At 35.5% G+C, this 72,089-nt stretch overlaps 3 protein-coding genes across 12 annotated transcripts; 2 read left to right on the forward strand and 1 right to left on the reverse strand.

Moving 5' to 3' along the window:
* Positions 1 to 14,482: 14,482 nt before the first annotated feature.
* Positions 14,483 to 20,993, forward strand: NARA5 (pfkB-like carbohydrate kinase family protein). The gene is made up of 5 exons (XM_082885930.1): positions 14,483 to 15,125; positions 15,994 to 16,256; positions 16,502 to 16,619; positions 17,757 to 17,965; positions 20,285 to 20,993. The coding sequence occupies exons 1-5, from the start codon at positions 14,700 to 14,702 to the stop codon at positions 20,736 to 20,738; spliced, it is 1,470 nt and encodes a 489-aa protein (XP_082742056.1). The 5' UTR covers positions 14,483 to 14,699; the 3' UTR covers positions 20,739 to 20,993.
* Positions 20,994 to 24,492: 3,499 nt separating this feature from the next.
* Positions 24,493 to 27,213, forward strand: LOC114276824 (putative gamma-glutamylcyclotransferase At3g02910). Its single transcript, XM_028218663.2, has one exon. The coding sequence runs from the start codon at positions 26,282 to 26,284 to the stop codon at positions 26,861 to 26,863; it is 582 nt and encodes a 193-aa protein (XP_028074464.2). The 5' UTR covers positions 24,493 to 26,281; the 3' UTR covers positions 26,864 to 27,213.
* A 1,130-nt stretch (positions 27,214 to 28,343) lies between these two features.
* On the reverse strand, positions 28,344 to 42,975 carry LOC114276822 (Chaperone DnaJ-domain superfamily protein). Of its 10 annotated transcripts, none has more exons than XM_082885945.1 (8): positions 32,915 to 35,352; positions 32,311 to 32,388; positions 32,111 to 32,186; positions 31,392 to 31,465; positions 31,201 to 31,271; positions 30,964 to 31,019; positions 29,845 to 29,888; positions 28,909 to 29,374 (listed from the first exon to the last, which is right to left on the reverse strand). In XM_082885945.1, exons 1-7 carry the CDS (start codon positions 33,005 to 33,007, stop codon positions 29,875 to 29,877), a joined length of 462 nt encoding a protein of 153 aa, XP_082742071.1. In that variant the 5' UTR covers positions 33,008 to 35,352; the 3' UTR covers positions 28,909 to 29,374; positions 29,845 to 29,874. The 10 variants fall into 10 exon arrangements, with proteins under 10 accessions (XP_082742083.1, XP_082742075.1, XP_082742071.1 ...); XM_028218662.2 differs by lacking the exons at positions 28,909 to 29,374; positions 32,915 to 35,352 and adding exons at positions 35,510 to 35,634; positions 42,448 to 42,963 and having other exon boundaries at positions 29,581 to 29,888; XM_028218661.2 differs by lacking the exons at positions 28,909 to 29,374; positions 32,915 to 35,352 and adding exons at positions 35,510 to 35,647; positions 42,448 to 42,963 and having other exon boundaries at positions 29,581 to 29,888.
* Between the last annotated feature and the right edge of the window lie 29,114 nt (positions 42,976 to 72,089).

Genomic DNA, 72,089 nt, shown 5'->3' on the forward strand with positions numbered 1-72,089 from the left:
GGAACATCTATGAGCACATCCATTAAGCTAGACAAGGATGAAAAAGGTAAGTCCATTGATCAAACAAAATATCGAGGAATGATCGGCTTACTTCTTTATTTAACTGCAAGTAAACCCGATATTATGTTTAGTGTTTGTATGTGTGCTAGATATCAATCAAATCCTAAGGAATCACATCTCAATGCTGTTAAAAGAATTTTTAGATATCTAGGTTTAGCAAAAAGGAAAATTCTATTGCTTCATCAACGGCTGAAGCTGAATATATAGCTTCCCAAAGTTGTTTTGCCCAAATACTTTGGATGAAACAACAATTGGAGGATTTTGATTTGCATTATGATCATATCCCTATTAAATGTGATAATACTAGTGCCATCAATTTAAGCAAAAATCTGGTTCAACACTCACGAACAAAACATATTGAAATTCGACATCATTTTTTATGTAACAACCCACATTAATGCCCTAGTCATGCTTGCATGCATTTATATGTTTTGCCATGTTAAGTTGCTGTAACAACCCATATTCATGCCATGGTCATGTTCATGTTCATTTACGTAACTTTGTCTTGTTAAGTTTGCATTTATGAATCTTGTCTTGTTTGCTTAAGTGTTGTGTACATGCTTTGTTCCTTCCTTGGTGTCTCAAGCCTAAGTTATGTTAAGCCTAGGTTATGTCAAGCCTAGGTCATGTTACGCCTAGATCATTCCAAGCCGAGGTCATCTTCAGTCTAGAATTGTCTTGGAAACCACTTTGTTTGACCTCCACCTTCACCTTGACATATTAGCCGAGATGTCATTATCTAGGCCGAGGTGTTCATCACCAAGGCTGAGATGTGTATTATCTAGGCCGAGATGTTACCTTTGCACCTGGGTGATCTTGTCCTGGAGTGGTATAACCTAGACCGAGGTGTGGCACATCTAGGCCAAGGTGTGGCACAGCTTAGTCAAGTGTTGTCCTTCCTAGCCGAGGTCATTGTCACCTTAGTTGCCGAAGCTTTGTCCTTAGCTGATGTCATCACTTGCCGGAGTGCCTTACCGAGTAGCTTGTTAGATACACTTTGTCATAGTCTTGTCTTGTCAATCTATCACCTTTTTTAGGAGAACCAACCAGCCATTGCCACGTGTCCGAGCTGAGCGTTAAGTCAGCCGATAGAGAGAGAAAACCTATCATTTCTATATCTTTGTTTTGGAGAGGAGAGAGAAGCTCTAGAAGAGGGAGAAGAGTTCTTGAGGGAGAATAGATTTCCAAGCTTGATCCCTAGAGATCGAATCGTTAGATCCGCGTTCTAAGATTAGATTCTTGATCTGCTCTTGTCATTCTTCATGTTCATGTTATTGCATTGCATGATTGAATATGATTTGTAAGCCATGCATTGCTTTGAAGTTCGGTTTTAGAAAGAGAAAATAGCATTCATGTGTTCTTCAAGAAAAATCATGTTTTGATCCGAAACCTCATGCCAAGATCCATGTTTTTATGTTTGTTTTCATATGATTTTCAAGAATGGGTACCCAGGTCCATGTTTTCGAACTCATAGCATGAAATCCCAGATTTTGTAAATAAAGAAGTTATGATTTTAGCATTCATGTTCTTCATGTTCTTCACGGGTGGAAACCCAGATCTCTAGACCTCACTTCCCTAAGTGTAGTCGCCGAGATCACTCTTGCCTAGATCACACACTTAGGCCAAGCATCGTATCTCACCTTGGCCTACCTTGCATGATCACTTACACCTTTAGTTTGTCTTGTGCGCACCTCAGCATGCAGCCGCATGCCGAAGCCTAGGTAGCCACACCTCGGCCAGGAGGTGTGGGACCTCAGCAAAGACCTGGTTGGTACCTAGCATGTCTTCCTGACATGTAAAACAGTGTTTTGACTTCCAGCATGTTTTCCCGAGATCATTTGCATGCATGTGAGACCTGTTTTGAGAAGTATGTTCAGTATGCTTTACCATGTGTTTGTAGGACTTGGACCTTTGCCTTGATCCCTACGTCCCAAGAATTATGTGAGTGGTATTTTTAATAAAGTTATGTTATAAAGATTTAATAAAGCCTTGTTTCGTTTTGATAAAAGCATTTGATCAAGCATGAATGATTACCCCTATTTTATGTATCAAGTATAAGTTTTGCGTATCAAGTATAAGTTTTGTTTTGGGTGACATTCTCGTAAAGTCCGTACGTGCTAGGGGACTATAAGCATTTGTTGCACACATGTGAAGTCCGTACGTGCCAGGGGACTATAAGCTTTTGTGGCACAAGTCCGTGCGTGCCAGGGGACTATAAGCTTTTGTGGCATAAGTCCGTACGTGCTAGGGGACTATAAGCATTTGTAGCACATTCTTGAGAGTCCTTAGTGTCAGGGGACTATAATGCAACTACACATCTTGTTTTGAGAGTCCTTCCATGCTAGGGGACTTTAAGCCTAGGTAGCACCGTCCTTTCGTGCTAGGGGACGTTAAGCTTAAGTAGCACCCTTGTTAAGATATCGGCCACCGACGGACTATGAACGGGTGTGCTCGATACCGAGGTTATGCTTTTGTTTTGAAGGACCAAGGTTATGCCAAGGTTATGCTTTTAAGTTGACGTATGCAAGTAAGTAAGTACGTTTTGAAAGACCAAGGCTCGATTGATGTTTTATTTCAAGCCAAGCTAAGCTATGTTATGTATGGTTTTGACAAGGTTATACTATGTATTGTTTTGAAAAGATCTCGGGTATCATTCATTTAACCCCTTTATTACTTATACCATTCACTGAGTATCCAAGCTCACCCTCTCTATGTATATATGTAGGTAACAAGCAAGAAGTCGGCTACGCCGAGATGTGTGTTTTGTATGTATGTTATGTCGGCAGTGAGGATGTCAGCAAATTGGAAGATTATGTTTCGTGATTTGTGGCTTAAGTGTTTTTGTTTATGTCGGTAATCTTGAAGCTTATGTATTTTGAACATGTCGGCTCGAGAAGCCTTTTATCAAAATGCAATATGTATTTTTGTACTTCATTTTATTTGTATTCAAGTTTAAAGCTATGTAAAGATGTATGTTATTCCATTTGACTTATGCACTGCTCTTATGGACCACTTGTATTTTAAGTTATTGCTTCCGCACTTGTGAGCCCCATATATTTATACTCTAATTGTGTGTGAATTTTGAAAGTTGGCCTTCGGCAATCTCGGATTACTGGCCATCACGGCACCAAACTACTAAGAGCGGTTTGCGGTCGTGACATTTTAAGAGATCATGTTTAAAAAAGGGATACTGTACTTGAATTTGTAAACATCGATAAGCAATTGACAGATATTTTCACAAAACTCCTAAGCGAGAATCGCTTCAATTTTATTCGTGGCGAGCTTGAAATGTCGATTTCTACTTAAAAAGTTTTGTTATGACTGTGAAACTTGAATTTTTGTTAAAATGATATATGTGTATTGCTACATTGATATGGAACATTTATATCAGTCGAATGCTCTCAAGTCCTTCATACATTTATTCTCCTTAACAGTTTGCTATTTTTAGCTGTGTAATTTTTTTGGGTTCTGCATCTTGAGGTAAAATTAACTTTGCATACATCGATTTTTTTAAACCCTCATAGTATTATTTTTTTTTTTTACATTACCATTCCAGCAACACCAACGTCCCATTAAGTTTAATTTCTGCTGGTATTATCCCTATCATTTTCCTCCTCCTCCTCCTCCTCTAGATTCTGACCCATTTCCTTTTGATAATGTCACAGGGGGAGAAATTATATGATGTTATGTATTATGGTATTATTTTCAAATTATGGTATGATTTGAAAACTAATCTGATGATTATGTATTTATAGTTTGATATCTTAGTCTCATATCATGTCTCTAATTAAAGCTTATTTATTACACATGTGCTAACCTATATATTTAGAAATGAATTCATGGAGCATGACTTGAGGGGGAGTTTTTCTTACTCCCAAATCAAATCAAAACCTCATTGTGTGCCATCATTAAAAATGGGGAGATTATTAGACTTATTTATTTTGATAATTTATTTAATTATGTTTTTAATTTATTTGGAAGAGAAAAATAGAATCAAAATATTTTGATGGTTTATTTGAAAGAGAAAAATATAATTAAAATTTATTTTGATGATTTATTTGAAAGAGAAAAATAGAATCAACATTTATTTTGATGATTTTATGTTTTAATTTATTTGAAAGAGAAAAATAGAATCAAAATTTATTTTGTCCCATTAATTCTCACCTAAGCCTTTATCTTAAATGTTGTTAGAATGTATTTAATATTTGATTAAATCAGGAGTTCAAACAGCCCAAAATAGAGGTTCAAACAACCCAGCACAGCAGTAGTTCAAAAGGTTCAAGTGGAAGATATTCAAATTTGTAATGATGGAGTGGAAAATATTCAAATTAGTAATAATGGAGTACAACGGCTATAAACGGCTATAAATTCAAATGAATACAACAGCTATAAACGGCTATAAATTCAAATGAATACAACGGCTATACGTTTCATTATATATACCAAAACTTCTAATGAAAACAAGTTACAAAAAATCAGAAAGTATTCTTTGATCTATAATCACTCACATCTATTCTCTGAAAAATTCTCTGAGAAGTGTTCTTCAATTTTTGTTTACATCCTCTTTCAGAAATTATACACTGAGACGTATAGCTTTAAGCCCATCTTTCCTATGTGAGGTTTACAGAAAAATCAGAGCTTCATTTTTATATCTATCTTTGAGAGATAATTCTTATAGCTTTCTGTGAAAACAAAAACACTTTTTTTTTCAACATTGTAAGAGTGTAGTACATTCAGTGTTCTTGACTTAGAAAGTCTGTATAAAATCCGTAGAGGATTGCTCTATTTATAAAGAGATTGCTAGCACCCCTGTGAAGCTAGAGCATAGTGGAAAATCTCAAGTGAAGCTTGAGGAGTGGACGTAGGCCGAGTTGAAACCGAACCACTATAAATTTGTTTGCCTCTCTCTTTCTTATCTCTTTATTTTATTTAAAGTGCTGTAGCTATATTTCACATTTTCACTGTGTTAAAATCATTAACTAACATAGTTGTTAGAATACTTGCTTTAATTTATTTCATTAATTATATTTATCTATTGTGCTAGTCATAATTTTTATTAGGGTATTATTAATTTTTAATTGTAAAAACCTAATTCACCCCCCTCTTAGGTTGTCTTTTGGGTAACAAAGTCCATAAATGAAGCCGGTGCATTAGTTAGACCAAAAGGCATCACTAAGAACTCATAATGGTCATACCCCATACAGAATGCTATTTTTTTTATATCATCCTCCTTCACCTTCAACTGGTAATAACCCAATCTCAAATCAATCTTAGAAAAGCAATAAGACATCTTCAATTGGTCAAACAGATCATCTATACGAGGTAATGGATACTTGTTCTTAACAATTACCTGTAGACATCCCTTTTTTGACTGCCCTTAAGACTTGGGCGCCCCAGGTTGATCACTCGATGATGAATTAGTACGCTATGAAAACGTTTGATTTCTTCAGCAAGGAGCCTCGGTTTTGAGTTTTAGAGCCTAAACACCTTGCACTTCCTTTAAGCCAAAACCTGATTTTTCCAACCCTGACCACCTAGAGGCTTATTGGCCAAAAAAAGATGGTCGGCCTTCCCTTACCTGGCCGGCCGGCCATGTTTCTGTCTAGAACAGATATTTGTTACCAATTGTCCTCCCCATGTGCATGCACTGCACCAACTGGCTCAATACAAATATTTCTGAGATAGCAATCAGTTTTTTTATATATACTTGACCATACCTTATGTTTTTAAGTTAGAAAAAATTACAAAAGCTTAAATTCTTGAAAACACACACACTCTTTCTATCTTGCAACGCATATACACTACACCAACACTTCCTAAACCAAAAATTTAAGGCTTCTTGCTGAGGTTCTTGAGCTAAAATTTCAGCTCTTGAGGATATCACTTGTTGGTTTGTGAATCAAAAAGTAACCTCTTTTCAAGAGGTATAACTTTGGGCATCTTTACACTACTTCTTTTTTCTCTTTTCTTGCTATTTTTGTATTATTTTTAAACTGTTTTTATGGGTTGAAACTTGTGACTTGAAGCTACCAAAGGTTGAGAGGTTAACAATCATTCTTTGAACCTTATTCTACAAGCTTTTGTCCTTGTATTTCCCACTTCTTTCTTAACTTTTGGCCACTGATTTTTAGAGTTTTAAAAGGCTAAAATATGTGGTTTTAAGGTCCAAAAAGTGGAGGGGTTAGCCACCTCTCCTTAGGCTAGCTTACTAGCTTCAATTCTATTTCATTTTTGCTTACTTTTTTTTTGTTTTTTTCATAGTATTTCCAGCACTGTTTTTGATGTTTTTAGGACTATTTTTGTGTGTTTAGTTCATTTATGCTTTTCATAGTATGCTTATAGTGTTGTAGTCCTCATAGGTTTAGTGGTTTAGGCTTTAGACATCAACCTATTTGAGCCGATAGCTTTTATTTTTATAGCTTTCATACATATGCTCACACCTGTAATACTCACCTCTGCACCCTTCTTTCTTTCTTGGTTTTTTTTGTTTGAGAGTCGTTTCAAACAAGTGTTGTTTAAGGCATGCCAAAGAGACATTCTATGTTTAATGGTTTAATCTCTTCGGAGGTTCATTAGCAAGGCATTATATCTCTATTATGCCAAGAATAACTTTTTGTTTGACACTTCTCTTCATTAGTAGACATAACTCTCATTTTTGGACTAAAATGATTAAAGAATGGAAAGGTAATTAAAATGGCTAATAAAATTGGACTAAAATAGTAACAAGAGTAATAAAATTAGTTTGGGTTCAATCGGACGTTAATTGAACCTATTGTGTCTCGAGTCATTACATACTCATTGGTGATGTTAATGATTCGAGAGGCGATGTCCACCACTTCCCTAGAGAGATATCTCTGTGATAGGGAAGAGGTTTCGTTGGCTTTTTATTTCCATTTATTGAGACTTCGTCTCATCTATTCATAGATCATCACGCAACAAGTTTGCGCCAATTGATGGTTTGTGAGCCGAGTCTACCTCTCTCTTGATTTGTTTCATGATAGGGAGAGGCAGAGAGGACAAACATCCCCTGAAAAAACTCTATTTGTGCTATGTTTCCTTTATGTTGTAGCAGGGCAGACCCCCAAAATAGTGGCCAGCCGGCCACCTGTCCATCCGGCGGACCACTTTTCGAGGCCGGCTGACCACTTTATTTTATGCAGACAATTTCATTTTCATGGCAGAACAGAGCAGAGGTTGGCGCTAAAACAAATTATTTTTCAAACTACAAAACAGAACGATTCTGGCAGCAAAACAGAGGTGTTTTCGGGTGGATATTCCCGTTCATGCATGCGCACTTCTCTACTTCTTATGACTCATGAAATTAATGATAATTAGTAAATTTATTTGAAACTTGTAATAGTTAGTTCCTTAATTAGTTAAATTCCTATGAATTTGTAATAGCTAGTTAAATAGTTAAGTAATCCGGTGTTGTAATAACCAACTAAATTAGGACATTCATTTGGATCCTCCTGCGTGAGGGCAAACTTGTAAAATTGTGTATGTCTTCCAACCTCTATTTATTTCTCCCTTTTATTTACCTACTTATAATGGTAGTATCATGTTTTACATTTTCATGTCATTGCCATGACTTATATCCACTTTTGCATGCATAAGGGTTCGTCTCATCATATTCAACAATGTCGATTTCAAATTCCTTACTCGAATACATACTTTGTCTCATGCTTTGAATTGACTCACATGCCATGTTATTAGCCGAGCTTATTAGTTGCATTTTTGTATGTGTTGCATTAGTCACTTGCATCGTTTAGGATCATGCATTTTTTCTAACTATTTTCTTCGATTTTGGCTTACCTCGGTTGAGTACTAGGTGAGCGGTTTTGCTTTAGCATATTGCATGTATGTTTGTGTTGCTATATCAAGCATGTTTACCATGAGGTTAAGTGCTTATTTGATATATCTCTTGAATGTCTGTGGATAGAGGCTTTTTGCTTAAGTTAGAATGATTTGATTAAATGTAAATGTGAGCTTACTTTTTCAAGTAGTGCATAAAACGCTTTTCAAAATAAACATGAAATCAAAACGTTCCAAAATGTGCGAGTTAGTCTATACTTGTGTGCATCACATAACATTAATAATCGGAACAAGAGTATATAATATACATAAAAATCACATCATGATTAGTAGAAGTCGATCTTTGATTAAGTGAGTGAGGTGCTCAATTCATAACCTTCCCCTCTCATACCTAAGTTCCCGAGCCGAGACACTTTGGTGATGACGGACAAGTGGCCTTTGGCACGAGTCATGAGTTTTCTAAATTTCTCAAAAATATTTAGGTGGTGACTCTAAAATCTTACAATGCAGTCCATTTTTGGCATTTTTGATTATAAATCGATTTTCAAAGATTTATCGGATTTGGACTCATTGGTGTTTATATGTTTTACATTGCACTCGTAAAATCAGATTCAGAACCATAGGAGTTCAAACTGTAGGGCTATCGTATTCGAGGAGACTAAACCCCTCGGAGGAACACGAAAAGCAAGCTATATTACCCGGTTTAACTTCTGGTAATTGATGCATAGACGTAAAGTGCCATCATTCTTCTTAGCAAAGAAAGCCCTTAACGAGATTCACCAAGGTATTCATCAATTTTTTCTTAAAATCAATACATTTACAATATTCAATATGAAATGATGCTCAATGCATAATGTATGAGAAATTAGTTTAAATTCAACTTAATCCTCATGCAATGTCTACAACAATCAAGACTATCTTCCACCGATAGTCCAAAATAGATATCTCTATACAACAGATAGTTTTCAATCAAAAGATATAATTCCATCATTTTTCAATGGGAGTGATATTACATATCCAACTCTACCATCATCATCAACAAAATCAGTATTCCAATCTTACAAAACCTAACATCATTTTCCATTTCCTTCCACAAATCCAAATATCCAAAATTTAGAACAAAACCCTATTTTCTTACAAAATCAATTTTAAGATAGATATCCATCATTTTAACATATTTCACCCATAAACACATCCCCATAACTATTCTCAAGAATTCATTTAGAAACTCCATCTTTTGATTTCAAACTCAAACCCTAGATTTCCCAAAAAATTCCCAAACCTATTAAACATTTTAAAGAGGAAATAATTAAGCTAAAAATCATATTAAAGGTAAAAGAAATCCTTACCTCAAAGTAAAAGACAGAAAGGAAACAAGGGGTAGAACTTGACGAAGCTGAAAACACTAACTTTTCCGATTAGAATGAAGCCCTCGGTGTGCTCAATCTTTTACTCCAAAGGATTAGGGTGAAGAAATTAAAGGATTGAGAGTATTTAGAGCTAGAATGTATGAACTTAGAGAAAGAGTGTGTGGATTTAGGGTTTTGAAATGTTTAGAGAGAGAATGAGATGAAAAAGTGGCTCAAGATAGCATTTTCTCGGACTGATATATGCACAGACCGCTTAAGCAAACAGGCATAACAAATGATACTGCTTAAGTGCACAATGACCCCCTCTCAGTAGTTTTGAAGACTTTAAAAGACCGTTCGGGTACAAGAAATACCGCTTGAGACTCCCAATAATTTTACAGACTGTAAAAGACCGCTTCAGTGCAAGAATGATTGCTCGAACAAACAAGCAAAAATCTGGACAACAACTCATTGAAAACCTAACTTCCCAACCTATTTCAAACGCATCCAAAACTCCCAATAGCCAAACTCAACAAACAACAAGATGGAAATAAGATGAACAACAGTTAAGTATACGGGTTCTCGGATCCAAAAGTAAGAAAATGGGTGGGGTCTAAACCAGAATCATTATAATATTGATAATTCAAACCATTTAATGTGTAGGGCTTGTTAAGTACATAATTCTTGCAAAAAATCACAGTGATTGGATATCGATAGCCATTTGATCAATTCGCATTTGTTTCAACGACTTTTATGATTTTTAAAATAAATTACAGACACAAATGTAAGCTGATCAAGTGGTTATTGATATTCGATTAACGTGATTTTTTACAAGGATGATGTATTCGACTAACTCTGCACATTTAATGATTTGGATTATCAAGACGGACCCGAAATAAGGCCCACCACAGTCCAACAACATCGTCCAGTCTGTTTTTGAACCGGAGAGAAGCTGAACCCTATTTTGAGTATGAATTATACATAACTTAACAAAATAAAATAAAAAATTAAAATTTTAAGTAGATTACGAAACTATTTTTTAAATAAATTATAAATACTCTTCATCTTTTAGTAATAACAATGATGAAACAACTTGTCCAATCCAAATAGTTTGAAACCCCCCCCCCCCCCCCCGCCCCAAAAAAATAAAATAATAATCTACACCGGCATTCTCGGCCATGAGTTACGCCTTGACCAACAAAATGGTTTGACATAATTTCAAGCTAGAAATTGAGCCAAAAACTTAGCTTTTATGCTAACTCGATTAAATCTAAATTTATTATATGTAGCAATCTTGAATTTATAAAATATTAATATATACATAACTTTTTATTATTGGCTTTTTAATGAATATCACAATATTTTCAAAATCACTTAAGTCATGATTTTCAAGTTCACATTACACACACATCTATACTTATTATTAGGGGTGTGCGCGGTGCGGGTCGGTGCGGTTTGAGAGAAAAATAGAAACCGTATGGCGGGTGGCGGATTGATAAAAGTGTCACCAGAATTTGCCATTTTCCTTATCAAAAACCGACGGTTCAGTTGGCAAATAATTACGGATTTGCCTTGGCGGTTCGAGCGGATTGGCGGTTTATAAAAAATATAATTCAAATTACAAAACTTAAATCAAAGAGTAAAAAAAAGACGAGAGATATCATGATGTTAAGCATCTTGCGAAGGTTTCTTCTGATGCAGCAAGTGTAGCAACAACATGATAATATCAACGACTATGCCATCAGTTCATTACAAGCATCTGTGGAAGCTACAATAATCAAATACAATACATAAAATTCCCCTCGAACAGTAATGTAATACTATATTCTAAGGTATAGAATAACAAGCAAACTTAAGTAAAAAAGAATTTTTAGAATCCTATAAAACATGATTTAATAGCGGTGCGGGTCGATGCGGTTTGGAAGAAAAATAGAAACCGGCGGATTGATGAAAGTGTCACTAGAATTTGCCATTTTTCTTACCAAAAACCGGCGTTTCGATTGACAAATAATAACGAATTTGCCTTGGCGGTGCGGTTCGGTGCGGTTTTGACGGTTTCGGCGGTTTCGGCGGTATTATGCACACCCCTACTTATTATTATAGACAACAAAATGTTGTTGAGTAGTTTAAAATCTCAATATAAATTTATCAAATTATAAAAATACACGTCATGAAAGTGTGAGTTTTGTTCAATATGGTAATATTTTTCACATATTTAATTTCTAGCAGTTAAATCTAAGTAAGAACCTGAAAAATTAAGAATAGCTTGAATGAATTATTAACTACTGCAAAAATTTAACATGAAATCTAAATAGTAACAATAAAATTTTAATTATTAAACATGTAGAGTTGAAATATCTAAATATTTAACAGTGAAATCCTCAACTTTTGGTCTTACCAAACAACATGCTCAAATATTGGGTTCGAAGTGGATTGGCTTTTTACTTTTTTGCCTTTTTTTAGTCTAGAGTTAAAAAGTTTCATTTGGGATGAATTTTTTAGTTTTTTTTACTTTTGTGAGAGAGATAATATAATAATTATGAGTTAGATGTGATGTGTTGTCTTATTGGACTAAAAAATCTATTTTGTTTTTTGTGATTATTTTAGCCAAAAAAGATCTAAACCTAACTTCCCAAACGAGCACATTAATTTAATTTTGATTTTTATGGTTAAAAAAAAAGAGAGTAAAGTTTGATACATATTTCAAATAACTTGAACCCTAAAGAAAAAAATAAAAAACAAAAATATAATGTTCATGATCCATTTAATTATCTAACGAATTATCATAAAAAATTAAAATATTTAAGATGAAGTCTAAATATCATTATTAAAAAAATAATAATAATAAGAGAAACATCTTTTAAGCTAAAAACTATGCCCATTTTTGTTTATTTAATAGGAATTCGTGTGTATAGCACTGGTGTACTGCTAGTTGATTGTTAAAACATTTAACAAAATAGTAAGGCCTAGTTTGGGGTGTTTCAAAAAAGTTAAAAAGTTACAAAAAAAATAAAATAAAAAAACTATTACTATTCACAATTAAAAATATTAAAAAATTAATATACATAATATTTTAATCAAACAAACTTTACACAATTTTTATGGCCGAATTGACCCTTTAGTACTGTGAGAGGGAAAAAAAAAAGAATTACATATATAAAATTACTAAGTTGGACGGAAATATTGGGCCCATGGGGACCACCACGGGTCCTTTTTTGATAATCTGAACCGTTGAATATGTAGAACTCGTTAAGAACTATATGCTTGTAAAAAATCACGTTGATCAGAAATCGCTAACTATATGATCAAATTAGTTTTGTATAAAAAATGGATGGTGTTATAGTTAACAGTTGACAAAGAAAACTAACAAGATCGGATAGCTATTGATATCCAACCAACGTGATTTTTTATAAATATATAGTACTTGACGAGTTCTATACATTGAACGGTTCAGATTAGCAAAACGGTACCTGTGGTGGGCCCTCACAGACTAAACAACACCATCCAATTCAAACCCAAAAAGTAGACAATCATTTCCCATCTCATACCAACCCACTAGCCTGCCCAATATGTACGGCTCAATCTACTAACTTCTCCTACACATTTTTTTATATAATTTTTTAATACACATTTTTTCGTAACGGTTGTGCTAGGGAGCTCGAAAATGAGCTCCCCAAATCTCCTTTTTTTTTTTTTTTGTTTCAGAAGCAGAAAATCAGAAGGAAGAAGGAGAAGAGAATGAAGGAGGAGGAAGAGGAGGAGAGGAACTGGAGGGGGCCATAATCACCAGGGAGGAGGAGGCGGAGGCGGGGCCGGGGCCGGGCAGAGGCGGGGTTGGGCTGGGCAATGATCGGGCTGGGCTGGACAACGACGGGGACGACAAGCTGCAACATCCCGGCGACGAGCTCTTCCCTGCGACGGCGACGAACTGCAACCTGCCTCTCCCTCTCGCTCTCTTTCTCTCCCTCTCCCTCTCCCGCTCCCGGTCTCAAAGCTGCATGAAGAAGACGAAGGAAAAAGGAAAAAAAAAAAAAGAAAAAAAAAAGCCCAAAATGATGTCGTTTTAGACATTAGGGGGATTAGGGGAGAAGAATTTCAAGCTCTCAAACATTATTCTTTTCGTAAAAAGTCAAAAAGTTAACTCAAATATTCATATTTTTTTTCTCAATTTTTTAGTCAAAAAAGACAAAAAATACACTTTTTTAAGATACCCCAAACAAGCTCTAAGAAAATTATCAATAAAATGAAAAGAACCAAAAGTATAATTATAAATGAATTTTTTATATTCAAAAATAATTTTTTTAGAAAATTAGATTATAATATAACTTTGAGCCTCAAAGAGGCAATACTAAAAATCAGGTTGACTGGACATTAGAATCCTTTGATTGAGAATCATATTTGTCTGAAAAATAATTAATGAACTATTTTAAAAGTTATGCAATTTGTTAATTATTTTTAAAATAAATATAATATTGATGGAGTGGCTCTTGATATCGGATCGACGCTATTGTTAGCATGCATAATCTTTTCAGAAATCTTACAAAATAAAGAATTTGAATTATAAAAAGAATCTAAAATGCATTCATAGCGAGTTTAGATTGTTCATTTGAATATCTTAACCAAAAAAAAAAAAAAGGTAAAAAAGACTTTGAACTACTCTAAAAGTTCAAATAATAAAACTTATCAAGTTAAGATTGCATTTACATAGGATTTCTTAGTATATATAAGATACTGCACATGATTGTTTTACCAAATAAGGCCATGAAGGTGTACATTCCACCAATTAAAAAAATAAATAAAAACAAAAAATGTTGGCAATTGGACAGAGTAGTTGCCGGCAATGGTAAAGAAAATAAATAATCAAATAAAAAGCCATATATCTATATAAAAATTCTAGAATATTCTTAAAAAAAAAAAAGAGTAAATTCTTATCGTAATTTTAAAATTACATCTTAGAAGGTTTTAATTACATAACAAATATTTTTTTTAATAATAATTTATCAAATAATAATATTATAAATATATTTTAATTGAAAAGTTAAGGCCTTTTTTGACAAGTTACTTTTTAAAAAAAAATTTAAAAAGTTGTTACAAAAATAAAAAAGCTAACAACTTATATTAAAAGGTCAAAAATTCATTCTAAATGTACTAATTTTTTTATATCATATTTTAAATAAAATATTAAAAAATTTACTAAAAAAATCTGTTCCAAACGAGACCTAATTTTGTTATCATAGAAGAGGAGAATTATGAACTTTATTATTTTAAAAGTAATTTATCAAAAACTATATTATCTCCTATATATATATATATATATATGTATGTCAATAAGAAATTGTAGAAAGAATCATCCGGAAGCGGAGGCGGAGGTGCGGGGGAAGGCAGGGAAGAAGAGGGGCAAAGTGTACACAAGTGGAGTTGGGTGGGGATACGTGGTGTGCTTCTTCTCGCTAAACACTCCCCCCATCCAATCCAACCATGTCTTTCTCTCTCCTCTCTCCTGTTTCTCATTCCTCCTCCCTCTCCACCATCCTTGCTTCTCCTCACATTTTCTCGCTCCTCTCAGCATCGCCTTCTTCTACATCTCCTATTAAGGTCCGCAATTCTCGACGCCATCACCATGTCACTGCTACACTTTTCTCCTCCAATTACTTCACGCCCATGTCGATTGGCGCCGCCGCCGCCCTTCGCCGTCTTTCCTCATCCTCCTCTTCCTCGTCCTTTTCTAGCTTTAATGGCCGAAGCGAATTGCAGAGCGACAGCGAAGAGGACATCGACGCCGACGCCGACGCCGACGACGAAGAACCACATGATGATGCAGAATATATAGTAGACAAGGACGATAGAATTAACTCCGCCGGCTTGCCCGAGAGATGGGATGTTTTGGGTCTCGGCCAAGCTATGGTAACTCTCTCTCTATTTTCTCCCCTTCCTTTTTTTTTTTTTTTTAACCTAACAAGCGAATTACCACCTCTATTCGGCCACCGCCCAAAAATTAGAAACAAATTAAAAATTTGTGCTTTTTTTTTTATTGGAAAAAAATTGTGCTTACAAATTCGATTTTTCTTTTATTTTTTTTGTTAAATTAAGTTTCATTTCTTTTTGCCTGATTGGAGGGGGTATGGACATAACGACATTCTTCATACTGACTTGAAATTTTCTTTCCTTTTGTTTTTTTTGGTAAATAAAGTTCCTTTCTCTTTCCCTGATTAGATTTGAATGGGCATCACATGGGTATAGCCACATTTCCTCTATCAAAATATTACATATACCTACACTAATTTTACACTGGTTTGATGGGTGTGGAACATGGGTTGAATTTGAAAATTCATTAGCGGTTTTTACTTGATGTGGAATTTTAAATTAACTGAATTATAATTTTTTTTTTTTTGGGGGGGGGGGGGGTGGTTCGGTGTTGGGAAGAAGCATGAGCAGTTAACAATTTTATGTGCATTCTTGGGGAAAAAAAGCATGACAGCTTCAAAAAAAGGTTCACGCGAAATGGTTTGTATAGTTTATATAATACTGGAATACATAGAATAGATACATACTATATGATTTTCAATTCAAACTATTATTTTTCCCTAATGCAAGGTGTTTTCACATATATCATTCAAACGAATTCAACTTACAACAATTTTGGTAGAAAATATCGTTCTTTTAAATCGTTGAAAAGTATCTAGATATGCGATGTGATTTGTGAATTGTGAATTGTGAATTGTTTATTGTATTCCAGTATGTTTAAAGTCCCCCCCTGTTTTCTCAATGGCAGGTAGATTTCTCTGGGGTGGTTGATGACAAATTCTTAGATAGATTGGGGTTAGAAAAGGGTACAAGAAAGCTTGTGAATCATGAGGAGAGGGGTAGAGTATTGCGGGCAATGGATGGTTGCAGCTACAAGGCTGCTGCCGGTGGATCTCTTTCTAACAGCCTTGTGGCCTTGGCTAGACTTGGTGCTCGCCACGTTGGCGGCCCTCCCTTGAATGTAGCTATGGCAGGCAGTGTTGGCAGCGACCCACTCGGTGGATTTTACAGGTAGGACTATTTGTTTGTTCAAATATTTTACTTCATATACATATTTATGTATGCATACATTTGGTTTTCTCTCTCTATTTCTATTCGAATGGAATTTAGAATGCTTTTGTTTCTGGTGATGTAATCATGTCTATTTCAGTTGTGGAAGACATTGAATAGAATTCAGGGGGCCTAATTAGTTACCTTTCCTAGAATGCCTTGCCTTCATTGTAGCCTGATATCTAAACTCCTAAATAATTATGCAGGGCAAAACTGCGTCGGGCAAATGTGAATTTTCTCTCTCCTCCGGTAAAGAATGGGACAACTGGGACTGTTATAGTTCTCACTACTCCAGATGCCCAGCGTACAATGCTTGCATATCAGGTCTAATTTGGTTTTATGTTGTTTCTAATGTCATTCATTTTAGCACATTGTTAGTTTGTTATCAAATGCAGACATTGTTTGAGCTCCAGTTTTTTTCAATATGAGAATATTTGCAACAAATGATTTAATATAAATTTCCAGCTATTATGTACCTCTGTTTTGTTTGCCTCAGAAGTTTTTAATAACTCATTATCCATATATTGGGATTTGGGAGTTGTGTATATGGATTGCTTAAGGCAATTACCTCTGGCTGTGAGCCTGAATCTGCAATGTTAAACCCTTGCAGTGATACAGCAGTTGAACAAAGGTGATACTGTGGCACGAGTACTTAATTAAAAAAGAAAATAATGATGCTATACTGATCACATTTTCTTATCATATTTTGTCAATTAATGTGTTTCTATTGCATTGGTGATCGACATTAGTGATGAGACCTATTAAACCAATACAATTATGATGCATGAGATGGTAAATAACTATTGGTGCGCAAATGTGGACATCATAACATTATTGGGGAAAAAAAAAAAAATACTGCTATAAATTTGCATTTGCGGTACTTGATTTTTGACATAGTAGTAGAATGGGTATGCTTGTGTGTTAATGTTTATTAAAGGTGCCGGGAAGACTTCAGAATAAGTTTATTGGTCTAAAAATTTTCAGCACCATTTCCAAAAAATAAAAAAAAATCCCAGTATTGGGAATCCATCTACATTTTGTGCTTAGAAACTTTGTGCCAGGAGATTTGCAAGGTTGAAAGTAAGTGGTTAGAAACTTAGAACTTGATATCTTGCTTTATATATCATTGGAAATTACTATTTTACATCCAAGGTACTTTGAATATGTAGTTCAAGTTTCCTCATGAGTTCTTTATGGGGTAGCATTACATTTATACATTGCTGTTAACAAGATCATTACTTTGAGTTCTATAGCATCAGTGGGCAAACTTACTGTTTTGTTGAGTTTTCCAGGAAGCTAGTTTTCTTGTCTTATTAATTGTTCTCTAACTCTTGAAGCTCTTCAAAGTTTTCATTTAAAGATTATTTTCTGGGAAAGCATCAACTGTTTTCATTTTGTTTTGCTTATTGCTCATAGGTAAGTTGCATGAGACCCTGATATGCTTTATCTTTGTGATGCCAGGGTACATCTTCATCTGTTAACTATGATCCTTGCTTGGCAAGCATAATTTCCAAAACGAATATATTAGTTGTCGAAGGGTATTTATTTGAGTTTCCTGATACAATCAAAACAATTACAAAAGCATGTGAGGATGCCCACAGGAGTGGTGCACTGGTTGCTATTACAGCATCGGATGTCTCCTGCATCGATAGACACTATGATGATTTCTGGTAAAACTTCAACCGACTGGCTTTCTTATATTATTGTTATGTTCTCTTTCATGGGTGGACATTTGAATATTAAGGTGGTTATGTTAAAGATTCTCGTAATGTGAATTTGCACAAGCCCTTTATGTTACATTGGAATAACAAGGACTGAGGGTGGGCATAGCATCAATTGGTTCATATTTAGATATAAACTACAGCGGTCAATCCTTTAAACAACTTTCTCTTAACTTTAAATAGTCTTCCCTCAAGTAACAGATGTAGACATCTGCTATACCACCACATGTTATAGACATGGAGGTAGATAAAATATTAACTCTATTGAATTAAAAGCTTTACATGACTTTATATAGATTTTAGAGACTTCCTAAACTAACTAGAACTAAAAAAAAGAAACTCCTATAATATCTTAGACATTCAAAAACTAATTTAAGACCAAATAAGAAATATAAATAAAACTCAATTAAATAACTTGACCCCCATGGGCGACTCTTATAACCCATGACAACAATAATGAAAATTACCAAGATACCCTTGACCTAAAAATTATAGAAAACATAAAACTAATCATAAAATATGACTCTAATAATACTATAAACATTATTATAAAAAATTCCTATCAGGGTCTCTTTTAAATCATGCCAATGTCCAATTATCATCCATTCTTTGAATTTAGCCTTCCTTGAGCTTCTTACATTATGCATCACAGAGTCTAGGTTTGCCGAAGTTTTGGAGTATATTGTGAGACTTTGTGGATATAGTGGTTTAGAGGCTAGAGATGGAGGATTCACCATGGCACTGTGACTTGTGCAGTCACTAAAAGAGAGACGTTGCTACTAAACCCTATTTTGGAGATGCTCACTATTAAATGCATAATCCTTATGGTCTAACAAATTTTTGACAAGCTCCCAAAAAATGCGACCGATGCAAACAGATAGATTGAGTTTTGTACTTTGTGCTCTCTACTCTCTCTCTCGGTTCTTAGGAAGCACGGATACGTATACGATACGATACAAATATGGCGATACGACAAAACCTAAAAAAGTAAAATACAGATATGGCTAAGATACGTTTATAAAAAATATATTTAAAAAAAAATTATTGGTACACATAAACTCAAGAATGTTTTTTTTTTTTTTTTTTTTTTTTTTGTGTGGATAAATCACAAACTCAAGAATGTTGAGAGACAACATTGTAATTTTGTAATGCAAGATACTAACCTTCTAAAATTAGGTATTAATTTAAGATAGTAAGTTGTTTATTCTTAAAGTTTTCAATAGGTATTGCAAATATTTCATTTTAATATCAAGTTCAATATGTTTATATTACAATAATAGAATAATCCACAACTTGTTCATATGTTTTTCCCTTTGATACTAGTAAAAATATTGTATTCAAGTTTACTTGTTTATTTATTTATTAATTTTTAATTTTACTATTGCTATATTCCTTTGTTGATCCTTACTTTCTATGTAGCTATAGAGGACATGCATGAAACAATAAGAATACATCAATTTAACAAAATTTATTACTTTAACTCTTACTATGTTCTCCTTATCAAATAACTAAATAAAGTATTAGGAGTAATATGTGACTAGGAGTAACATGTGACTTGGAGTATCCGATACTTCAAAATTAAGTATCTGATGCTCCAAAATTAATGAAAACATAATTAAGAAGTATCGGATACTTATCCATGAGTATCCAAGGAGTATCGGTATTCAATATGGATGCGATACGAATACGTCTCCCTTTATGAAGTATATGTGCTTCATAGCTTGGTTTGATCTCTCTCCAGTCATCCCGTTGTCTCTGGTGCCTTTGCTACTCTCCAGTGAACCTCTGACCACTCAGTCAATCCTTCCACAAAAGACAATGTGCCATGCCAAGGAAGTTTTGCCGAGTTGTGTTGCATGTTGAGCCCTTTCCAAGCCAATTTTAGCTGGCAGCTGACTTCATTAACAACAAATGGAGCATTGGAGTTGTTGTCTGATTACTGTGGCATTCAACAGCAATCAGACAAGAACTCTCCGAATCATGGTTTGAACTGCATTTTCAGACAATTTTCTTTACTACAAGTCAAACTGAGACCAGACACACAAGAGAGTATTGGTCAGTCAGTCCTACAGCTCTTAAATGCTCCAGACTGTTTCCCTTATCAACAAATTTTGTGTTAAAAAAGTTATTTTCTAATTCTTTGACATGGTCATATAGTATGTATCTAATTTTGGTTTGATATCAATTTATACCAGGGTCTCTGTTAAATGAATAGGAAGTGGGGTCCCTTGTTTTTACATCATTAACCATTTGAACATTTACATTCAGGGAAATTATGGGGAACTATGCAGATGTTGTGTTTGCAAACAGTGATGAAGCAAGAGCATTCTGTCATTTCTCCTCAAAGGAAAGCCCCGCTTCTGCCACAAGGTACCTGAGCCATTTTGTTCCCTTGGTTTCAGTTACAGATGGGCCGAAAGGGTCTTACATTGGAGTAAAAGGGGAAGCTGTGTATATCCCTCCTTCACCATGTGTGCCAGTCGACACTTGCGGAGCTGGTGATGCCTATGCATCAGGAATTCTGTATGGTATATTACGGGGTGTGTCAGATTTGAAAGGTATGGGTACGGTAGCAGCTAAGGTTGCAGCAGTAGTCGTTAGACAACAGGGGACTCGGCTTAGGGTTCAAGATGCTGCTGAGTTGGCAGGGTCATTTGCAGTCCATCTCAGGAGCTCTACCATTGGGTCAGATGTGGGTTCTGATCAAATTTCTAGCTTGTAGCACTGTTGAAATTGGCCATGATGTCAATTCCACAAATGTTTGTATTAAACTTGAATTCCTTTTGTGTTTTGTTTTGTAACTCTGTATATTCATTCATTGTACATTATTATTATTTATGGTAAAAAGTTGATTCCAAAAAAAAAGACAATGGGGAGGAATTTGTTATTTGCCAGACATCCTAGGAAATTTGTTTATTGCCAAATGTGATGCTTAATTATAAAACAATAATGCTACACATACGATAGTTTCATATTATATTATGCTTATCATTTTACGTGTTAATATTACATTTGTGTGATGAGTTCCACACTCGCGTCTCTAATGCTAATCTTACCTTTGTCTAGTTTTTTTTTTGTTACAGAAAAATCTTTCTTACTCTCCCGCAGGTCTAAGGTAGTGCCTTTTTTTTTTTTATGTCTAGTTATTTGTTGTACCTTTTAAAAAATATCTTTTTTATAAGTCTTGTTGCATAATTTCTTTTGTGAAGCAAACCAACCAAAAGGGAGAGAATAGAAAGCAAAGGATTTTTCTTGGAGAAAGGGAAAGCAGAAGACCCAAGTAAGCATGCACGTAATTTTTTTTGGGAGAATTACAGTGCAGTGGAAATAAGAAAAAAATTACAAAAATATATAGGGTGTAAGTAATTATGTAAAATTACAAAAATTTATAAAGTGTAAGTGATTCTGTGATAAAGTGTAAGTAAAATGTTGTGGGGCATCTTTTTATATTTGTGTAAAAAAAAAAAAATTCGACTCATAAAAATGTAATTCTTTCTTCTATTTTTATTTTTATAATCATTATTTTTTTGTTCTGGCGTGCGAAAGAAAGAAAGAAAAATGAGAGAGTTGGTTCATGTTTATGATTGAAGGGTGAATGGCATGGCTCATGCTGATGCTAGCACACAACTCCCTAGAAGACAATTATTTGTTGGGTGCTTCTAGAGTGTGTCTACGCATGATTGGGGATGCTAATACACAACTCTCCATAAAGGCAAATTATTGATGTCGTATAATTTTTAATACAAAAATATTTATTTATTGAATTTGAGTTTTGTCTGAATCGTTTGAATTTGTACATATCGGACGATCATCTGGACGATCAGTGCAACCTTTATCAACTGCGGTTATCACCCTTGTTGCCGTATGATTGGCCAGACGACCAGCATGCACAAATTCAAGTAATTTGAAGAAGTCAAAACTCGATAGATGTATCATTGAACTTTTTAATAATAACATAATAATTCAATTTATTTATTTTTTATAAGAATTTGATTTTTTTCAAATTGATTATTCAACTTAAGACGTTTGAAGTTGATAAGCTCATTTTAAAACTGATTTTGGCCCCATTGTTTTTAACCTATAAAACGGGAGAACTCATTTGTCTAAATCATCCAAGTAAATACAGGCTCTCTTACATTCTCACTTTTATTTGCCCAAATCGTCTGAGTAAATAAAAGTTCTCTTACATTCTCTCAAAGTAAGGGTTTAGGAGTTTAGGAGGTGTTTAGAGTTTAAAAGGGATTTGGTTTTTAGGAATTTAAGGTTTAGAAGGTGCTTTGAATTAGTAATTGTTCAGAGTTTCGAGAGCTATGATTGTGATAAAAACTATTGGTAAATAAGAAAAATAAATTGTGCAAAATGAATTTTTTTATTATAGAAAAGACAGATTAATCGTTATAAAAAAAAATAAAAAATTTGGTATAGATATATTAGAAAGAAATTTAATAAATCCACTAAAAATAAAAATTCTCTATGTCCAAAAAGAAAATCTTTTGAAGAATGTAAATGATGACTGTTTTTTGGTTAATTAATTGAAGTTCCTGTCAAATTCTCATTCAACTTTTCGTAGATGTTTTCTGGAATGCCATTTTAAAGATTTCAAAATTGGTTTCGGGTATACATCCGAAATTATCTCCTGGAATTGTTGAACCGACAGATTTTTGTGAACATCTATTACTTGTGGGCAAATACTACATTATCTTCAGCTAGTCTATTTTCTTCCCAATAGACGTATAGACGCAGTTCTCACATTCATATTGGATATTGTTCTACAAATTTCTTCAAAAGCATTTCCCAATGTTTTGCTGTCCACTTCCTTCATTTTATATGGGTATGTTTGTACCGAAAATGACATTTGGTGACACAAAGCATGTAATTTTAGCAAGTCCCAAATGGTGAGAGATTTGGGGTTCTCGAATGGGTGTGATGCAATCATGATGTGATTTGGTGATTAAATCACTACAGAGTTGAGATTCATTTCTCTTTCTTCTTATTTATGGATATCTTAATTAATATATGTTACTAGATAATGAATGAGGAGAACAGATGGCAGCAATCCAAGAGATTTCATATCCACTACCTAAAGCAATCCAACAACAGTGAGAGTTTAAATGTGCTCAACAGCTCTTACAAAGGAGGCGTGTGTTGACCAAATAAGGACACTTGTCATCCATCCAAGATCTCCACCCACTACCTAACGGCTCATGTTTTCAAAAGGATTTAGTTAGCCCTATCTTTGAGAAACAAACCAACCACTTGCATGGAAGGAGAAGACTATTGGGACAAAAGTCAGTTCAGGAGGTTGTCCAGTACCCCGCTTTCAAGATTTTATAGAGATTTTCAGGAGATTGTTTCAAATTTTCAGGAGGTAGACAAATTTTTTTAGGAGGACTTGACTGCTATAAATACAAAAAATGAAGATGGAACAAATCCCAATTAATACAACATTTAACACAACTTAATACATAGCCCAGTCCTTAGTTTAATCCTAGTTCAACTTAGCAGTAGACTTAACAACCATCTTTGCCATAATTTTAGCCTTAGATCATGACTTATGTGTCAAATTAGTTGTTTTTTGACCTTCATAGGCATTGTTTTGGAACTTAAATTGTGTTGCAATTCCATTTTATAACTCAGTCTTATGCTTTTGTAATTTTCAATCCATTGAACTTATAAAAATATGTGTTTTGATGTTTATGTCCCTTTATTTATCTCTCATTTTTACATTAAAAATTCCTTAGAGATTTTAAGTCCTCTTAATTGTGGCAAAACAAGAATCATGAGGCATTTTATCCATTTGAGGCTCACACAACCTCCTGTTTTCAGAAGTCAGATTTTTTTTTAGTACATTTCAACAATTAGGCATTGTTGTCTTGGCACGCCCGCAAATCACGTAAACCTCATGATTTTAGAGAAAACTTGTGTTTTAGTCAAATTTTTTTATTTTTTTAAATTTTTTGCACAAACAAGGTTAAATTGCATAGCTACGGTTCTTACGTCCTTATTCATAGTAGTTTCATAACCTTTACACTTTCGGTATAATAATTCTCATTTTACAATATGCTTATAAGTATAATATGTGTAATTATATATACATATATGATGATTCAATTAATATTTGCAAAAAGTACTAGTAAGAATATTTCCCTTGCATTGTACAAGTCATCTATTAATACTATACTTATCGCATCTTATTTATTATATAATCTAATACACTCATAGTAGTTTAATATTAAAAAAATTTATATAAGATCTATTGTACTTATACAACATCTATTGTACTTGAAATTGATGTAAATGCGTCACATTAACTTATAAAGAGTATATGATTACCTACCTTACTATTATTGCACATCAAATAATACAAAAATATAATTTTAACATCACAAATGTTTTGGCAAGAGCCAGAGTCAGACTCAGCAAATGGCAGGAAAATAGAGAGGAACCAAAGTGTTTTTTTTTTTAATGAGCCCTGATGGAAGAGTCATAACCACCGTTCATATTTTAAAATTTTATGTTGTTATGATAGAACACCACGCCCATTCTATTTTCTGAAAGTATACTAACCTCTCCCCTAATAGATAGCACCATTTAATGTAATAGTGAGTTTACCATTGTGCCCCATCATCTTTTTCTCTCTATGCTTTTCTCTCCAATACAACAACTACGTTCATCTCCACCTCCACTCCCCCACCTCCAACTCATCTCCATCAATTCTTACTCTCTTTCTGTCTTCCTCCAAATATGTAAAAAGAACGAAGTTGATTTGTGTCAACAGATGACATAGAGGATTACAACTGTCAAAAACATTTCCATTGATGCAGCAAAGATCAAAGAAGTAAACCTATGTCATCTCCTTAGCATCAAACAAACCAGAGCTTATTAAGTGGCAACAAGACAAGGCCATAACAGAAACAATCAACCAAGTTTAACAATTCTTACATAACATTTGTAGTTAGTCAACCTTTGGCATTTCATTACAAAGTCTGAATCAATGAGGTGTTTTGAATTTGGTAACGCTCCCTCAACATTCAAATTCTTATGGTTGATTAGTGTTGTTTCAATGGATACATATGTATATATTTGCCATTAATGTCATATCTAAAGTCAAAATAATTGAATTGGTACAAAAGGCTGAGTTGAATTGGTGAGAGGTAATGCCTAAATCTAATTGGATGATTGAACACACAGTAGTTTGTATGCTTACATACATATATATACATACTATAAATGTTATCTATAAAATAAAAATAATTGAAAAAGGGATTAACTAAATTTTGTCATCTCTCTCTCCAATAGAGTAAGGAGAGATGGAAAGAAAAAAAATACCCATCTACTATAACCCATGTGCTATTACCATTTCCCCGCCACATCTCCTTTATCTTCGCCACCACCGTAGACCTCATCATTCTGAACGCCAATAGTTGCCGCTCTCAACTAAATCGTTGTCTTTTTTTACTCCTCAATTCCTATTGCAACTAAAATAACGTGTAGCAGTGGGTCTAAATAATCTTCTAGACTTTGATATTTCTTATTGTGTTTTTCAGTTTCTTTGGAAAAGCATTGTGAGACGGTTTGAATTGGTTTTGGATCGAACCTGATGGGTGAATTAGTGAGGGAAATTGGATCAATTAGAAGGGTAATTTTGGCAATTCCAAGTTTTATTTATGTTGATAGATATCATCTTTCTTTCTTTTCTTTTTGGAAAATAAGTGAGAGCACTAATTAGTGCTATCACTAATGATGTGGCAGTGAGTCCCATCAGAAATGATTTGATGTTTTGACCTTATTGTTATATATATATATATATATTTTTTTATTAAGTGTCATGTCATTAGTGATCTTTTTAGAGTTCAAAATTAGTGGTCTCTATCATTGTTATTCTTTTTTTCTATGTTCTTTGGGAAACTAATAGTATATTGACAGATGGACCTAATTGACACTTTATGGAGTAAGGGAGCAGTGATATTTGAGAGAATGTTAGAATATAATATACCTTTTAAAGGTTACAAAGGGACTCCCTCAATGTGAAACCGTCTTTAGGATTCTGTACTGCCCTTTTTTGTCATCATATTATTTTTTAAATCTAGCTTTGCGCAAAGCAAAGAATCTTTTGTCCCCACTTCTCAATCTCTATCCATCTATTCAGATCCTCCGCCTCCTCCTCCTCCGCCTCCTCCTGCGCCTTGTAATACCCAACAAAAACACATCTCAATTCCACCAAGCTGTGTGTGTGTGTGGTGTGATTTTAAGCAGAGGAGAAGGATGGGTGCGGAGGAGGAGGAGGTGGAGAAAAAACATGCTCTGATATTCACGTACGGGACGTTGAAGAAGGGGTTCTCGAATCACGGACTTCTCCAGGAAATGATGGAAGCAGGGGAGGCTAAATACCTGGGAGTATACAGAACCGTGGAGAAGTTGCCGCTGGTGTGCGGTCCATACAGGGTTCCATTCTTGCTAAACTTCCCTGGATCTGGAGACCATGTGTTGGGGGAGCTCTATTCCATCTCTGCAGATCGGGCACTCATCCGCATGGACGACTTGGAGGGTACGAGCCGCGGCCACTACGAGAGGCTCCCTGTGAAGCTGGTTGGAGATGGAGATGGAGATGGAGATGGAGATGGAGATGATGATGGTGATCGTGAGGTAATAAGGTGGGCGGAGGCGTATTACGCACACAGGAGTTATGCGGAGGGGATGTGGGAGAGAAACAGAGACAAGGAGGAGGGATACTTTAGTAATTACACGGACAAACAGGCCAAAGGATACGTGCATCGCAAAGATAGGCCTCAACACCTCTCTTTCTTGGATCATGTTCGACTGTTCCTCTCCTTCTCCACTGATTGAAATCTTTTGTAAATATATAATAATCATGCTGCTGCTGCTGCTGCTTCTTTTTCTGCTGATGTTGTTTTTCCAGCTAAAAGTTGATCTGAATCAAAATTTTTGATCGGAAAGGATCATTAAATGAAAGAATTTTATCGGTAAGAATCGTTGAAAAAAGTCAACTGTCAATAAAAATCTTTCCTTTAATATCTTTTCCAATCAAATTTTCTATTTAATAACTCTTTCCGATCAAAAATCTCAACTTTTTGATCTAATTAAAATTTTAATCAGAGATAAGTCACAGTATCCATGTTGCTGTGTACTACTTGTACTGATTCATTATGAAAGTCCTTTGATTCATTCTCTCTGCACACTTTGATCCTTTTTTATTTATTTGTTATTTTCCAATCATTTTTGTTTCTCTCGTCAGCCACTCTTTTTAATTTTTTTTTTTTATTCTATTGGAATAAAATTTAGAATCTTTTAATAATGTTAAAATAATTACATTTATCAATCATATTTTATTTATCATATGTTTTAAAGTTGTTGAGAAAGATTATTGTACATCCTCATATTCACTTTATAATTAAAAAAAATGATATAATTTTAAATTTTTTGAGTCATAATTAAAAGATAATATATAAAAATAACACAAAATCAAAGGTGCTATAAGTCATAATTAAAATATTATTATAACTAAAAAATAGAATTAGTCATAATTAAAAAGAAAAATGACATAATTACTACACTCCTTTTAAGGAGTATGTGTAGTAGAATTTTCCGAAATTATTTTGGTCTATCACTTATCAATTTGACAAATAAGATAATAATAAAAATATGATAAATAAATGTAGTTATTCTAGCCGTGATAATTCGATGTTGTCATCCTAACATTTAGGGATGCGTGTGGTGGTGCGATTCAATGTGGTTTGAATGTAAAATAATAAACCAAACTATAAACGACAGGTTGACAAATAACCAAACCGTTTGTTAGTTGATTGAAAAATAATCGTAAACAATTATCAAGCATTTAAATAACATATAATACTAATTTACAACAAATTATACATCCTAAATCTCTTTCACATCAATTTTTATTTTGATGTTTTATTAGAAGTAATATTAACTACTGCGGAGCGGTTTCAAAAACATATTATAAATTTCAAATCGCAGTTCAATCTAAGCAGCAATTAGCAGGTGGATTAGTGTGGATTTAGAAGATCGATATAGATTGAGCACTATTTTACACAACTCTACTAGCATTGATAATTTTTGGATTAATTACATTTTGAATCTCCAAAGTATGCTATTTTTGTCATTTTTGTCTCTAATATTTAAATTATGTCAATTTAATTCACATTGTATAATTAAAGGACTAAAATGAGACAAAACTCATAATTACAAATGAAATTAACTAACGGTATTTTAGTTGATTATTAAAAAAATTCAACTGACATAGTGTGGGATAGAAGGCTCTTCCAATCCAAATGCAAGAAGGCTTGAATTCCACGCTGCCACATTCTAATTGCTTTTATTAAAGGATTGAGAGTAAGTAAATTGTACTTTAGATGCACCAAAACTACAAAGTTTCATGAACCTCATAGAAATACAGTTCTTTTTATCAAAATAAAAATTTTAAAAATAGAAATACAGTTGTTATTCACACACACCTTGAGCTTTAGGCCTAGGGTCTTGTCGGGTTTTTGCTTTGTTTCAATTCCAACCCATCCAAAGTGATATTTTCATTCTTAAAAAACAAAAAAGGAAAGAAAAAAAAAAGTTTATAGTTACTTTCTCAAGTCAAGTGTAACTGTATAAAACATCTACATGCTACTAGTATCTTCAAATTTTAAGGAGGATAATGGACAATCTTAATATTTTAGAAACATCCTTACTCTCAAAAGCTTAAACCATGATAACTAGGGGGCTGGCGGCATACTTTATTCCACATGATTTTTCCAGCGATGATTCTTATAAAAATCAATTGAAATGATTGTGGCACGAAATGTACTTCTATAATAATAGTATAAGAAATGTAAAAAATAATTGTGTGAGACAGATGCAACTTTTACATAAAGCATAATTTATTCAATAACTCTTGACTATGTTCTTTTAACAAAATAACTAACTGATGATTTTACCAAGTTCTTTCTTGGGAAAATGGTATCCCAACTCTAACCCATCAGGCAAAAAATATATTATTATTATTATTATTATTGAATCCAAGGGTTATATAACCAAACCAACTACATATATTTATAGAGATGACGATGAGTTTGGTATTGCCGCCTCAGATTTGATGTGAAAAATCTGGGATGATCAGAATAAGAGAACATTCATTTGTAAGAAGAGACTATTCGGAGAATTAAAAGTTTTGGCTTTTGGAGACATCAGATCAGGTTTTGATGTATAATTTGTTTTCGGCCTTCTTGTAAATGAAATTATATCATTACTTATCAAAACAACATGTGTTAGGGTATAGATAATAGAACTATAGTACACATTACATAGTGTTGCTGCGAGCGACGAGTCCTGGCAACATAAACATAATGATAATCACTCAGTGTACAGTTTTCATTTTTTTGTTTTAAACATAACTAGGGAGGACAACTAGGTTAATGCTAAGACGACCCGAACAATTTAGTGGAGCATTTGTCACATAATGACAACTAAAAATAATCTCAAGCCATCACAAAATCACATTATAAATACGTCAATGCAATGAATAATGAGCCATGTAACCAAGAAATAATCATTCATGTGATTGACTTGGAATTTTGGATCAGCACTAGCTCTATTTTCAAGTTTAAACAGTTGTAGTAGGCAACTTGCTTCTGATATTTTACATGTGATATATATCTCCATACAGGTACATTTTGATACAATAGCCCTGTTGCTAATATGTAATGTGGAGTTTTTACATCCACCATTACAAGCGTGCATGTAACTAGTCAAAACAACAGGGAATGTGAAGTGCAGAAAAAAGGATAAGATACTCAGACCTTATTTATTAGGGCACTCATTGGATTCCATCAGTTGCTGTGGCCTGCAGTGGCATATAATGATTGTAAGTGGCAGAACACAATGACAATAGTCAAATTAAAATGTCCACTCTTTTGAGTAACAATACAGAGCTTAAACAAAACATTGGTAACCTCCAAATAATGCACGAGTAGAGCTTTTACGTAAAACAATTCAGATAACGTTGGTAGGCACATAATTAGAAAGGAAAATCATGCATTTTTACAAAGCAAACAAATGTGCCAATCAGTCAGCAAATAAGGAAAATATCATGCAACATATCGGAAAGTGTAGTTTTAAAAAAAAAAAAAGAAAGTAATTTATGGTCATAATGAAGTAAACATAACAGCTTAGTGACAAATATGGAAACATTTCTAAGAGAATGAAGTATTGTTGCTTGCTCAAAATATAAGGTAAAATTCTTTCTTCTTAGTTAAGGACAAAATATGAGGTAAACATATTACTCAATTATAACAATGCCAAAAATTAGTATGGAAATATCGTTATTACTGTTTAGGATTTGAAAGAATTTTATGTGGTCTTGTACACCAATACAATTGTGGCCCCTTTACACAGCCTTAGGATTGCTAAATCTAGCACCAAAATGGAAACAGCAATAGTTGCATCTACTTACTACAACTCATACAACATTAAATCTCAATAGACATGTCATTCCACGTAACACCTATTCAAACAAGGGACACAGTGTAGTTCTTATCCATTCTTTAAGCCAAATAAGTAGGCATTCTTTAAGCTCTTTCTCTTTTGGTAACCTAATTCAAAAGAAATTCTAATCACATAATTCAATAAAGTTACATACACAAAATTTTCCCGAAAATCCAGAATGTATTTCCTTATGATGAATAGTAATTAAGTACAAAGTACAGCTCCCAGCGTGACATTAATTTTCCAGTTGCAAATTATTCCTTTTTGTGCTCAAGACATATTTCATTATAGAAGCCTTCCATATCTCCTATACACAATCTTGTGGAAGTAAAAATCAAGGACCATCAAGAACTCCAACACAATTGTAACCATTTAAAAGATTACTTGTTCAGATAGAAATGAACTGAAATTTAAAATAATGAGTGCATGGTCACCTAGAGGAAAATTTCCGACCAAAACTGTTGAATATTTCTTCCTTTTGTTGTAACAACTATCCAAGAAAATATATATATTTTTGTTATAAAAAAATAAAAATAAAAAAAGGAAAGGAAAAGAAAACAAAAGGACTTGCAATTGATAGTCGGTGGCCATATCTATCAATAAAATTGTTCACAATGTTAATTTTCATTTTTTCAAAACATAACTTAATTTAAATAGTCAGAGAGATATACCAAATTGATGAGTGACTCATACCAAGCCCATTGCAAGTAAGTATCATCCCTTTAAATCTGGTTAGATACTCCTGTATTGAAGTGGAAAGACATCCCAAATAATTAGGATGCATCACAGAAGAATCACACAAACAAAGTGAATTAAAGCAGGTTGACAAATCTAAGCCTGATGATACAATGGAAATTCTTACTCGCAAAGTGTACTTATCAATCTCATAGTTTCCAGTTATATCATAGTTAAGTCGCTTGGCAGGATCACTTAACACTGCAAAAGAACCATACGCCATCAAAACTATAAATATTAGTACAGAATCTACATGAAGGGAAATAAAGAAGCTCTAAACAAAAAAGAAACAATGATTGTGAAAGGGTTAGTTTCGGTTTATGGTAATTAGTCTGAATTAAATTTTAGCAGCTTATTAATCTGAATTATCAGAAGGCAAATTCTGCTTTTAGGGACTAGTAGCTTCCACTGTGGCCCAAAATATGCTTCACCCATAAATATAACGAGCATTCAATTTATGAAACGGAGGTTAGATGTCAATAACTCAACATACCAATACAAAAAAATAAAAATAAAAACTTGAAATCCAAATACCAAATGAGCAAGGACTGTCAATTCTAGATACATGAACCAATCTTTAAAGTCTTAATGTCCATTCACCAAGCCACACATTTGAGAACTAAAAAATATGGAACTCTGAAGTGTTTATATTCCATAACCTAGCCACCAACTGAACATGGGGATTGACATAATTATAGTAAGGCCACATGCATGGTGTAAAACTGGGAATCTAGACCTTTGTGCTTTTGAAACACTACAAAAGAATTACTTACATATATATATATATATATTAATAGAATATAAAATTAAACAAATATAAAAAAAAAAAAAATGGACAAGAATTACCAGTGTAAGCCTCATTGATCTGTTGAAATTTTGCAGTAACAGCATTGTCACCCTTGTGTTTGTCAGGATGCCATTTCTGTTACATAATAATAGAATGCAAGACCATGTAATTTCCAATAATGTACTATAATTTAAATCAGGAAAAGTAGAAGTGCGATTAGAATATGCCATCAGTTACCAAGAAAAGATGGAAAACTAACCAGTGCCAGTTTCCTGTAATTCAACTTAATCTTCTCATCAGTTGCATCATAATCTACCTCCAAAACTTTGTAATAATCCTTCAAATGAGTAAGAATTTCCCCTCAGATATCCATCAAAGCATACCTAATAATCAAATAAAATAAATCCTACTGACCCAAAAAAAAAAAAAAAAAGGATTGAGCTAAAACCCAGGGTTTAGGACACAGATTTAAATATGCCATTAATATAACCAAATAACATGTATGGAAATCTTGTAACAGTAAATCTCACTTACATACAACATGTGCTATCATAAATGGGTTCTGCCAAGAGATCTTGTAAGCAACCAAATAACTTTAGGTATGTTGTTTTTATATAAAAAATTAATTATTTTTCTTTAAAATAGTCCTCAACGTGTCCTTAACGTGTCCCCAGCGTGTCTCTATGTGTCCATAGCATGTCTCTACGTGTCCGTAGCGTGTCCCAAGTGTCCAACACGTGTCCAGAGCATGCCTGGCACGTGTCCATGTCCGACATGTGTCGGACACTCGTACGTGACCTTCGAAGAGGTGTACGTGCTTCATAGATTGAAAATAGTGGATATAACATGATGTGTTTACTCACCAAACCAACATTGTTCTCAATGTTTCTCCAGTGCACGCTTTTCATTCTCTTGAATAATAACTGTAATTTTGGAGGTTTATTTTTCAAAAACATATAAAATAAAATCAAGGTTTTATTACACTTGTAACCTTTGTAGTTTGATTTAAATTTCACTAGTCCCTATAGTTTGTAATTGAACAATTTCGTCATTACACTTCAAGTGTAGTTTCAATTTGGTCCTTCTATCTAAATTTCTATTAATTTTGTCTTCGTGTATACCTCAAAAAATTGACAAGTGTCTCAAAATTGTTAATTTTAATCTCCAATTTGGATGAAAGGACCAAATTGAAACTAGACTTAAAAGTGCAGATGACCAAATTGTTCACATTGAAACAATAGGAACTAAAGTGAAATTTGAGTAAAACTAGAGAGGTGAAAAGTATAATTAGCCCCAAAATTAATTTAAAATGTTTTTTTCTCGAAAAATTACCACCCAAAAAAAACCTAGCGTAAAATTTTTTTTAATAAAAAGGAGGATATTTTAAAATTACATTAATAAAAAGTAAAAACTTGGGCCTTGTTTGGTTTGTGTTTCTCAAAAAATTTTGAGAAAAATTCTCTACAAATAAGTTTTCAAAAGTAGTCAAACCAAACAAATTTTCCCAAAATTTTTTTCCAAAACTTGTTTGGTTTACAAGTTTTCCAAACAAATCTCTCTCTCATACACATCAAATCAATCACTTTTTTCAAAACTCTCTCTCAAAATAATTTTTCAAAACATCTTTTGAAAAAAAACCAAACCAAACAAATTTTCGTACTTTTTATCTCAAAACATGTTTATCAAATACAAACCAAACAAGCCCTTGGTTTTTTTGTTTTTTTGTTTTTTGAAAATTCAAGGTATCTCTTGCCCAACCCAGCCCCATTGGGCCCGAGTTATCACACATCTGGATAATCAAGAAATAATTGCTGGAGGCCCTCAAGTTAACAACAAAGAAAACCTCCAGTGGCTCCTTGCAGGACTCAAAGTCGACCGGGCAAATCTAATTGATTGAGTTTCAGAACTTGTTTTCTATTTCTTTTTCTTTTTTTCTTTCGAAAAATTAGAAACTAGTTTATCAAAAAAGATATTTTGAATTTTTAAAAATTATTTATGTCCCACAAAAACAGAAAACCATATGAAAATAATGAGTTTTTTAGGAAATTAGTTTTTGAAAAACTTCAAAAAATAGATTCTAAAACTCAACTAAATAGTTTATGTTGGTAACGCATCCCTATCCAAGTTCCTAAACATTCAACATGGCCTACCTAAGCATAAAGGAAACAATTATTAAAAGCCTCCTTTTATTCTTTTTTGCCCCTCCTCTCTCTTTCTCTTCCCTCTCCTGCCTCCACCACCGGCCACCACTCCCTCGCCCTCCCCCAACCACCCAAGCACCTCCCCCTCTATAACTAGGGGAGTAACTTGGATGGGCTCAATTTGAGCAACCCAAGCCCAACTTGAAATTTTGTAGTGCTTGGTCAACATATTTTTTAATTCAATTTAAGCATGGGCAAACATTCAAAAACCTAACGGGCTTGGACAAAGATGCGAGCAATCCAAGCAACCCGAAGCCAGAATTGTATTTATATATAAAATATAAATATACTTATAAATTATTAGCTTTTGGAATGATGTAAAATAATCGGAACCATTAGAACAAATGTGTTATATATATATATATATATATATATAGCATAATATCATATACACAGGTCACACAACACAAAACCTTACCCAATCCTTTCTCATTCGGAAATGACAAGGATCACCATAGCAGCACATCAGTTCCTCAATTTTTATTTCTCTCCTTTTTGTCTCACTTATTCTATAAATTATTTTTTATGATGTTATTAATGATTTTATTAAAAAAAAAATGTTAATAAAGTCTAACTTTTAACAAATTAATCAACCTAATTGCCAAAAAAAAAAAAAATAACCCTCAAATTTAAGGGCAATTCAAACCTAGCTCGAGTTCAATATATTATGCACAGGTCAGGTTTGGGAAAATAGGTTCAGGTTGTAAGTAGGTCTTGGACAGGCTGGTGTAGACACCCCATTTTGACCGGCCCTAAGACTTGGGCCCTTTCTTTTAATTACCCGATGATGAAAATAAGACTATGTTTCTCACATAATTCTTAGTAAGAAAAGATGAAATTTGTGCTTCATTTCTAATCCTAAGCTTGTTTTGGCCAAGTGCTTAAGTTCATTTCAAAACTCTCTTTCAAAACTTTCTTTTCGCGCTTTGTTCTGAATATTTTCGTAGTGTTTCGAGATTCATTTTTAAATTTCAAAATAAGACTTTTTCTGAAAAAATTGAGCAAAGAACATTGTGGAAATAAGAGAAAAGGATAATAATTCTGTCGAAAAATCCTATTTCGAGCAAAATAGTCAGCCACGACCAACTTTTTTGGCCGGCTGGCTGCAAGATTTTTTGGCCGGCTAGCCAATAAATTGGCCGGCCGGCTAATTTGCCCAAAAGCAGGGTAGTTTCGGCAGAATTCCTATTGAAAGCGTGTGAGTCATGCCATTTCAGATCTTTTGTTGATACATTCACGCACGAGATACACACCCACCCCCTCCATTATCCTCTATTGTCCTCCATTGTCAAAAGGGAGATTGTTTTCTTCCCAAAAGGTGGCATCCGTTTCAACCACCCTTGTCATCCCACCAACCTTGTCTCCCACCTCCTTGATTGAGCCTGCATTCATTATCTATATAGAGGGTCAGAATGTAAAGAATGGAATTTGAAAGAAAAATGAATTAAGAGAAGAGGAGAGATAGGGAGAAAAAGAGAGAACTTGAAGCTTTGAACCAAAACTTCCTTTTCTTCAACATACACTGATATACCAAGTTCCATATATCAAAACCATCCCAAGAATTCTGATATAGCCAAATTCTAAGAGCTTTGATTAAAAGAGAATGAGTGTTGTTAAAAAGAGAGAAAAATAGTGTTGTATAACTTCCCCCCCCCCCCCCCCCTCCTCCCCCCCACACACTGTTAAACAACCTAAAAACACCATTCTAACAAGAATTTTGAATTTTCAAATTAAGGTTTGGGAACACACTTCCCAAACTTGAGGGTGATCAAAAGGAAGTTTAGAAATCAAGTCCTTTCTTTGAAAGGTGAATTTTGCACACTTTTCATTTTCTTGTATTTCTTGCATTTTCTTTCTTCTATTGCTTTTCTTTCTTTGATTTCATGTTATAAACCTGTTGTAAGCTAACTAGAAGTGGTTAGTTGATCCACTTGCATATTTTTCGTTTGTTTTTCTGCTGTTTGAAGCAAAACAGAGTTTTGGCCTGGCCTGGCCTAGCCTGATTGGCTGCAGCCTCCCGACGTTGAGCAGAACAGTCTCCGATGGTCACCGAGGCCCCCTGTAGATTCTACTTCTATTGTTTTTATTTTAATTAGAGAGAGTTTGTGAAGACATTTTGTTGTAATATTTTTATTCATTTCCTCCCTTATTCGGATTTGTAATATTCCAAAGATGTAATAATTTCCCACTCCCGTTTCTTTCTATCCCGTTCTTTTATTTGTTTTCCTTATCTGCACATATGTAATATATATGCTTGTCATCATATCCATACTTTGCATCCATGCTTCATGTCTTAAGATTCGGCTAAATTTGCATTTGTGGGTTTAATCGTTTATTATGTGATTTTGTGCGCTACCTCATGTCTTGAGATGATTCACATGTCATATAATAGAAGCCGGATCTTTAATTGCATTTCATGAGTGAATTGCATTAGGATCTTATATACAGGATCATGCATGTTTTTACTAACTTTGTTTTGTAATTGTTTGCGGGACTATATGCTTATTTGATATAACTCTATGCATGCCAGTGGTTGAAGGTTGTGTTGTTTAATTTGAAATAAACTTGATTTTCATGATTGTACTATTCAAAACATTTTCAAAATAATGAAATCAAATTGTTCCAAAATAAATGACACAGTCTATATTTATTTGCTTCATATAGTAAATTTTAGAATTTATTAATAATCAGAATATGAACATATAAAATTAATAAAAATAATATCATGGCTTAATAGAGGCCGACCTTTTGATCGGGTGAGCGGAGGTGCTCAATTAATGACCTTCCCTTCTCATACCTAAGGTTTCGAGCCAAGCATTCTTGGTTACGACAAACAGTGACCTTGGCACAAGTCACTGGTTTCCTAATTTTTCCGAAAACATTATGTGGCGACTCTGAGATCTGATGACGCAATCCATTTCTAGCAAATATTTTTGCAATAAAAATATATTTTCTATAAAGTTGCCAAATCTAGACTCTCATCTATGTTTCACATTGCACTTGTGAGACTAGATCAAAGAAATTGAGGGTTAACGCGCTAGGGAAACCCCCAGGCGATGTTACAACTAGGCTACTCTCAGTACAACTCAAGTAGATTTTGGGCAACCTCTCAACTTGATCGAACTTGCCTGAGTTGCACCCTTACCCGTCACCCCAGTAGCACATCTCCAGTACCCTATGCCAATCCCCAACCCCCATCCCAATCGACCACCCCCCACCATACCACTGTCAAATCTAACTACAACCACAACCACCATTCTCTATCACAATCACCCAATGGGAGAGAGAGAGAGAGAGAGAGAGAGAGAGAGAGATTACATATTCAGGGGGGGAGCAAGCAACAATAATGGAGCTACCAATGGACATGGTGGCAGGAAGGCGAAGGCGTAGTGTTGGAAGACGCAGTGATGTAGTTTAGATTGCTGCTACATACAGGGTGAGAGAGTGAGAGTATGCTTTGGTGAGATAAAAAGGAAGAGGAAGGGTGTGGGGGGTAGGTGGCTAAGGTAGGCTGGCAATGGAAAGAGAGAGAGAGGAATTTCATTTTTTGCAATTATTTTATAAATGGGCATTTATTCATAAATCTCTCTTCACCTACTTATGTTCTACATAGTCCAAATTATTTTCTTATGTTCCAATAAGTCCTATGGATGATATAGTTATCAAAATACCTCGAATAATAATATTCACATTGACAGTGTGAATATTCCGTGATGTGAATATTCACATTGTTGATGTGAATATTCACATTGTTAATGTGAATGTTCATACCGTCCATGTAAACATTCATACTGTAATATATGAATGTTCACATCACTAAGTCGCTAAGCGTTTAAAAAATATTTGTAAGGGTAAAATTGTTCATAAAATATCTCAAATATGAGAATTAGTATTTGGTGGATCAAATGTCCAAATAATAAAACTTATTGGAATACAAGAATATGTTATAAACTAATGGAATACAAGTACTTAAAAAAGGATTTCCTAATAAATCTCTCTTGTATTAAATTTCCATTCCTAGTGTAATTAAAAAATATTATTTAAAATATTCTTCATATTTTTGTGAGTTTTTACTCCAAATTTTAATTTTATGTAATTTTTCCATTTTTGATAAGCTTTTTTTTCCATTATATGCATAATATTAAAAAATAATGTGATAAAAGGCAAACTGTGGGAGCCATGGCAAGTGGTAGGGTTGGAGGTGGGGGGCAGGCGGCAGCAAAATGGTTTTGGCGGTGTTTGGCAATGGCAGCAAGCAGTAAGAATGTTATGTATTGTGGGAAGAGGTGGACTGAGGGTCTAAGGGGAGGATATGACATTTTGTTGGTGATACAATTACAAACAATTATCAACGGCTGTCACCATAGACTGGTGCAGGTGCTCAAAAACTCAAGGCAAACTGTTCAATGAAAGGAATGGAGATTTTAGCAGCACCAGGATTAATTTCTGGTAGCACAGGCAATATAGCCCATATTGGAAAATAAATGGATTTTTACTTCAAATGAATTTTTATTTATTTTTTATTTATTTTTTTATTTTTTATTTTATTTTATTTTTTTTAAAAATTCAATCATGCAACTCCGCCGGGGTTGTTAACAACTCCGCCGGTCCCAAGCCCAGGTTAAGGAGGAGGGTTGTGTGTTAGGTAGCCGACAGCCAACACGTAAAAAGCCGCTCGGATCCCTTATGAAAATGAATCCTACTTTGAATCATTTAAATGCTAGGTCGTTCCCCTCAAGTGACGCGTTGCGCCTACCTCCGGGTGTTTCGAAAAGTGAGCAAGAGGCGCCGCATCGACGCATGGGTGCGATGAAAAATGGGCAAAGATTTCTGCGTTTTTCTGGACGAATGCGGGTAAAGAAGCTAGTCCATGACTATAGGTTTAGGGTAGCAACTTGGAATATAGGAACCTTAACTGGTAGGACGATGGAATTGGTAGATGTTATGATTAGGAGAAGAGTTAGTATAGCTTGCATGCAAGAAACTAAGTGGACGGGAGAAAAAGCTAAGAAAATTGAGGATACTGGTTTTAAACTTTATTATAGTGGTAAGGATAGACGCAGGAATGGGGTAAGAATCATAATTGCCAAGGGTCTTGTGAAAAGTGTGGTGGCGGTCACTAGGAAAGGAGATAGGATTATGCTAGTTAAACTAGTTATTGGAGGGAATATAGTGAACATTATTAGCGCTTATGCCCTTCAAGTAGGATTAGATGATCAGACTAAGAGGGATTTTTGGGAGCAAATGGATGAGATCTTACAGGAGATACCCGTAGGAGAGAACCTGGTTATAGGTGGAGATTTTAATAGCCATGTGGGCATAGATAAACTAGGTTATGAAAGGGTGCATGGTGAATACGGTTTTGGTGACAGAAATGAGGCTGGAGAGAGAATCTTAGATTTTGCGTTGGCTTCTAACCTGGTGGTGGCCAATACTATGTATAAGAAGAGGGAGGAGCATTTGATAACCTTTAAGAGTGGATTAGTTAAGAACTAAATAGATTACTTCTTAGTGAGAAAAGTGGACTACCTAAAATGCAATGATTGTAAGGTGATTCTTGGAGAGAGTCTGGTCTCTCAACATAGGATTTTGGTACTAGATTTATGTTTTAGAGGGCAACACCAAGCTAGGAAGGATGGTGGGCGTCGTAGGATGAGATGGTGGGACCTAAAAGGGGATAAACTAGAAATATTTAAGAATCGAATGGATAAGGAAGGTACTTGGGACTTAGAAGGTGATGCTAACACTATGTGGAATTGAATGGCCAATTGTATGAGGAGAATCTCAAGGGAAGTGCTTGGAGAGTCGAAAGGAACGGGACCCAGCTCTAAGGAAACTTGGTGGTGGAGGGAAGAGATTCAAGCGGTAGTTAAGGCAAAAAAAGAGTGCTTTAAAAAGTGGCAGAAGGATAGAACTGAGGAAAACTTTAAGAGCTATAGATTGGCTAATAAGGAGGTCAAGAAAGTAGTGAGAGAGACTAAGTTGAAAGCTTATGATGACCTATACACTAGACTAGATAGTAAGGAGGGAGAGAAGAGGGTATACAAACTTGCTAAGATACGGGAGAGGAAAACAAGAGATTTTAATCAATTAAAGTGCATCAAGAGTGAGGATTCTAAGGTATTGGTGAACGATGATGAGATTAAGGAAAGATAGAAGAATTATTTTGAGAAACTGTTAAATGAGGAACATGGAAGTATGACAATAGGGGCAGAAATAGCCACTAATACGATAAACCAAGACTATAGGTTCTATCGCAGGATTAGGAACTTTGAAGTAGAGATTGCACTTAAGAAGATGAAATCAAATAAGGCATTAGGACTCGATGATATCCCTATTGAAGGTTGGAAGTGTTTGGGTAAAAAAAGAGTTGCTTGGTTGACTAGGTTGTTTAGCAAAATTTTGTTGACTAGGAACATGCCAGATGAGTAGAGGAAGAGTATTTTAGTGCCAATCTATAAAAATAAAGGTGATGTCCAGAATTGTAACAACTATAGAGGAATCAAACTAATGTGTCATATAATGAAAGTGTGGGAGAGGGTGATGGAACGCCGATTGCGAGACATTACAGAGGTGTCAGAGAATCAATTTGGGTTTATGCCCGGTAGGTCAACAATGGAAGCGATCTATCTTTTGAGGAGAGTAATAGAAAAGTATAGAGAAAAGAAAAGAGACATTCATATGGTGTTTATCGACCTTAAGAAAGCATATGACAGAGTGCCCCGAGATATAATATGGTAGGTGTTAGAGAAGAAAGGAGTGACAAAAGGCTACATTGACGTGATTAGGGACATGTATGAAGGGGGGTGACCACTATTAGATCGCCAGCTGGAGAGACAAATGAATTTCCTATCACTGTAGGGTTACACCAAGGATCTACCTTAAGTCCTTATCTTTTTGCTTTAGTTATGGACGAGTTGACAATAAATATTCAGGATGACGTGTCATGGTGTATGCTTTTTGTAGATGATATTGTGTTAGTGGATGAGACTAGAGAAGGAGTTAACACAAAGTTGGAGATTTTGAGAAAAGCTCTTGAATCTAAAGGATTCCGGATAAGCAGAACTAAGACAGAGTACATGGAGTGTAAATTTAGTAACAGTAACAATGAAAGCAGAGGAGAAGTGAAGATTGAGAACCAAGAACTGCCTAAGAGTGAACATTTTCGTTATTTAGGGTCGATTATCACAACAGCGGAAGAGATTGATGAAGATGTGGCCCATAGGATTAAGGCGGGATGGTGTAAGTGGAGAAGTGCGTTTAGGGTATTGTGCGATAAACGAATACCCACTAAACTAAAAGGTAAGTTTTATAGAACGGCTATTAAACCAGTTATGTTGTATGGGACGGAGTGTTGGGCAACCAAGAAATAACATGTAGATAAGATGAGTGTGGCTGAGATGAGGATGCTAAGGTTGCTAAGGTGGATGTGTGGTAAGACTAGACAAGACAGCATTAGGAATGAGTGTATTCGGGAATGGGTAGGAGTAGCACCGATAGAAGATAAGTTAAGAGAGAATCGTTTGAGATGGTTTGGTCATATTCAACGGAGACCAACAGAGGCAGTAGTGAAGAGATGCGATGCTGTAACGGTAGATGGAAGTGTTAGGAGACGGGGTAGGCCTAGATTAACGTTGACTAGCGTTATAAATATAGATATGAATCTACTTAATTTGACTAATGAAATGGCCTATTATAGGGCCGCGTGGAGAAGGAGGATTCATGTAGCCGACCCTATTTGATGAGACTTAAGGCTTGGTTTGGTTTGATTTTTAAATTCAATCATGCCATATGATTTGTGTTATGGGGGATTTATGAGTAACTCAGAAAACAAAAAGATCTGGGATTTTAATTTTGGTTCTTTCCATTTGTTTCTTGGTAAGCCTATAGAGACACTTTAACAAGAAAATGGGCAAAAACAACACGAAGGGTGCACCAAGGTAATGCTCACAATGAAACATTAACAGTAACTCACTTCCAAACAAAGCACCACCACATTTAGATATATTCATGATTCTAAAAACCAACCAATCGATCACAGAGAAACATACCCACAAAATTGAATAACAAGGAGACCAAACGTAAACCCTAGAATCAGAGATGTGCATTTAATCCACAAGTACATGAAAAAATTAGGAAACAAACAAATACCCAGAAAAGCAGAGGGAATTGGGAGAGAGAGAGAGAGAGAGTACCCTGCAGGAACTGGTCTCCTCATTGCCTTCCATATATCTACCCATACATATGTACACATACAATGCTACAATGAGGAGTAGAATAACAAAAAGGGATTGTCTGCACAATACTTCATTTGATTGATGAGGAAAACGTGCATATATATATATATATATATATAGAGAGAGAGAGAGAGAGAGAGAGAGAGAGAGAGAGAAGCAGACAGAAGATCAGTATTCAGTTGGATAAAAATCTTCAAATGGGTGTGTGGGCTAATATTAATCAAACAAAAATGAATAATTAGAAAAATGGAATTTGCAGGGAAAGAAATGGAAAATAAAAACAAGGGTTTGGTTGTGAAAAATGGGTTGTTTAGGAATTTCCCAAGGCTGCTAACAAATATTAAAAAACGAGAAGAAGGAAGAAGAACAAGATGACAATGAGTTCTCTCTCTGTACCACGCACAAACACCATAATCCACCACAATTGCGTTGGATTCCAGATTCGTCAACCCCCTAAAAAAAATAAAAATAAAAATAAATTCCTTTTTTTTCTTTTCCTATGGACGTTCCGTTTTACAAATACTCCCTCCGTTCCAAAATAATGATTCCTTTTGGGGAATTTAATTTTTTTTGGTAGTACAATTATTACATTTGAAAAAAGTTAATTTTTCAAAATTATCCTTTTGATAGTACATTTTTTGGGAATATCAATGCATAATTGTACTTTTTATGTTGTTTATTAATTTAAAAGAAAGTTAAAATAGGAAATTTATATTATTTTTGTACTTGATTTTTGAAGATGGACTAATATTTTGAGACAATGAAAAATGGAATAAGGGATTAATATTTTGGGACGAATGGAGTAATGAAAAATATTGGACATCACATCCTCATACTGAGCGTTTGTCATCTTCTTAAAAAATTAATTTCACGCATGACACTGTGTGGATATTTGCAATGATGGAATCAGAATTTCATTATTAGAGAAGTTAAAAGGGAAATAATTTTTTTTATCATATACACAAAATACACACACACACACACATATATATATATATATGAGATTTTTTTTAGGTGTGTCTTGCATATGATATGCAAGGCAATTACGCTCTTTCTATTTTGCATTTACACCTTTTATGTATTTGGTTTTTTGAAAGTCTACATATTGGTGACCTGCTAAACGGGTCATTTGCAAGTAAATTAATTAAATAATATAATATATTAATAATTTCATAAAAGGTCTTAAAAGATGTAAAATGTGAAAATATTTTCTGAAATGGGTGTAAACTTTCACAAAATGGTGTAAGGTATAAACTTTCAGGAAAATGTGTAAACCTTTAGAAAATGGTGCAAGTGTTTTGACGAATAGGTATGAACTTTCAGAAATTGGTGCAAACTTTCACAAAATGGTGTAAGTATTTTGACGAAAAGGTATAAGTTTAGAAAAAATTTCAGAAAATGTGTAATGTTTCAGAAAAAGTGTAAAATTTAGTTTAGTGTAAATTTTATCAACAAATAACAGTTTAGTCGCTGGGTCTGTTTGGTAACGTTTACGTTTTCAATTTATATTTACAAAAATCTTATAAACTGGTTTTTGTTTATTTTTTGTTTATTTTTAGAAAAACATAAACTACAAACGCGTTTGGTAATTGACCAAATGTTTAAAAAAAATTAAAAAAATAAAAAAGTGAGAGAAATGGCAAGTGGTAGAAAGTGGCGGCGGAAGACGGTGGTGGAAAGTGGTGACGGTGGGTGGTGGGTAGCGGGTGGTGACGGGTGGGTGGGTGACGGTGGCGGGTGGTGGGTGGTAGCGAGTGGGTGGTGGTAGTGGTGGTGGTGGCGGTAGATGGGTGGCGGATGGCGGGTGGTGGCAGGTGGGTGGTGGTGACGGGTGGTGGTGGTAGTGGGTGGGTGGGTGGGTGGGTGGGTGACAGTGGCGGGTGGTGGGTGGTAGCGAGTTGGTGATGGTGGTAGGTGGCAGGTGGCGGGCGATAGGTGGTGGTGGTAGGCGGGTGGCGGTGGGTGGGTGGCGGGTGGTGATTGGTGGTTGGGTGGGTGACGGTGGCGGGTGGTAGGTGGTAGCGAGTGGGTGGTGGTAGCGGGTGGTGGCAGGTGGGTGGCAGATGGCGGGTGGTGATGGGTGGTGGCCGGTGTGTGGTGGTGGCGGGTAAGTGGCGGGTGGTGATGGTGGTTGGGTGGGTGACGGTAGCGAATGGTGGGTGGTGGTGGCAGGTAGGTGGCGGATGGCGGATAACGGGTGGTGACGGGTAGGTGACGGGTGGTGGTGGTAGTAGGTAGGTGGGTGACGGTGGCGGGTAGTAGCGAGTGGGTGGTAGTGGTGGTGGTGGTGGGTGGTAGGTGGTAATGGCAGGTGGGTGGCAGGTGGGTGGCGGGTAGGTGGTGGGTGATGGTGGTGGTGGTGGTGGTAATGGTTATGCTATGGTGGGTGGTGGGTAGTGGGTGGTTGGTGGTGGCTAGTGATGGTGGGTGGCTGGTAGTGGCAGGTGGTGGATGGTGGTGGCAAGTGTATGATGAGTGGTGGTGGCGGGGGTTGGATGGTAGTGGCGAGTGGATGGCAAGTGGGTGGTGGTGGCAGGCGGTGGGTGGTGAGTGGTGGTGGTGGTGGTGGCGGAAGACGGTGGTAGAAAATGGTGGTAGGTGGTGGCTAGTATTGGGTGGTAAAAAAAAAAAAAAAACTGAAAACTAAAAATGGAAACACATTTTTTGAGTTTATATTTTTTGGCCAAATTTATAAACTGAGACCACTGATTTATAAATAAAAAATTTACCAAACAAGTTTTTATTTGACTTTTTAAAATTTTTGTAAATATAAACAGAAAACTGAAAACGTAAATGTTACCAAACGGCATCTAAAGGTTTGAAATTTTATTACCATCGGCCCCCCTCTTCTCTGTTTCCCACCAACACTTTCTCTGTTCTCTCTCACACGCACACAGAATAGTCACCTCCACGGCCATCGCCGCTGTCGCAAATCAAAGGTTTTTTTCTCTCTCGCTATCGATCTTGGTCTCTCTCTGTCGATGTCGGCCTATTCTCCGTCGATGTTGGTCTCTCTCTGTCGATCCCTGTCTATCTCGGTCTGTCTCCAGCGATCTTAGTCTGTCTGTGTCCTTGTCGGTTTCTTCTCTGTCGATTTCGGTCCCTCTCTGTCGATCTCGTCTGGCTGTCTCTGCCGATCACTGTCCATTTAGGTCTCTATGTCTATCGATCTCAGTCTATCTCTCTCTCTCTGTCTGTCCCTTGCTCTATATTAAAAACGATTCTCTTTTACATTGACATACTTGGTTGGATTTGGACTTGGAGTCGCTATTTGAAGCCCTCCCAAACTCGTCTTCTCTGAAACGGACTTCTACTTAGAGAAAGACCAAGCCCTCTGAAACGCCCTTCTCTCTCACATTGCCATTATTTGAACAAGACAAATACAGTTTGATTGGGTTTTAGGAACTTACACGTTTTGTGAAAAACGAAACTTACACATTTTGCGAAGTTACTTATATCTCTTGTGAAAACACTTACACTATTTGTGGAAGGTTACACATTTGTGAAATAATTTATTTTGTAAAATTTACACATTTTCGTTGAAATATTTACACCTTTTGTGAGAAGTTACTACTTTTGTAAAGAATCTTATTAAAAAAATTTACAGATTTTCTAAGAACAGAACTTACACTTTTTGTCAAATAACTTACATCTTGTGTGAAAAAATTTACACCTATGACAAATATGTTTTCATAAAGTTTACACCTTTTAGTGGAAATAATTACACCTTTTATGAGAAGTTACTCCGTTTATGAAACATTTTTTTCCAGAAAATATACACCTTTTATTAGAACTTACACCTTTTGTGAAATAACTTACATCTTTTCTGAAAATGTTTACACCTTTTATGGAAATCTGAATTATATTTTCCATAACATTTACACCTTTAATGGGAAGTTACACCTTTTGTGAAAAAAAAAACATACACCATCTTTTGTGAAACCACATACAAGTTTTTGAAAATATACACCTTTCATAGAAAAAATATTTGCATAAAATTTATACCTCTTGTTAAAAACATAAACCTTTTCTGAATGGTTACACCTTTTTGTGGGAATACTTACACCTTTTCTGAATGGTTATTGCTTATGTGAATAACTTTTTCCATAAAATTTACACTTTTTATGGGATATTACATCTTTTTTAAAAATTTACACCTTCTATGGAAAATATGTTTTCATCAAGTTTATACCTTATTTTAAAAACTTACACCTCTTCTGAAAAGGTACTCCTTTTGTGAAACAAAATTTTTTTAAAAATTTAGACCTTTTTAAAGGAGTTACATCTTTGGTGAAGACAATTACAACTTCTTTGAAAATTTACACGTTTCATGGAAAATATGCTTTGATAAAGTTTGTTAAAAGAAATTATTTGACAAAAGGTATAGCCTTTTCAAATATGGTGTATGTTTTTCTGAAGAAGGTGTAAATGACCTCAGAAAAGATGTAAGTTTTGTTTTTCACTAAAGGTGTAACTTCAAATAATAAGTGTAAATTTTATGCAAAAGGTTTTTCCACAAAATGTGTAATTTTTCAAAAAAGTTGTAAATATTTCCACGAAAAGGTGTAAATTTTTAGAAAATGTGTAAAATTTAGAGTGTAAACTTTGTGAGACAATCAAGCTGAATGTTTTGTTTTTACAAAAGATATAAGTTCCCAAAGAAGCTCTAAATTTTATTGACGACTTATGAGTTGAAAATTTTTATCACCATCGACCACCCAACCGTCGCGGACCACCGTTGCCCACCGCCGACTGACATTGTCACCGCCACCACCGTTGGTGCAAATCAAAGGATTTTTCTGTCTCTATCGATCTTGGTCTCTCTTTGTCCATCTCGGGCTCTTCTCAGTCGATGTCGGTCTCTCTCTGTCTGTCTGTGGATCTCTGTCTGTATCGATCTTGGTTTGTCTGTGTCGATCTGGGTCTGTCTCTCTCTGTAGAACCATATCTATCTCAGTCTCTGTCTGTCGATATTGATTCGTCTCTTTCCCTCCTTTCGTCTCTGTCTGTCTATATCGATATCGAACCATGAACAACACAAATACAGTTTGATTGGGTTCTAGCAACTTACTCGTTCTGCGAAAAAATGGAACTTACACCTTTTGTGAAGTTAATTTCATCTTTTGTGAAAACACTTCCTATATTTTTGGAAGGTTACAGTTTTTTGTGAAATAATTTATTTTGGAAATTTACACATTTTCGTTCAAATACGTACACCTTTTCAGAAAAGTTACATTTTTTGTAAAATAATTTCATTACAAAAATTTACACTTTTTATTTGAAGTTACACCATTCTGAAAACAGAACATACACCTTTTGTCAAATAACGTACATCTTTTGTGAAAAAATTTACACCTTTTATGGAAAACGACATTTCATAAAATAGACACATTTTGTTAAAAACTTACATCTTTTCTTAAAGTTTACACCTTTTGTTGGAAATATTTACACATTATCTGAAACGTTACTCCATTTGTGAAATAATTTTTTCTATAAAATTTACACCTCTTATTAGAACTTACACCTTTTCTGAAAACAAAAATTACACCTTCTGTGACATAACTTACATCCTTTGTGAAAACAGTTACATCTTTTTTGAAAACTTCCACCTTTTGTTAAAAACTTACACCCATTCTGAGAAGTCACTCTTGTTATGAAATACCTTTTATTATGACTTACACCTTTTCTAAAAACAAAAGTTACACATTTTGTGACATAACTTACATCTTTTGTGAAAACAGTTACATGGTTTTTGAAAATTTACACTTTTTTGTGAAAATATGTTTTCATAAAGTTTACACCTTTTGTAAAAAACTTATATTTTTTTTGAAAGTGTACACCTTTTGGGAAAAATATTTACAACCTTTCAGAAATGGTGTAAGTACTTCCACTGAAAGGTTTAAACTTTCAGACAAGGTGTAAGGATTCACAAAAGGTATAAATTTTATGAAACCAAATTTTTCATAAAAGGTTTAAATTTTCAAATAATGTGTAAATGTTTTCACAAAAGTAATGTCACAGAAAGTGCAAATTTTGTTTTCAAAAAAGGTGAGACTTCCAATAGAAGGTGTAAATTTTATGGAAAATATTAACTCACAAATGAAGTAACTTTTCAGAAAAATGTGTAAGTATTTGCAGCAAAAGGTGTAAACTTTTAGAAAAGGTGTATGTTTTTTAGCAAAAAGTGTAAATTTTATGAAAAAATTTATTTCACGAAAGGTGTAACTTTTCAAAAAAGTTTTATGTTTTTCACAGAAGGTGTAAATGATTTCAAAAATAGTCTAAGTCTTCGATTCACAAAATGTGTAAATTTTATACAAAGTTTATTTCACAAAAGAAGTAACTTTTCAGAGAAGGTGTAACTATTTTCAGCAAAAGGTGTAAGATTTAAGAAAATGTGTAAGTTTGAACAAAAGATGTATATTATTGGAAAGAAAGTATTTCATAGAAGGTGTAATTTTTGAGAAATGGTGTAAGTTTTTCCACAAAAGATGTAACTAAATTGGCAAAAGGTGTAAGGTTCGTTTTCAGAAAATGTGTAAGTTCAAACAAAATGTGTAAATTTTTGGAATAAAAATATTTTACAAAAGGTATAACTTTTGAGGAATGGTGTAAGTAATTTCACTACAACATATAAGTTTTCAGAAAAAGTGAATGTTTTAAAAATGTGTAAATTGTATGAAAAAATTTCTTTCACAAAAGGTGTAAATTTTCTGAAAATGTGTATGTTTTTTCACTAAAGGTGTAAGTCACTTCACAAGGCGTGTAATTCAAGTTTTCACGAAAGGCGTATGTTGTTTCACAAAAGCTTTAAGGGACATCAGAAAATGTGTAAGTTTTGTTTTTACAAAAAGTGTAAGTTCCAAGGTGTAACTTCTATGAACAAAATTAATTTATAAATGATGTAACTTTTCACAAAAGGTGTAAGTTGTCAGAAAAAGTATAAAATTTTCAAAAATGCCGTAAGTGTTCAGAAAAGGTGTAAGTTCCCTCGGCCAGTCCGTCTCTCTTCCATCTCGAACCCTCTCTATCTGTTTGTCTTTCTCTCTCCCCGTCTCTCCGTTGTTCCATTTCCTCGTAGCTGTAGGGTTTTATAGAGAAAAATATTTGAGGGCAAAAATCATATTGAAAGAACAAAGCTTATTTACTTGAGTTTGGTGAACATCAATCATTTAAGTTCTTGGGAAGGCTAGCCATAGAAGTGGATGCATAAATTCTTTTTTGAAGTTGATTTTTTTCGTTGGAGCACAACCGCAAGGGTTAATCGAGCACCACCATCAGTTTGTCTGCTCTGGTTGGTATTTCCTTTATTTCGTGCTCTCTCTTTCTCTGTCTCCTTGTTTGTCTTCTTTCATTCGCATATACCTTCACACCTAACCTGAAATCGACCTAATAGGAACTGCTCTGTACTCCATTTTCGTATTTTGTGCTATTCGAATAGGAACTCTTCCCTCTACTACCCGAAATCGACCCAATAGGAACTGTTCTGTACTTAATTTTTGTATTTTCTCTCTTTCGAATAGGAAGTCTTCCATCTGCTATCAGTGCTGCAAGTTGAACATAGGTATCATAGTAGTTAGCAACAAGCATAAAAGATGTTCTGCATTTACATGGCCAACTTGTTAGGTTATATATAACCAAAGAAGACTTAAAAAATTATTTGTGTAATGTTGGCACGGGAAAAACAAATTTTTTTTAAAGTACCCAAAAAAGCAAAAATAAGAAAGTAAATAAACAAACAATGACTAATCTTGATTCCGCAACGGCTAGCACACTCGGTTGAATTCTGCTTTCAATTTTGTAGTACTTGGTGATTTTATATTGTCAGAACTTATGTTTAGAAACAATCTGTGTTACACGGACTCTTCAAAATAGATCAAATACCCGTGTCAGACACTTGAGAGTTGGACAAGGGTATGGGATATGTGTCGGATACTTTTCAACGGACACTTCTTATATAATTGTATATAACACAATTATTATATGTGCAAATTATTGTCAAATTACTATAAATGTCATTTCGACACTGTAAATTACATATAGTACCATTTTATGTCACATATTAGATTAAAAATATGATATTTTTTCCCCAAACCGCGTACCGTTGAATGTAAGATTTAATGAGTCGAACCTATACATACATATCCGCACCCGGCACCCGTACTCGAGTCCGTGTAACACAGGAAACAACTGTTTGTTTCAGTGCTGAAGTTCATGCATAGTTGACGGTATTGAACTTAAAACATAGGAAAGCCAATTGAAAGAGTTGAAATGAGGATGACGATTTTCAAATTTTGTAGAGAGCTATTCGTTCCCCACACCCAATTCTTTTCCCAGAGTCGAACCCTTCACTTTCATGGCTAGCCTTACCAACAACTTAACCGGCTGGAGATGATGGCTGAAAACCAATACCTTATCCCCACCTGATTCGGACAAGCCTAACAGATTAAGGAAGAAGGTTGCCTTCAGTCCTTCTCTAATATCCAACTTTTCTAAGATGTGGTCCATCCGAGCATCGTCAATGCCCTCTGTTTCTATGGTTGACGTGTCTGTAGGTGAACTCTTTAGGAGAGATCTCAACTGTGCGTGCACATAGAGTGTGCTCCCATCCCAGGTGATGTTGAACTTCTTAACTAAATTGTTCAGTTCTTCAACTTTACGAACTGTTGTAGGGTTGAGGTAAAGAAATGCAGTAAAGTTAACAAGCCCAGGCAATTCATGAAGAAAATCTCATTCGTAGAAATGGACAGCCTTGCCTGTCATTGCACGTAACTCTTGAATGACGGTTACCTTTCTCTTGAAATTATCATCTTTCTATTGAATAGCAGTTACATTTGAAGAGAAAGGTAGCTGTCATTCAGGAGTTACAGGCTGTCTGGACTTTATTGAGCGAGTTCATGAAATGCGTACTTTCATTTGTGGGAGTATGACCTTTGTCCAAAATGAGAATGGATGGGTACGTTAGTAATATTTGTTGGCAGGCAGCGGCAGTCTTGCTTGTTTCATTGTCACATACAATTGAAGAAACTTGCTTGTACGCCCGGAAAAGTATTTTTCTCTGATCTGTCCATTGTTTGAGCACCCGAAGGTAATGGAGCGTGGGCCAGGATGCAGCCACCTCGATTCTCTGCAACCAAGTTGCTCAGTAGGAAATTGAAGCCCTCAACTTGATGGGGTTTTATCTGGTTTTTGTGCCTGGGATGAGCACCAATTTCAGTGACAACAGAATCCTGTCCAGATTGTTTAACCCCGTCATAAAATAGTCCAGTTGCTTCTTTGTCCTTTGTAGTTAGGCCTTCATAAAAGTATGTGCATGTAGTCCTTCAGTCCTAAATGAAAAACAAAATGTAGTCCTTCCTCTTCAATTTTTGGGAAATTATGCATTTATCGCTTGTACACATAATTATTTCAATTGTAAGTTGTGTGAACTAAATGCAAAATTTTGATGTGTGTCCTTTCTTTTGTCCGTTTCAAAATCTGTATATGTGTTAGGAAATTTTGTATTTTGTTATCTGTGTTTACGCAAAATTTTTAGGTTAACAGCCACATGTTGCAGCCGTTTGTTTGTGTTCTTGTAAATATTGATTGGAATACTTTGCAAGAATTGTCATCATTGCATCTAATGGATATTGGTCACCTCGCACCAACAATGTTAGTTTTCTCCTTCAAGACTTGCTACCAGTTGGTTTCGTACATATGTTTGTAAACAAACGACCATCACCAAGGAATACGCTGAATTTTTTTTGGGATCAATTCTTACAGCAGCCCATGTACTTTTGTGTTATTTGTTTTACACAAATTTTGAATGGCCTAGCTTTGCATCATCAATTGTGAACTTTTGTTTCAATTACATCCATTTGATTACAACTCTTCACTATTTTCTATCAAAAAATATGCATATACGTGGCAACTGTACTTTTTGTTGTAGTCAACTTATAACTTTACTGAACTTACATAATCTCAATCAATTGACATTACAATATTTGTTATAAAAATCACAAACGGCATTAGCAATTTGACCAAAATTGTCCAGGAAATTTAAAATGAAGTGTCAGAATTGTGGGAGTTTAAAGTGCATCGATTCAAATTAGACAACAGACAAAATGTGTACACCACCCCTGTAATTTTTCCTTCAATCTAATTTGTATGATTTGCTCTTTCATAAAGGGGAAGGAAAAGATTGAAGACAATTGCCGAACAACATATCCAAATGTCTGACACTATCACTGGCTTTTGTCGAAAGTGGCCAGTTGTACCATTCATTTGTTACAGGTACTAGTTGTTCATTTTGACAATCTAGAATTACATTTTTTGTAGTGAAACTACGCGCCTTGTCGAAGTTCAGTTTGTGATGTTTGAAATTGGTTTCGTTTCGCATGTCTGAAAATGTTTAAATTGGTGTCGATTTAGTCCCGGATGTACGAAATGTGTGTTATGCGGATTTCGGGGCCAGCTTGACATAAATACTTGCATATATATATATATATATATATGTATTCATATTTAAGATTCAGTGATGATAAGCTTCACGATGCTTGCATACAGCCAGCAACAATTCAAGGAAATGCAAGGGCCAGACAACACTCGACAAAAAATTGTGAGTCTAGAAATCTGTATTCTCTATAATACACTATGATGGAAACACATGGTTGGGTTGCTATCCACACGTTGTATTGAATGGTCGTAGTGGGCTTGTGATTGTTTCACGTTTGTAGGATTGTAGCATGTAATAATGTCACCTTCCTATTGTTTTCGTAAATTTCAATTCGTTGTAAAAGTCCAGCTACGTTTTGTCGTTGATTTTTTCCTGCAACTGTTATTTGTATTTGCAATCTTATTTAATTACCAACAATGCACGCGGATTGCGTTTGGCATAAAGTTGTAGTTAAAGTTATTTTGGACTCATAGTTGTTACTTGTCTTGTATGTCTGTCACTTTCGTGGTTAAAGAGTAGAAAGGAGATTGGGGAAAGGTGGGAGGCACTCCCCTCTGATGAGAAAAAGAGGTTTGCGGAAATGGCTAAAGCGAGCGCCTAGGAACACGCCAAAGTAGTACCATGTGCACCGAAGTCTTAAAAGGTCATTACGTACTTCGTGTTTTCGTAAATGCATTGCTGACATTGTTGGTTGTATTTTTGTATTAATTTATGGGTAAAAAATGTGCAGGGTAAAAGGCAACTCCGCATATCATTGAAGTCAATTGTTGAGCTAGTTAACCGGTTCAACGAAGCACAAAAGCCGGCAGTCATTGACATTGGGTTTATTGGCCTCCTGGGGATGAAGTGTACACGTATAGATCACGACTTGTGTGCATGGTTGGTACAGAACTTCGATCCTGACAATAGTTCATTGAATGTTCATGGTCGTCAACTCAAGCTCACCTGTAAGGTAGTTAATGTTTTATTGGGAATACGGTGTGAAGGCGATGACGTGCAGTTGGCTAGGTCATTAGAAGCATATCCTAATATCTATGATGAGGTTAGAGTTGTTAACGGAGTCATTCCTTTGAACAAGTTGAGACTTTATCTAACCGAAACTGATAGCGCGGAGGACGAGTTTCGGAGGAAATTTGCGTCGTACGTCTTGGGGGCCATGTTGTGTCCTACCACAATGACTGCCTTGAAGCCATCGTTCATTCATGTCGTTAAGGATGTGAATGGTATGCGAGCTTGTAATTGGGCAAAGTTGACGCTGCAATTCCTTCACAACGGTGTTCGCAAGTATAAAGGTCATCGCGGTGCAGCTGGATGTGTTTTCCTACTAATGGTATGCCAATAACTCGATTGTTTTTTCCATTCTCTCGTTCATATGTTTCATGCATTGTTCTATCATGGTTCAACAAATTAGATTTGATTGGGACATACAATGTTACTTGCTTTGTGAGTACGACAAATAACACTCTTACTGACCAAGTATGGTACTCGTAGAAATATATTTTCTGCGACTACCATCATGAATTTAAGAACAAAGAGTACCGGGCAAAAAGTATGACGGACCTCAATGGAGGAACCAATTTGCCTACGTTACGAAGAGGGGAACATAATTGATTGATCTTCATCGGTTTGGAATAATCAATCAGACACAGAATGACATAGGAAATATTATACACGTTTGTAGGCAGAGTTGAAGAAGAATATACAGAAGAAACCTTGATAGGACCATTACCAAACCAAACGTATTGATTCTGGGAAATGTCTTTTGGGTTGCAGCCATTCATATATACAAACATGTACATAACTTTTTTTTTCTTGGTTTCATCAATAAAGTCCTTGGTTTGCTGTATATTTTTTTCCCAAAAAACGTTGCATGATATGTGCCTATAAAGTTGACAGCATCGTAAACAAAATTGGTATTCTATGTACATTCCGCTGTAAAATTGAGAAGAATGAATGTCATTGTTACTGAATATAGTTGATTTTTGTGGGAAGAATAAATTAATTATGGTGTGCCCCTTAATGTCCACAGCTATTGCACCTTGATTGTGTTTGTCTGAGCTTGACAAGTATGTCGGCTACAACGCGGTCCACGCCTTGGCTTCATGATTGGGGTGATACCCAAATACGGGAGACGCTACGACGTATCAGAAGGAAGCAAAATTTCCCAACAATTGCAGTAAGCACTCCAACTACTGTGCACATTTCACACCATCGACCCACTTGTCTTCAACATACAATGTCAGACTTCATTTATGTGTTTCTATGAGTAGGTGGAGTTTGATTACAGTAACGACGAAAGCAACGTCGATAATGCTGACATGGATGCATGCCATGTCGAGAATCAACAAAAAGGACAGTATGATGATGTCCGTATGAGCAATTTAGAGTCCGACATTCGCGAATTGAAGGAAATGATGAAGCAAGTTCTCTACAACCAAACAAATTTAATGGAGATGTTGCGACATTTCCAAGGCAAGCAAGTTGTTGACAATGACAAGGTAATCTATCCAATCATTTCGTAATTTTGACACAGTTGAGCCACATCATTTGAAGATGATTTATAAGACTAAGTTCACAAATGTGTTTGTATGATTAGGTGGAAGGCAATGATGTGTGTATCATTAACCTCTCATCCAATGTTACTGAACTGAAGGAAATGCTAAAGCAACTGCTTCAACGTTTCAGTTTGGGCTACAACGAACCGTTCACTAAACAAACCAATTTAGGTGAACTGAAGCAAATGCTACACCACCTCATCAAAGGTATATTCTCTAGACCACAACTAGCAGGCGTGGACAAACAGGGTGTGGACCCTACTGTTGGAGTCGAGGCGCATGATTATGGCGTGGTCAAACCATCTGACGAAGTTAACCCAATGGAGTGTAGTATTTCAGATGTACAAAGGGTGGATCACCAACAACAGAATTTGAAGGGAACCTTGGCAAGGGACAAAAGTCATTTCCATGGTGGGCACAAGCTGAACATCGAAGAAGATGGGGACAACCAGAAGAAGGGAGGCCTTTAGCCGGGGGAAACATATGAAACTGAAGATAAATACACTCCTGACCTTCAGTCAGTGAGCGTCAAGAATGTGGCGTGCGATGTGCATACTTCTCCTACTAAGCTTGGCCAACCATTGGGAGCAACTGGAATCGTTAGAGAAAGTGCAAAAGGAAGAGGAAGAGGAAGAGGAAGAGAAAAAGGAAAAGGAAATGGAAAAATACGCGGAAGTGGAGTTCAAGCCACTGAGGTCGGGGATATGCAATTGTGCATTGATAGCAAAACAAATAGTGGAGTTGACGACATCAATTCACCTGTGGATGTTGATGGTGTGAATAAGGTGAACAAGGTACAAATACTGCCTTTAATGTCCTACAAGTTCTGAATACCAAATTCATGCCCACATCAATAATGTGAATCACTAATTTTACAATCATCTGTGTTGTATTGTACTAGTTGTCAAACAATTGCATGTTTGCAGTTATGACTGCTGGCATATGTTTGTCCACATTTCTAACAAACTCCGCACCAAACATCACAAGTTGGGAAAACTTTGAGGTTCACAGTTTATACATCATTTCACGTTCTTTTTTATGACTACCGACCTTGTAATGTGAGCTTCAATTTTTTTTATGAAATGTGTAGTGTTAGTTGGCTGTTTATTTTTGTAAGACTCATTGAGGATGTGGACAGCAAAGGGTTGTTATCGGCGGAGGAACAAAATCTTCTCGACTATGTATTTGACGATAGCAAAAATGAAATGTATTGTTTCATTTAGTACTTGCAAATTTTAAATGACAGTCCACTGTGAAATAACTATCATTCTAAGCATCATTATTGCTTGTAGGGACATTGTTGTTTCCATGAATCTTCATGGACGGGCATGTGAAGTTGGTACCCGGCATGACATGCGCACGCTCAAACCAGGGTCGTGGCTATCCGACGCTGTAAGTGTTGGTTGCGCACATATGAATCTGCATTTTTTAGTACCCCTGAACTCACAAACCTTTCTAATCAACTTGCCTTGTGTCTTGCATACAATGTTCTAGCCAATCAACTTAGTGGTGGTGCAATTGACTAATCGACAAAGGGATTTACACAATGATGGGAGGCATACTGATTGGTTCTTTCCCGTATATCTGTCGGTAAGTAAGTGTTTAAAGCTACGTTGTGTTTTGTGTATAACATATTTTGAAAAATGTTTCTGCCAATGACCTTTATGCATTACACATGCAGACTTTGATTCTAAATAAAGATACGCAACCTCTGCACCATGAAAATATCGTCACATCTTTTTTCGAACATGACAGATACACTAGTGCGATTGATGCATGCCAGAGGGTAATATCAATGTTCATCCTGTTATATTAAAACGAAAATATGAAAGCCATTACATGTTTACATGGCCTCTAAACAAGGTCTGCCCTTATGTTTGCGTGTAGATTTACATGTCTTTCAATTACAGAGGAGTGCATTGGTTGTGCGTTAAAATTGATATGGTGGACCGTGTAGCCTTTGACTCGTTCCCATCCAACCGACCGAACAAAAGGAAGCTAAATGCGGCACAAATTTTGGTATGTCCTTCTGGCGCATTTCTCAACACTACAACAAACTTGAACATCCTTTACATAAACCAACTTCAACCTTGTGGAACAGGTTCAAACTATACACGACTTACTGCAACTACACTTTGGAAATGATTACGTTACAGACGTGCGTAGCTTCCACCTTCGCATGTTAGATGAGAGGCCAGTACAACAACTGGACGAGTAATCCACAATCCTTCCCCCACATTAATGTGTATTCTACATGACTGACTTAACGAACCTACTGACATTGATGACAAATTTAATGTGAAATTATTTTTGTAGCACGTTTGACTGTGGGATGTTCGTCATCAAATTCATGCAGCAACCTGATTTAAGCCCTGGTCCACACAAGGTACATTCTCTGCTTCATTTCCATTTCTCAATCAAATCCTTCCTTGTATGTCCTGTAATTTTAACTGATTTGCCTTATGATCTTTTTGTACAAAGTTCCATCCATCTGTGCGTCATAAGCTGTTGGTTGACATCGTTATGGATGTCAATAATGCAAAGAGCGCAGAGTACCGGGAGTGCCTTCATATGAGCAATGCCACAAGCTAGGCCAGTGATGGGAATGGGCTGCCAGTACGCCAGTAATTTGGGTGGCAACAGGACTTCACTAATTTTTTATTCTTTGATTTCAATATGGATATTAATTATGGCTCCCCAGTATTGTTTTTGCTGGACGATGTAAAGATGGACTAACTGCAAAGTGTAAGTCAAATGTAAACATGGACCAAACATGTCGATGTGGCTGCTGTCTTAGTACTATTTTGTTTACGCATGTTTCTTGTTCGGATGAATGCGACTGAAACAGATATAATTTACGGCTGTTTTTTTTACTCATATTTGGAGGAATGTACTTGCTGCCCAATTTGTCAGCATAACTTTGATATCGCAACTGTAATAAAAAAACAATTTGAACTTTTTAAAAATAAATAAAAACTAATATAATTACAAAATGAATTTATAATGAAATTTTTTTACTGGCTGCTGTCTTAGTTGTATTTTTTATTTGTTACCGAAATGAATTACAAAAAAAACAAATCTACATATCTGTTGCATCATCAACAGCGTCTTCCGAAGAGTTGTCTGTACTGTCTGATTGATTGTCCTTATCCATTCTCTTATCAGAGTTCGCTTCGTCCGCCGCCAATTTCTCATCAATCAACCAATCAACGTTCTGCTTCATAGCACCGACTTGCCGCTCCAAACTTGACAACCGTGTGTCCACTTCATTCAGCCTTTCGTAGATATCTTGCAATTGTTGCAATACAGGAGCAACATGAGCTTCAACAATAGCTTCAATCTTGTTCGAATCAAACATTTTGTAGGAATATGTGTATGGTTTATTTTACTTATTACTTTTTTAAAGAAATGTACAGATTCATAATATTACACAACACTATGCTGCAAGTATTTATAAGGTATGGTACATGACTTGTATGTTTTCAGAAGACCTCATGCATTGTGACATACATTGTATTAATTTCTCAAACTGGCCGAATTCATCTTGCATAAATTCGTTTCCTCTTGCATACACTAAGTCATCCGTTCAGTACCCCTGATCGTCCATTATTTGGCATTTCCAACACACATGCATTGTACCTTCCATCAGTACTATCCCACTGTCATTGATTTCCACACCCACAGTTTATCATACATTCACATTTGTCATTTGTATTTGTGCCCCAACCTAACTTTTGGTCTACTCCAACCCAATTACATGTCTACTCATCCATAAAGCTTAGCAAAATTCCTCTTATCAGATACATATGCCTTTCCAACTACACCGAATCTATTAAATGAAATATTCAAAATAATTAATTTGCTTTTACTCAGTTTGGGTAGGTGTAACTGTGTTCACATCTTTAAACCTACCACCAACGTATTAATGACTACGGGTTTAAGGTAATTTAACATTTACAACCAACCACAAAAAAGTTTGCAAACCACTGTTGTTTCCTTTGCATATGGGTTTATTTTTGTGTCCATATATTCTTCGTGAACCTGCGAAAACTCAATCAAGAACCGTCACACCTATGGATACACACCACGGTAAACGCAGTCGTGGACAATCACTTGCAAGGGCTGACAGCTCCCGACAGAAGTCACCAAAATTGGATTATACAGGTGGGTATATCGATTCCTTCGATGATCAACGTTTCTTTGAAACAGGGTTCCCACTGTGGAGTTTTGAACCTCTACGGGATTACAATTGCACCCCAATACAAGATGCTAGCCTGGGGAAGTATTTTGGAATTCCAGTTTCACTGTTTGCCAAACGAGTTCAGTGTGAACACCACTGTCGATATGTTTTTGTCAAGGTTACTAAAGCCTGATCGGTTAAAATGCAGCGGCAATTCCCTCATGTCAGCGAGTCCCAAGTTAGGCATCGTTTGCAAAGTGAGATTGATCAAATGACTCGTCGACTCATTAAGCACTCACGCATAGAGGACGCAAAGGCAGAGTCGAAGATACATGGATCGAACCCGGCATCTGCGATCAAGGCTATAATGGAGGATCCTGCATTGGTGTCGGACCCTGACCTTTCAGATTACTCAAACTCTAAGATTGTCGATTTGAGCGAAGATTAGGAGACCTGGACATATGTATGACATAGTAAGCGTAGTGTTGTAAGATGCCATCGTGGTGCGAAAAAATACGACTTCGCAACTAACAAACTGTCAAACTCTGCTAACCATTTCAACGGTGCATGCGTTAATGTCTTCATCATTTCCGCTTTGTTGAAGGTATTTTTTTGGGTCACCGTCATCGACTGAAAGCTGTCTTATGATTTTTGTTGGTACGATGACAAGGTAATTTTTTTGTAATGTCATTGACCGATATCAAAAGCTATCATTAACCTATGTTTTGTTGATTACTTCATGTTTTGTGAATCGTTAAATATGGACAATAAGGTTTAAGTGTCAGAATCATTGAATGGAATCACAAGCTGTAATTGTAAAAAAAAATTATGTACGACCGGCCAATGGTCTCATACACTCTAACATCAATATGGGCACAAATGTGTTTTTTTTCAAACACAACGGTTGTATGGAAGCATACCTCGTGGGGTCAACCTGTGCATTAGCAATTTTTCTCCCATTGTGCATTGTTATGAACTAATCAACTCCCCTTCAAACAAAAAAATATACAATAAACCATTCAGAAACAGAGTATTGATATTCATTAATGAAGAAGTCAACACAATGGTGAAGAAATATACCATGCATTCTGTGCAATACAAAAAAAAAAAGATATATACACTAGTTTAGGATATGGGGAAGAGAATGGCTAGAAGCTAGAGGGCCCCATTCTGATTGTGCATCTGCGAGCATGGCTTGGGCTTGAGCAGCTACAAAACCAAAGCATCAAAAACCAAATCTGCCAAATCTGCTTTAAACTTGCTAACAGATAATAGTTGAGGCCATAGATAAGTGACAAACAGATACTAGTTGATAGATAACAGATCTGCCAAATCTGTTCATTACAAAAAAACCTATAATAGATAACGGAAGTTGTTTATTACAACCAAAATTCATGCACCCAGATAACAAAACCTGCAACAGATAACAGGCCACAGATAAGTGACAATGCACCCACAAAATTCAGTCATCCACAAAGCATCCACAAAATTCATCCATATAGTATCCACAAAAATGAATCCACATAGCATCCACAAAATTCATCCACAGATCTGCCAAATAGCATCCACAAAGCTCTAACAATGAGACCAATGTTTCCCAAAATTCATTTCATAATAAAATTATAAGTTACATCATAATAACTTATAAAATTCATTCCGTACATTCATTCCATAATAAAATTCATTCCACAAAGCTATTAAGTAAGTTACATAAGTTACATTATAATAAAATTCATTCCATAAACATTAGTTACATCATGAAGTACAATACAACCAAAACTGACAAACTTCCATTCAAGTTCTCAAAATACAAGAAAGTACAAAAGTTACATGATCAAGTACAAAATGATAGAAAATATAATGAAATGCACCATCGCTTTGATATTATTTTCTATCATTTCAAGCCTTCGACCATGGTCATTTTCCAAGTCATCAAGCCTCGTCCTTACATCGTTAAAGTCTTCTACTGTTATAGCATCACAAGCTCTAGTGTTGGAACGAATTCTGGACGTAACGTCTTCATCATCTTCATCCATGAACTTGAAGTAATTGCAATGGGGAGTGGGAGTGGTACTCTACAATGCATGACAACCAGTTAGTGGAATACAACAAATATTAATGTAACTACTAAAGGATTAAAATTTCCAATACATACTTACGTATTTTGATGGGCAAACAAAGAACAAATGCCCTTCATTTCCATTCTCATTGGTTCTTACAATATATATGGCAGCAGTTCTTCCACAATTGCACAGCCTCGATTATAATCTTATATTGCTAATGTTAGAAGAAGAAGCCATTTTTTAAATCTGCATACGTGAGAAATTTGTAGTGCTCTGCTATACTTGTGTTTGATGGGGTTAATAGCAGTTCTATTTGAATTTGAGGGACAGAGTGTGTCTTTACTAAAAACATCTATTTGTTCAAACTGCCATGTTTAATAGCATTTGAACAGAGGTTACACAGACTAAAACATGGCAATTCAATGTCAGTCATTTTCTTCAGTTTCAAACATAGCATTTGTGATTAATTACACACATGTTACACACATAGCATTTTCAAACTGAACAAACATGGCAGTTTTACAAACATATCAGTTTAATGTCAATTCAATTATCAATCACACATGTTACACAACTATTATCAACAAATCATACTGAAGTGAAATGATTATGGGCAGATTGTTGGAGAGTGTGATTCAACTAATAGTTATCAAACTGAAATAGTTATCAACAAATCACACATGTGATTTTCAACAAAGCACACTGAAATACTTATCAACAAATCAGTAATAGTTATGAACATTTCAGATCAGTTTGATAATAGTTATCAATGTTGATAATAGTTAATTCAATTCACGTAGCTAACATATTAGTTGATAGCAGTTCATTACAACAAATCATGCGTGATTGATAACAAATACACCAAAATTCAATTATCAATCACACATTAAAAATTACACAACTATATGCATTTGTTCAACTAATTATCAATCTACATAATCATACTATGTTCTGCAAAGATGCGATCCTTTCATTTTATGTTCAATCACTTTCTGCATAATTATACTACGTTCTGCAAAATTTATACTTTAACTCTAAAAGGTAAATGCGTATATGTTCCTCACAATATGTTCCACATTTATCAATCATACCATTTATCTATCTGCATAACAGCAATTTTCAAAGCCCTAATTTTCAAAGCCCTAATTTCCAAATTTCAAATCTATTTTGTCAATCACAACCCTAACTTTTTGATTTCAGTGTTTGGAGGACGAACCTGGTTCATCTATGGCCTAAAAGCCCACGTTCTCCTCAACAATTCCTTCGCTACAGTCGATGGTGGTCGCGGTGGAGCTATGGTTCATGAAGTAGAGAAAATGAGGGCTATAGCGGTGGGTTGGGTTTACGAGTGGGTCACCGTCGGGAGTGGTCGCCGGTCAGGCTGGGTTCGGTGGAGGAGGAGTGAGTGTGAGAGTGAGGGAGAGTGAGAGTGAGATTGAGGTGTATAATCTGTATAACCTGTATAGCAGAGCGGGAAAACGAAATTTTTTATTTCTTTATTTTAATTTTTAGTCAAAAAGCCAAAAATTCACTAAAAAAATCAAAAAGCCAACAACTTATACAAAAAAGTCAAAGATTTTCTTATCCCACCCCTTTTTGCACATTTTTTCATAAAAAAATCAAAAAGTCTTTCCAAACATACCAGTTTTTTCTAACACATATTTTAGCCAAATAGCCAAAAAATTTCTAAATCAACATGTTCCCAAACGAGGCCAGTCTCCACTTTAGTCATGACGTAGGGAGCGAGAGAACATTGAACTGACAACAAATGTTGTAGCGAGAGGGCAATATTAGTATAGGTAACTATAAGGGGTGGGATTGTTATTGAGGGAATTATTAGTCAGGGGATTGACAGTGTTGGGACTACAAGTAATATTGTCATGATTTAGGGCTGGTTTGGCATGTCTTTAAGAAGACAAAAAGTAAAAAAAGTTACTGAACAAGCTAAAAAGTTACCACTAGACACAAATTAAAAATTTTAAAAACATAAATTGCTTGATGCAAATTACAAGTAATAATGTATGACACAGTGATTGGTCTGTCTCGGTACAAATTACACATGGGTGCACAACAAAATTACACAGGATAGTTTTGTTCGGTCTATGGGAGCTTATCACAGGTCCCGTTTTGATAATCTTAACCGTCAATGTGTAGAACTCGTCGAGTACTATATGTCCATTAAAAATCATGTTCATCAGATATCGCTAACTATATGATCAAATCAGTTTTGTATAAAAATAAGGGATGGTGTTGTAGTTAACAGTTGAAAGAAAACTACTCCGATCAAATAGCTATCGATATCTGATCAACGTGATTTTTCATAAGCATGTAGCACTCGACAAGCTGTACATATTTAACGATTTAGATTATCAAAACGGGTCCCGTGATGGCCCCCACGGGCCGAACAGCACTGTCCAATGCAATGCCCAATATTTGTGTATTCGGAATATGTTGGGATTATAATACCCTCCATAGATGGGATTAGTAGTTCGCCATGGGAGATGGTATTAGAAAACTAATCCCTTTGATATACAAGTAGATTTGCTGGTTTGGCCTCTGTTATCCTATGTAATGTTCTTACTGTACTTCCTTAGTAATTAATTTGTTGTCTCAGTTTGTTTGTACTTATGCGATTGATATGTCCAGTCCTGAATGAAAATAATTTACACCTCGTTTCACATGTAACAGTTTTACCTTAACAAGCCAACAAGCACTACAAAACACCAACAACCCTAATAATATGTGTAATAACCGAAGTTAATAGTATAATAATAGGTATACGAAAGTAATTGTTTTTGTACATTATGACGTGGTGCCTCTAACTCCTATCTGTGAAAACAAAATTAACTATTACTAATCCACTATTTATTACTGTGAAGAAGTATTTTGTTATAATTCTATCGCTAATATTCTACTTATATCCACAATTGATGTGTTACTGTATTTGTTACTATCAATTGTTAATTTTTGGCCAACGAAATTTCTTGTTTGGTGATGTAGTGCAGCGGCTAAGGGCAACGTTACTAACCATAATTAGTGTGCAATGTTAGATTGCCTATTAACAGCCGCTACCATTTTAACCGTCGGGGGAGAGGCAGGGAAATGCTAGGCGAAAGCCTTCCAGGACATTAATAGGAGAGTCCCACCGAACGTCCACTACGACAATTTCTGTACCGATCGCTGAACTACAATTTCTTTTTTTGGGGTTTTTTGTACTTGTTCGCCAATTTTTGCAGCCTGCAATTTTTTTTAACTGAAATTAATTATACACATTTGTTTATTACAAATATATGTATATATATTTACAATTTCTGTCAGACACAGATCTTAATACACCCTTTAATCCATCCATTGTATCATCATTCACACAATTTGCCCTCTTTGTTTGGACTTCATAAGCGGGGATTGTAATCCACCAGACTGTTGGTCGTGCGATACATTGTCCGTCGACCAGTCGGTTCGGGTGTATTTGTATCGTATGTTTGTTTACTCATCGGATTAGATGCCTACATTGGAGTATTTGTAGTGAATCAAATGTTTGGTTCCACAGACTAGATAAGGATAAATTACCAATTTATATTTAATTTATAATACTAAATTTGTAATCTATAATTCATAACTGAACAACACAAAAAAAATTTAATTCATAGGGCCATACGAAATTTAATTTTTAATTTATAGGCCGAAAATTAATTTAACGTTACCCTACCTTACGCTACGCCTCATTTGTGAAAAATAAACAAAAACAAAAAAAAAATTTAGCAAAAATAATTAATAAGATAAAATAGCACGTCAAACCTATAATCAGTGCAAATTTACTGTCACAAACATCATATCCAACTACAACAGAATCTATTATCTTTCAAAACACAAAAAAATAAATTTAAAAATATGAACATACAAAATAACATACTAAAATAGCAACTTCCTAACCACCTTAGGGCTGGTTTGGCATGTTTAAAAAAAGTCAAAGAGTCAAAACGTCACTACTTTTATTTAAATCATATCATCTTATTTAAGCCACATCACCTCTCTAACACATCAATTCAAACCCAACCCAAACGGAACCCATATTTCATAAAAAGTCAAAAAGTACACTTATTTAGATTATCCCAAATATTTAATATATAGTGTCACGTACGTTTCCGTTTCCCTCCCAAATTTGGAACAAAAACCAAAGTTGGCAGACAAAGCCTATGAAATCCCATAGAGGCAGTACTTTTGATGATGGCCCACAGGCCGTAGCCTTTCTAATCTCACCAACTCATTTCCATTTCCTACATACAATTTCGGCAACTTTGTTGTCCCTCATTCTCTCTCCATTTCGATTTTGTTGTCCATCTCCAGTAACACACACACTCTCTCTCTGTCTCTTTGTCTCTCCATTTCGACTGCGCCAGCTTGCCGACAGTGACACTCACCATTTTCTTAGGCATGTGTGAGTCTGTCTATTTTTTCTTTCGGAGCACATTATTATTATGACTTGCTGTGTTCCACTCGCACAACGCATTCATTTCTCAACTATTAAACTGTTCCTTGTTAGGTCATTGAAACCGTACGCACGATTAGGTATACAAACTACACGGGTGACAAACTGATATTGCCATTGAGGAGTTTCGTAGTGACAAAGGTCTTGGTTGAGCAGTGTACTCGGTTTTTTATTTCTCTGCATGAATGTAAGTTGCGTATGGGTGCTCTTGGGTTGAATGTCCGATGTGGCCCTGTTTGAAGTGTGCGTATTGTTTGTTGTTTCTAGCTTCCTTGCAAGATTTCCTGTTAGTCGTTTGTCCAAAAGCCTCCGCGAAGGTGGTACCAAATGATTAGCCATTCTCATCGGTGCAAACGAAGTTGTAGTCATGTTATGCTGTTTTGCTTGCATACGAAGTTGTTGCACTTCTACTTCTTTATATGTGTAATGTCATGCCAATTTTCTGTATTAGTGTTGGCTGATGTAGTTTTTGGTGTTACTAACTAACCTGATGCACTAACCCAGATAGACTACGTCCAGGCACGGAGGCACGACCGGCCCAGGGGGGGTCACGTGCCCCTAACTTTTTTGGATAACTCTGCATTTGTCGTGAACAACTATTAACAAGAACTACAACCTTTCTGCACTTGTTTGTGAACTTGTATATCATAACTCTTGTTCGAGAATGTGTCAAATTTGGGGAAGTATGCATGTTATTCGTGGATTGACCTCATATCATTTTGCATTACAGCCGTTGTACGTGGCCACTATTAAGATTTTATACAAGTGCTTTATTACTTCAATTTTTTGTTGTTCGCTGTAACGACAATATTCGTCGCAGGGGAGATGCAGTGGATGGTGCTCTAGTTTGCTGACAAAAAAGAATGATTACCTACTGGCAAGTAGCCAACCCAAAGACTGTAACGCCACTACCTGGGGCCCCAAATTAGGCTGACAAATTGGGTCTACGGGAAAACATTGTAACACCAACGTACCTCTGGTAATGAGTTCAGTCTTTAATTTATGTCGCACTTGCTCAAATAAAGCTTGACCATTATATGTGCAAGCATTAAAGTGGTCAATACTATTTACATAAGATTACCATAAAATGAATACAACATATGGCCAATTAATTTTCGTAAAACAGTGGCATGCAATAGGTGCATAAATTAACGACAACATATCATACTTGAACAATAAACGAAAAGTACAACTCGTGCAATGTACGTACGACTGAATGGTCCGTTCATTGTAAGTTGTTAACAGTGAATTTCGTTCTGCTACAATTTGGGAGTAACGTTCTTTCTGCATCCTTATCAATATTGCATGAAATTCTTTGCAGGAATTATCATAATTGGATATAGGCGATATGTCAGACAATGCGAAGCAACTGTAAGTTTATGTCGTTCACTATTTCATACAATTAGGTTTGCAAGGATATGTTTCCTATACGTACTAAATTCCACGGTTTGTTCATGTAGGACATATTGTGGTGGTATGTACTGTCATCCAGAGGTTGTGCGATTTGAGTTTCACACATTTGCGGTAGCCTCAAATTGCACCATGAATTTCGTGTAATGGATTAAAACTTTGTCCATTTCTTAGCAGAATATGTAAACATACGGCACATGTCGCGTATTCTGCGGAGAGAAATTGTGAAATCCATAACTGACTGAGTTATACTAAACCACTTTAGTTAATAATTTTCGGTCACAACGAAAAACAACATTACCAATTTCACGAAAATGGCACAACTTTTGAAATGACAAGGCAAGATTGACTGCCTTTAAAGTTAATCGACGAAGATGATAGAATGCACAAAACGTACATACCACCGATGTAATTTGGCCTTCAATAAAATTTCATTTACGCCGATATTTGTTACAGGCAAAAGAAAACATTGAAGGCAAGTGGCGAAGGTTCACGAATCAAAATGGTTGACATTACCGAGCCCCCTCGTCGAAAATGGCCAGTTGGACCATTTATTTTCTATAGGTTTGATCCGTGTCCTTCAAAGCGGCTCACAGTATGAATCCCTCTCGTCAGAAACAGCTCACAGTATTTTTGCACAATTGTGCATTACATATTTTGTACTCATAGTTTGTGCCTGTGCAAATTTCACTTTGTACTCACAAGAAATTAAGATTTTAGAGACTAAAATTAAGGGCCAAAATAATTTCTTACAAACCTGATTGTTGTTGCAAAAATCATGTGGTTATTATATTTTTAGCAACAAAAATTGGACATTACTGATGCATTATTATGTAGTTGGGACCAAATTTGTTTGTGTCACAAATTAGTCCCTAAATGTCAATGGTTGCGATTTGTGTACATAAATGTATATATATCCATCCATATCTAACATAGACTTACGCGGAAATTCACAATGGTTGTAGCCAGCAACAATTCAAGGAAAGACAAGAAGCAGACAACCTCGGACCGAAAATGGTTAGTGTGCAGACATGTACTAAGTAGAGTACAGTGATGGAAACACGTGACTGTTGTGATAGCAAAGTATGGACTTCTATTCCATGCGCACGCCAATCATGTGCTTCTATTGTGTCGCATTGAGTGATTTCCAACAATCATAGACGCCATATTACATGTTCTTATAAACTCCGATTATTTGTAAAAGTCCATGTCCGTTTTTATTTCAAATGTGTGCAAAATAGTAATTTGTATGTGCAATCATATGTAAATACCATAAAATGTGCACACATTGCGAGTGATACAACTTGTGGTGACAATTATTTTGGACTTACAGTTCTTATTTGTCCTGTATGTGCGTCACGTTGGTGTAACACTTACAGAGTAGAAAGGATATTGGGAAAAGGTGGAAGGAACTTCCCTGTGATGAGAATAAGAGGTTTCAGGACATGGCTAAGGCAAGTGCCAAGGAACTGGGCGAAGAAGTTGCAAAGAAATCTGCAAAGGTACTTACGTACTTAATGTTTTCATAACTGCATTTGGGGAGGACTTGCTATCGACACAATGTTGGTTAAATTTTTGTATTAATGTTCACGTTAATAACATTGCAGAGTAAAATGCAAATCCGCATATCATTGAAGGCAATTGTTGATATCGTAAACCGGTGTAACGAAGAACAGAAGTAGGCAGTCATTGATATTGGGTTTGGTGGCCTCCTTGGGTTAAAGTGTACCTGTATAGATCACAACTTGTGCCAATAGTTGGTACAGAGCTTCGATCCCGACACGTGTTCATTGACTGTTCATGGCCGTCACCTGAGGCTCACCTGTGAGAAAGTACATGTCTTATTGGGTATACGGTTAGAAGGAAATGATGTGCAGTTCACTGGTTCAATAGACGCATATCCCAATATCTACGAAGAGGTTGGAGCTGTTAAGGGAGTCATTCCTTTGAACCAGTTGAGAGTTTATCTGACTGAGAGTGACAGTGTGGACGACGAGTTTCGGCGGAAGTTTGTATTGTACGTGTTGGGGCCCATGTTGTGTCATACCACAATGACCGTCTTGAGCCTGTCGTTCGTTCATGCCGTGAAGGACGTGACCGGTATGCGAGCATGTAATTGGGCAAAGTTGACACTGCAATTCCTTGTCAAAGGTGTTCGGAAGTATAAGATGAAAGGTCAGTGCAAGGCAACTGGATGTGTTTTCCTTCTAATGGTAACGTAATCGACCGTTGTTTGTTTGTACCATGTCGATTACATATTTCATCCATTGCTGTGCATATGGTTCAATAAAATGGCAATCGTTGCGAAATACAAACTTACCTGTTATTGAACAGCATGACAAAAATGCTTGTACGGGCCACATTTTTGTAACCAGAAAGAGCTTATCTTTTTAACCGGAAAGCTGCATGGGGATTCTACCATCGAGACACATAAACACATAGATATGATTGTGTTGTAAGTTGTATGCATTGTTAATGAATGCGGATTATTTTGCTCGAAACTATAAACTAAATATCTTTTCCCCCTTATAATGCAGCTATTTTACTTGGATCGTTTTGCCCCTCCCTGTAAGAGTACGTCAGCTACTACACGCTGCATCCCTTGGCTAAATGATTGGGGTGTTGCCAAAATACGGGAGACGCGGCGACGTATGAGAAAGAAGCAAATGTTAGAGCAACATGAGGTAATCAACCCATTCGTTGTGCACATTTGACAGCATTGCCCCACCTGTGTTATGGAAACAATGACAGACTGAATTTGTGTTCCTATGACTAGGTGACAAGCAGTGACAAACAGTGACCCATTCATTAGCGTATGCCATATTTTCACTTTGTCCCTCCCTATTTACTCTCAAATACTTGAACTTTTGCGAGAAAAAGATGAAGTTTCCATCTGGACAATATTGTAGCCTTACAAATTCAATTTTATGTACTACTTCCGTTATCAAATGAATTTTGGTTAAGCCCTTAAATCAGATTTTTGGAAAAGCTTGAAGATTTTGGTTTTTTAACCTTGTAAAAAGGTCAAAACATTGTCGTTCAGTTATTGTTGGTTAGTTTGTAATTGAAAGTTTGTCTTTGTTTATCCAAATGGGAAAAGGTCAAGTGGTAAACATGGGATTGACTGTGAAGTTTTTATCCACACCAGATGAACATCATTTACAAGAAATTCTTTGTTCATTTCAGACAAATGGAGTAATTAATTTTTATTAGATATATTTAATATGTAAGTGTGTACACATACGTTGTGTGCAACTTAAGAAAGCGGACCGAAACTTTACGATTCACAGTTGAGATCGATTAACGATTCAGTACATTACCATTTTCATTCATGATTTGAATCCCGATTTGACAACTACGTTAGGTGGAGTTTCATCCAACAATAGAGGAAAGCAACGACATTGATGACGCAATCGACATACATCATGTCAATAAAAACAGAAACCACAGATTGATGAAGTTCGTTTAAGCAAGGATGAGTCTGACATTGATGAACTGAAGGAAACCATAAAACAAGTGCTTCACAGCAATGCAGAAATAAAGGACATGTTGCTCAATTTCCGAGGGAATGAAGTTGTTGACAATGCAAAGGTAAGCAAAAGCAATCAGTACACATGCTTCACACAGTTCACTGAGGTTACTTGAAGATGAAATATCGTATTAATTTAATGTATGTGTTTGTGTGATTAGGTGGAGTCAACTGAAAGAAATTATAACATTAACATATCCTCCAGCATTGGTGAACTCAAAGGAATGCTGAACGAACTGGTTGTGGCTATATTGTCTGGGAAATAACCGTTTAATGAACAGACACATATTGCTGAAATGAAGCAAATGATACAGCAAGTGCTGGAAGGTGTATCGAAAATAGCACAATTGCCTCGCACAGAGGAAAAAGGTGTTGACCCTAGCTGTAACAACCCTCATACTGTTTACCGATTAATGACTGATTGATTACCGATAACCATCGATTACCGTTAAACTGAATTGATTATGACTGATGATTGAACTGATTAAAAGTACTGAACCGACTGACTGAAATTGAAACTGAATTAGCCAAGTATAACTATTGTGTTGCACATTCTATCTGTTTGATTGATTAATTATCTGTTCATGTCTTTGTGTTTAAACTGCTAATTGAAGGCCTTATCGGCGGCCGAATCTGGAATTGATTGAAGTTTTATGATCATCATAATTAATGTGATTTTATAGTAAAGTTATCTGAAAAAGGATTAGGTATGATTAAATTAGATTAAAACGAGTTAATTGCAAAGCTTGCCGTAATTACCAATTTGCCACTAAGTGGGCCACTATCTCACACACCTTTGAGCCTTGTATACACTCATACACTTGAATCAAAAACCATTTCCTCAGCCCTTTTTCCTTACACTAGCCGACCAAGAGAGGAGATAGGAGAGAATTGAGCTCAACTTGAGAATTGCTTGCTAATTGAAGTGTGGATTGCTAG

The sequence above is a fragment of the Camellia sinensis genome, chromosome 1 (assembly GCF_055761805.1).
Source record: "Camellia sinensis isolate YWXY chromosome 1, ASM5576180v1, whole genome shotgun sequence".
Classification (NCBI taxonomy): domain Eukaryota; kingdom Viridiplantae; phylum Streptophyta; class Magnoliopsida; order Ericales; family Theaceae; genus Camellia; species Camellia sinensis.

Bases quoted from the DNA above. Each gene is read 5' to 3' on its own strand.
- LOC114276822 (XM_082885945.1), bottom strand. From the start codon at position 33,007: ATGTTTTTGAAAAATAAACCTCCAAAATTACAGTTATTATTCAAGAGA. The intron at 31,272-31,391 runs GTAAGAATTTCC...ACTTCAATACAG, and splicing joins TTGATAAGTACACTTTGCGA to GAGTATCTAACCAGATTTAA. The intron at 31,020-31,200 runs GTATATCTCTCT...TTTCTTGGATAG, and splicing joins ATGAGTCACTCATCAATTTG to TTGTTACAACAAAAGGAAGA.
- NARA5 (XM_082885930.1), top strand. From the start codon at position 14,700: ATGTCTTTCTCTCTCCTCTCTCCTGTTTCTCATTCCTCCTCCCTCTCC. The intron at 15,126-15,993 runs GTAACTCTCTCT...TCTCAATGGCAG, and splicing joins TGGGTCTCGGCCAAGCTATG to GTAGATTTCTCTGGGGTGGT. The intron at 16,620-17,756 runs GTCTAATTTGGT...TTGTGATGCCAG, and splicing joins GTACAATGCTTGCATATCAG to GGTACATCTTCATCTGTTAA.
- LOC114276824 (XM_028218663.2), top strand. From the start codon at position 26,282: ATGGGTGCGGAGGAGGAGGAGGTGGAGAAAAAACATGCTCTGATATTC.